General features: G+C 41.5%; 3 protein-coding genes across 18 annotated transcripts in view; 1 reads left to right on the top strand and 2 right to left on the bottom strand.

Annotated features, from left to right (window-relative positions):
- Positions 1-21,360: 21,360 nt before the first annotated feature.
- On the bottom strand, positions 21,361-23,241 carry Tktl2 (transketolase like 2). Its single transcript, XM_027388927.2, has one exon. The coding sequence runs from the start codon at positions 23,101-23,103 to the stop codon at positions 21,361-21,363; it is 1,743 nt and encodes a 580-aa protein (XP_027244728.1). The 5' UTR covers positions 23,104-23,241.
- A 6,664-nt stretch (positions 23,242-29,905) lies between these two features.
- Tma16 (translation machinery associated 16 homolog) lies at positions 29,906-48,925 on the top strand. 2 transcript variants are annotated; one of them, XM_035450837.1, is made up of 7 exons: positions 29,906-30,037; positions 40,143-40,255; positions 41,839-41,876; positions 43,474-43,558; positions 44,890-45,038; positions 47,368-47,410; positions 48,496-48,925. In XM_035450837.1, the coding sequence occupies exons 1-7, from the start codon at positions 29,921-29,923 to the stop codon at positions 48,725-48,727; spliced, it is 777 nt and encodes a 258-aa protein (XP_035306728.1). In that variant the 5' UTR covers positions 29,906-29,920; the 3' UTR covers positions 48,728-48,925. The 2 variants fall into 2 exon arrangements, with proteins under 2 accessions (XP_035306728.1, XP_027244718.1); XM_027388917.2 differs by lacking the exon at positions 29,906-30,037 and adding an exon at positions 37,511-37,650.
- Positions 48,926-53,135: 4,210 nt separating this feature from the next.
- Positions 53,136-72,089, bottom strand: part of Marchf1 (membrane associated ring-CH-type finger 1) — a 630,089-nt gene continuing 611,135 nt past the window's right edge. For 13 of the 15 annotated variants that reach the window (XM_035450825.1, XM_035450824.1, XM_035450822.1 and 10 more), the window contains 2 exons: positions 63,911-64,058; positions 53,136-57,031 (listed from right to left, as the gene is read on the bottom strand). In XM_035450825.1, the coding sequence (XP_035306716.1) occupies positions 56,733-57,031; positions 63,911-64,058 (447 nt within the window). In that variant the 3' untranslated portion in view covers positions 53,136-56,732. The remainder of the gene's footprint in view (positions 57,032-63,910; positions 64,059-72,089) is intronic. The other 2 variants (XM_035450836.1, XM_027388916.2) reach the window with 1 other exon arrangement.

Here is a 72,089-nt window from a genome sequence, read left to right as displayed (position 1 = left end):
ATATTAAAAGCAGCAAAGGAAAAAGGCCAAGTAACATATAAAAGCAAACCTATCAGAATTACACCATACTTCTCCTTGGAAATTCTGAAAGCCAGAAGGACCTCGATAGATATTCTACCAACTATGAGAGAACACGGATGCCATCCCAGACTACTATACCCAGCAAAGCTTTCAATCACTATAAATGGAGAAAACAAGATATTCCACAACAAAATCAGATTTAAACAATATGTAACCACTAATCCAGCCATACAGAAAGTACTGGAAGGAAAACTCCAACCTAAGGAAATTAACTACACTCACATAAACATAGGCAATAGACAATCCCACATTATGAAAACCCAAAAGAAAAAGCAGAGTAAATCCACATACAATACCACTACCAACAACAAATCAAAAACAAACAAGAACAAACACTCAATGGACCTTAATTTCCTTCAATATTAATGGTCTTAACTCACCATAAAAAGACGCAGGCTAACAGATTGGATGTGAAGACAGAATCCATCCTTCTGCTGCATACAAGAAACACATCTTGAATTCAAAGACAGACATTATCTCAGAGTAAGGGTTGGGATAAGATATTCCAATCAAATGGACCCAAGAAACCAGCTGGGGTAGCTATCCTAGTACCTAACAAATTAGACTTCAAACTAAAATCAATCAAAAGAGATGAAGAAGGTCATTTCATAGCCATCACAGGAAAAATTCATCAGGAAGAAGTTTCAATTATAAACATCTATGCCCCAAACACAAAGGCAACAACATTCATAAAAGAAACATTATTAAAACTCAGATCACATATAAGACCTCACACAGTTATAGTGGGAGACTTCAAAACCCCACTCTCAGCACTGGACAGAACCACCAGACAGAAACTTAACAAAAGAGACAAAGGACTAACAGAAGTTATGACCCAATTGGGACTAACAGATATCTATAGAACTTTCCATCCAAACACAAAAGAATATACCTTCTTTTCACCATCACATGGAACCTTCTCAAAAATTGACCACATACTCGGCAAAATAGCAAACCTCAACAGGTACAAAAAATTGGAATAATCCTCTGTGTCTTATCAGACCACCATGCTTTAAATTTAGAATTCATAAACAACACAAATTGCAGAAAACCTACCAGCTCATGGAAATTGAACAATATGCAAATGCACCATTCCTGGGTTAAGGAAGAAATAAAAAAAGAAATTAAAGACTTGCTAGAATTCTATGAAAATGAAGACACAACATACCCAAACTTATGGGACACTTTGAAAACAGTACTAAAAGGAAAGTTCATAGCTCTAAGTGCTCACATGAAGAAAATAGAGAATAGTCACACCAGAGAGTTGACATCACAGCTGAAAGCTCTAGAACAAATGGAAGCAAATTCACACCAGAGGAGTAAGCCAGGAAATAATCAAACTGAGCGCAGAAATCAATAAAGTCAAAACAAAGAATACAATTCAAAGAATCAATGTAACAAAGAGTTGGTTCTTTGAGATAATCAACAAGATAGACAAACCTTTATCCAAACTAACCAAAAGGCACAGAGAGAACATGCAAATTAACAAAATCAGAAATGAAAAGAGGGACAAAACAACAGACACTGAGGAAATCCAGAGAATCTTCAGGTCATACTTTGAAAACCTGTACTCCACAAAATTGGAAAATTTAAAGAAAATGGACAATTTTCTGGACAGTTATCACTTACCAAAATTGAATCAAGAACAGATAAGCAACTCAAACAGACCTATAACATCTAAGGAAATAGAAGCAGTCATCAAAAGTCTCCCAACCAAAAAAAGCCCGAGGCCAGATGGCTTCAGTGCAAAATTCTACCAGAAATTCAAAGAAGATCTAACACCAATACTCCTCAAATTGTTCCACGCAATAGAAGCAGAAGGGACATTGCCAAATGTCTTTTTATGAGGCTACAATAACCTTGATACCCAAGCCACACAAAGACACAATTAAGAAAGAGAACTACAGACCAATATCCCTCATGAACATTGATGCAAAAATTCTCAATAAAATTCTGGCAAATAAATTCCAAGACCACATCAGAGAAATCATCCACCATGATCAAGTAGGCTTCATCCCAGGGATGCAAAGATGGTTCAACATATGAAAATCCATCAATGTAATCCACCATATTACACACTAGGAAAAAATCACATGATCATCTCAGTAGATGCTAAAAAAGCCTTTGACAAAATCCAACATCCCTTCATGATAAAGGTCTTGGAAAAATCAGGGATAACAGGAACATACCTTAACATAATTAAAGCAATATACAGCAAGCCTACAGCCAACATCAAATTAAATGAAGAGAAACTCAACGTAATTCCTCTAAAACTGGGAACAAAGCTGTCCACTTTCTCCATACCTCATCAATATTGTCGTTGAAGTTCTAGCTAGAGCAATAATACAACAAAAGGAGATCAAGGGAATACAAAAGGAAGAAGTCAAGCTTTCACTGTTTGCAGATGATATGACAGTCTACATAAGTGAATGGAAAAACTCTACCAGGGAACTCCTACAGCTGATAAACACCTTCAGCAAAGTGGCAAGATACAAGATTAACTCAAAAAAAAAATCTGGAGCCCTACTATATTCTGATGACACATTGGTGGAGAAAGAAATCATAGAAACATCACCCTTTACAATTGCCACAAACAACATAAAATACCTTGGGGTAACAATAACCAAAAAAGTGAAAGATCTGTACCATAAGAATTTTGAGTCTCTAAAGAAAGAAATTAAAGAAGATACCAGAAAATGGAAAGATCTCCCATGCTCTAGGATAGGTAAGATCAATATAGTAAAAATGGTAATCTTGCCAAAAGCAATCTACAGATTCAATGCAATCCCCATCAAAATCACAACACAATTCTTCACAGAACTTGAAAGAACTATTCTCAACTTTACATGGAGAAACAAAAGACCCACGATAGCCAAAACAACCATGTACAATAAAGGAACTTCTGGAGGCATCACCATCCCTGACTTCAAGCTCCATTACAGAGCTATAGTCCTGAAAACAGCTTGGTATTGGCACAAAAATAGACAGGTAGACCAATGGAATAGAGTTGAAAACCCTGATATTAACCCACACACCTATGAATACCTGATTTTTGACAAACAATCCAAGTTATACGGTGGAACAAAGTGAACATCTTCAACAAATGGTGCTGGATGCGGACATGTAGAAGACTGCAGATAGACGCAAGCCCATCACCATGCACAAAACTTAAGTCAAAATGGATCAAAGACCTCAATATAAATCCAGCCACATTGAACCTATTAGAAGACAAAGTGGGAAATACCCTTGAATTAATTGGTACAGGAGACTGCTTCCTGAACATTACACCAGTAGCACAGACACTGAGATCAACAATTGATAAATGGGACCTCCTGAAACTGAGAAGCTTCTGTAAGGCAAAGACACAGTCAACAAGACAAAACAACAACCCACAGATTGGGAAAAGATATTCACCAGCCCCACATCTGACAGAGGGCTGAGCTCCAAAATATAGAAAGAACTCATGAAGCTAGTCTCCAAAACACCAAACAATCCAATTAAAAAGTGGGATACAGAACTAAATAGACAGTTCTCAATAGAGGAATCTAAAATGGCTGAAAGACACATAAGAAAGTGTTCAACATCCTTAGCCATCAGGGAAATGCAAATCAAAACAACTCTGAGACACCATCTTACTCCTGTCAGAATGGCTAAAATAAAAAACACCAAAGACAGTTTATGCTGGAGAGGATGTAGAAAAAGGGGAACACTTCTCCACTGCTGGTCGAAGTGCCAGCTCATACAGCCACTTTGGAAATCAGTATGATGACTCCTCAAGAAAATGGGAATCAGTCTACCACAAGATCCAGCAATTCCACTCCTAGGCATATACCTAAAAGAAGCACAATTCATACAACAAGGACATCTGTTCAACAATGTTCATAGCAGCACTATTTATAATAGCCAGAAACTGGAAGCAGCCTAGATGCCCCTCAACCAAAGAATGGATAGAGTAAATGTGGTACATTTACACAATGGAGTACTACTCAGCGGGGGGAAAAAATGGATTCTTGAAATTTGAAGAAAAATGTGTGGAACTAGAAGAAACCATTCTGAGTGAGGTAACCCAATCACAAAAAGACAAACATGGTATGTATACTCACTCATATGTGAATTTAGAAACAGAGTAAAGGATTACAAGCCTACAATCCACACTGTCAGAGAAGCTAGTAAACAAGGAGGACCCTAAGAGAGACATACATGATCCCCTGGAGAAGGGGAAAGGGTCAAGATCCCCTGAGCAAATTGGGAGCACGGGGAGAGGGGGCAGGAAGCTAGAAGAATGAGAAGGGGAGAAGAGGAGGGATGCAGAGGACATGAAGGAGCAGAAAGTTTGAGTCAGGCGAAGAATAGATGATAACAAGAATGGAGATACCATAATAGAGGGAGACATTTTATGTTTACAGAGAAATCAGGTACTAGGGAAATTTCTGGAGATCTACAAAGATGACACCAGCTAACAATCTAAGCAACAGTGGAGAGCTACCTTAAATGCCCTCCCCTGATAATGAGATTGATGACTGACACCCACAACTAATCACCGAACTGAACTGGATTCCAGATGCAGAGAAGGAAGAATGAAGAGCACAGGGTACATATCAGGCTGGTGAAACCCACAGAAACAGCTGACCTGAACATCAGGGAACTCTTGCTCCCCAGACTGATAGATGGGTTAGCAGCATGGGACTGATCCAGACCCCAGGAACATGGTTTTCAGTGAGGAAACCTCAGAAATCTACGGGACCTCCTGTAGAAGTTCAATACTTATCCCTAGCATAGGTGTGGACTTTTGGAGCCCATTCCACATAGAGGAATACTCCCTGAGCCAAGACTCATGGGGGTGGGCCTAGGCCCTAAGCCAAAGGATATGATAGACTCTGATGACACCCTATGGAAGGCCTCACCATCCTGGGGGAGCAGAAAGAATATGTAGGGTTTCAGTTGGGGGGGGTGGTAGGGGAGGACGGGAGGGACAAGGGAACTGGAATTGTCATGTAAAACAATCTTGTTTCCAATTCAAATGAAAAATCTGGGAAAAAATATAAAAAATAATCATAAAAGTCAATAAGTATTTGACAAGTATTCATAAACTGCCAAGCAAGTTTGTGATTACTGTGATTCCTGCAGCGAATAAATTCTTTGTCTTCACAGATCTCAAAATCTGGAAAGATAATAAGAAACACTATTATCACCTTTCCCTTTAATGCTCTTTGTCCCCTGTGGGAAAAAGCCCAATGACTTACAAACAATGGCAGTCTTTCTAGTAAGCACAATCACTCCATCCAACTGTCTCTTCTGCTCCTACTGCAATGTCTTTACAGGGTCATGTCATCATAGCTCATCTCACTTCGTGTATAGCTATTGATTTTACAAATAATTTTTTTTCTTATAGCTAAGAAGGAAATAACACCAGAAATGATTCTTGGAGGACCAAAGAACACCTTTGCTTTTTAATTTCAGAACTGTGTTAACTTGACTCTTTGTTATCATTTAATCAATAGGTATGTAGTTTATTTTGTCACCCACAGGATATCTTGTATATTGATGATCTGTTAATTGGGCCTGGAAATAAGGAAATGTAAAATTCTAGATGTTTTTTTATAAATATAGAGATGCCAAAGGATGAAAAATAAATCTTTGGAAAATGAAGGGCTCTGTCAGTTCTTTGAAGTTTCTGGGGCGAGGGATGAGGTTCAACACAGTAAAACTGTTAAGTCATTATAACTGAGGCTTAGGGAATATGGCCATGCAGTGTTCCACTCACTGATAGCAATGGTTACCTGCATAAGACCTGTATAGAACAAATTAGCTGAAATTCCAGCATTCATGAGGTAGAAACACAGGAAGAATCACCCCGAAGTAAAGAACTATTGAGAGTTTATAGGCTGTCCGTGTTCATGGCTACATATCCATGCAGATAGGACAGCTCTAAGTGAACTTCAAATTTTATTTTAAAAGAAGAAGAAGAAGAAGAAGAGAAGAAACAAGAAAACAAAGAGGAGGAAGAGGAGGAAGAGTAGGAGGAGGAGGAGGAGAGAGGAAGAGGGAGGAGGAGAAGATCAGAAAGACATTGGAGAGGAGAATGGTGATAAGGGGAATGATGAACCTATTTTATTATATATATATATAATAAAATATATATATTATATATAATACATTATTATATATGTGAAATTCTCTCATCTGTCTGTCTATCTATCTATTTATCTATCTCTATATCTCTCTTGTTTTTCAAGGCAGTTTCTCTGTAGCTTTGAAGCCTGTCCTAGAACTCTCTCTTTAGTCCAGGCTGACCTTGAACTCACAGAGTTCAGCTTGCTTCCTCCTCCCAAGTACTGGGGCAAAGTCATGCCCACCACCACCCTGCCCTGAAATTCTCAAAGATTTAAAAATAAACAAATAAATTAATAATGTGACCTTCCTAAGGAAATTAGGGTTTTAGTGGAAGATCTGAAGTCTTACTGTCTGGAAGCAACATCCATTCCACTTGTTGGATGACCTAAAGGGTTCTCATCTTTAGTGGAGTCGAGAAGAGAAAATTGTCTAGAGTTACACACTGAGGTGACCAGGCTCTGTCAGATAATATCAACAATGTTTATGCTGGACAGAGACTAACTGGCCTTGATGAAAGTCAATGAATGTTCTGAAGTCTGAGAAGAATCTAAGTCTTTCTTGCCACATAGTTCTGGGTTTGGACACCTGACTAGGAGGACTAAGAACTGAGGTATTAATTATGAGTGGATCATTAACAGACTGGTTCAAAATATAGATAAGAGTTGTAGTAATTTATGCAATTAGGTTGTTTCATAAAGGGGTACTCTATTTATAACTTGAATATATTTGTTGGATTAGATTCCAAAAGCTGGATTAAGTCACATAGGATGCTCAGACTTCTGCCAATCATGTTTGTATCTTTGTTTGTTTTCGAGACAGGGTTTCTCTGTATTGTTTTGAAGCCTGTCCTGGAACTCACTCTGTAGACCAGGCTGGTCTCAAACTCACAGAGATCCACCTGCTTCTGCCACCAGAGTGCTGGGATTAAAGGTATGCACCACCAATGTCCTGCCCATGTTTGTATCTTAAGTCACATCTATGTATTTACGAGAATTTGCCTGGACCAATTTTTGTTGAGGAGAAAATAATTTGACTTGGTTTACAAGATTTCTTACATAATATATTGGGATTAAGTAGAAGTTGCTCCTTCATTGGACCTGCCTGTAGACGGCCCTGTTCTTGTGTCAGCCCAGGTCTGTGATGACTTTTGTTCAACATTGTTCAACAATTTCAAGTCTGTATAATAAAAAGCACATAAAAATAAATATAAATATGGAGAAAATTCTTTTCTCAGATATGAGTCTATGTATACAAACTGTTTGGAACTGACTAAAAGCCTATCAGAATTTCATAGCAAATTTAACAGGATTTCAGAATCCAAGATAAACATAGTAACAATATGTAACTAAAAGTAATTTTTTAAAAAATTGAAGCTATTTAAAATAACCAAAGCATCAAGTTCCTAGGATGAAATTTAGCATGGGGTTCTCAAGCAGAAATGATTTTGCCCTCAGGGCTCTTTGGTGGTGGCTGGAAATCTTTTGGTTGTCATGGCTAAGGGGAGCATCTAGCATCTCAGAAGTAGAGATCAGGAAGATTTTAACATTCACAGTTCTCAGCCTCATGCAGCATGGGAAGATCTGCTTCAGAATGCCAGTCATGCTGAGATTGAGAACCTACCAAATAACATAAAAACAGAAGACCACTATCAAAAATTTATGGAAGCCAACTAAAAGAAAATTTAAATATGTGTGAAGTTCTAATAATTCATGGATCACTATGATGAATAGTTTCTATAAGTTGACTTAGTTTCAGTATAATTCTTATTAAGACTCCTTCAGGCTGTTTATATTTTGGTGAAATAATCACATTCTCTAAATTTTATAAAATGAAACAGGATTTAAAGTAGCAGAAACAATCTTGCCAAAGAGAGAGAATGCAGAGCTTTTACACCATCCAACTTTGAAGCACACAATAACACTGTAGTGTAGGGCAGAAAGGGAGAAAACAACATTCAAGAAATAAATTGACACATGCACTAATTATTGGTTACAGTAGATGTTAAGATCATTTCTCGAACAAAGGAAAAATCCTTTTATCAAATGTTGCTTCATTGTAGCTGGGCATCTGTGTCAGTCAATAGCATTAAACTCCAGGGATACCCAAATAAGCCCAGTTTCATATTCATAAGGGTAAATAACTCCCATCCCTGCCTTGAATTCATATGACCAAGAGCAAGCTCATGTTTGAATTAACCACTTTTCACCCTGTGTTTTTAATCTGTTAATAGTTTATGATTTCTGGCTTCTCTGTAGTCTATCTTCTGTGGGTCTGTCCTGATGTCTGACTGTCCCTATGTGTGTACGTATGTCTCTAGCATAGGGGTTTGCTCTGTATTTATTGAACAGCACAGAAAACGTGATATGGGGAAGGGATGGGGAATACTTTAAGGAAATATTTACAAGAGTTTTACAAGGGATTAAGTTTACTGACTCGAAGTGACCCCAGCTGACCTTGATAGCAAACAGTACTGAAAATATTAACATTAACAAGCTAGATCCCCATTGCTTTCACATTTATGGCAGGTATAAGATTGCTTTCAATCTGATGACTACTTTCAGCAAATGATTGCCATAACACACACATACCCAGATACATTACCCTGAGTCACGGGTATGGAAGACTTCATAGTTTAAAATTAAAGCTATGCATTAGCTTACACTGAAAATGTGGAATACATAGGAAATATAACAAAAGTAAAGTTAGCTGTTGCATTTTCTCTTAGAGGCAGATTAAATAAGCAGGCTGACTGCACAACAGGATATCAGGCTAAATCTTAAGTGACTTGGGGGTATTTTATCAACTTGGCTGTGAGGTCTAACGGAAGTCCCCGTCAATTAAAATGGTATCACTACAGATATTTATCTGGGGAAAGCAAAACCAAAGAGACTCATCCTGGATGAGTCTCACACGAAGCTCCAAATTTATTTAGATGTATATCATAAATCATTAAACCTAACCATTAAGCCCAGGATCATTAATATTTCAGAAGAAAATAAGAACATGCCTTTGAGCCTTGAAATAAGGAAAAGTTGTTAGACAAGATGTAACACTAACAACATAAATCTTGACAATCAACTAAGAACATAAGAAATAGGATTTCTGCTTTTCAAAATACATCATTACTGAAATGAACCTAGGTCACAGACAAACTTATGTTAAAGGGCTTAAATCTATAATATATAAAGAACATTTACATCAATATTAAAACATGAATAAGTATTAAAAATGAGCCAGATTTGGACAATGTACAGAATATATATGAGCGCTCAATAAATACACAGGAGATTAAATACTTATATAATTAATGTGTCAAGCTGTCATGTTTTGGCATAGCATCCTCTGACCTCTATCAGGTAGTCACTGTATTTAGCCATCAGGATTCTGTCTTCTGATTAATTAAACCTTTCATGGGATAACATTTTATACCCACTAGAGGCTAAATCCAAAAGACTAATTCTACTGTCTGCTAATTAATACATGGGGCAGTTGTTAATGGCTCCTCAGATTTCCTTGAAGAACTGTTGCCTGCAGTCTCAGGTCATAAGTAAAGTGATCTTCATTTTATAGATGCAGTGACCGAGTTGGAAAGGAAAAGAAGTTGAAAGCTTTAGAAACCTACAGCAAATGGTTTAATAAGACCTACATCCCTGGGACTTGAACCCACATTTATTAGGCAACTGCATTGCCACTAAGCTGAATCCCCTGCATTTCCTTTTACTTTCCATTGTTTGGTTTACCCTTGAACTCACTTTGAAATACAGAACAAGTTCATTGTAAATGTGATGGTCTCATAGTTAATAAGTGATAAGTCTGAACTCAGCTAGTGTAGCTACTTGAGTTTTCAATGGCAGCATGCTTCTTACACTTGCCAAAATGTGTTCTGTTACTTGTTACCCTCAAGCATAAAAGGATTTCCCTTTGTACACAATGCATTCTTATCCAAAATCACCATTCCCTTTTCCAGTCTCTCCACTGTGTGCCTAACACTAAGCCTCTGCTATTCCTATAATGTATTAATTGACATTTCAAAGACATTGCACTGACATGTTAGAGTATTGTCCTAAGCCTCATGAAGCTGCTAAAAATTTACCAACAAGTGACCAATAAAAATGATGATTTAGTCTGTTCCAATGTATTGTCTCATTTTGTAGCTTAATTTGTAGTCTCATTTTTTAGTTTTAATCCCCGAAGCTTGGCAGGGTGTCTTACACATACTCCACATTTGCCAAGTGAATTTGGAACAAAGTTACAAAGGCTTATGAGGTAGTGAGGCAGGTGTGGGGATGAGAAGATAAAAAAGAAAGGCATTTTAAGAAGCTGAAAATTGAAGGAAAGGCAATCACTGTACTATTTTCCTAAATCCTGAAGAGCACGCGTCACATCCTTTGGAAAATGGATGTCCAATTGCTGTCTTAGGGCTAAGTGCACCCTCAAGCTTGAGGAGTAAATGGCCAGTGGCCAGTGGAGTAGTTCCTTTTTGGATATCACAATATGCAGCCATGTTGAAAGCCAGAAGTCCAAATGAAGCAACATTCTAAAGGCCAAGGGATATGTTATCATACAATCCGATCCACACCGTTCTTTACCAATGGTAAATGATGTCAGTCTTGGTCTTGTAAGTGCTTGAAAAGTGCACTTGAGATCAAAGAGAAACAATGGTGAGAGCAGAGCTTCCAGGAGAAAGCTTTCAGGATGAAGACGGACTGTAGAGCTGTGTTCCATCTTCCTCTGCGTACACAGATGGCCTGAATGTGGCTAGTCTAAGTGGGAGTTTCAAAGTTAGATGTAACCAGCACCAACAATGATAATCCCTTAGTTTTGTGGGGGAAAGAAATGAATTCTTAAGATACAAGTGTGGAGTGGAAGGATATGTCCAAAGTACATTTATAGCTTGCATAAGAATCTTCTTACATAACCTACTATGATATAATAAGAATTAAAAGATACAAACAGAAACCCTTAAGGGGTCAAAATGGAGATGTTGGATGCCATGGGTATAGGGAACATCTAAGTTCTTGTTTTCATGATTCATAGAATCTATGTTCATGGGTATGAAGGATGTCACAAACTCTTAATGGAAAAATGACAAATGTTACAAAATGGGAATGCTACAAGCAATAAAAATGCAGCTGTTATGTGGAATGCACAACAAAGAGAATATCATGTTTCCAAAATAAAACAGATAAAATATCCCTAAGTTAAATGAGTGAGTTTATTTTCAAAGAAGCAAGTAAAGTCACATCTATTTTATACAAGTGCCTGAACACAATTTTATTAAGAAGAAATTCTGAATAAGTGATAAAGTAACTAATAGACAATGTTTTAGATCAACACCGAAAAACAAATCCAGTGAAGTCAGTCCAGAACAAGGTCTAGATTCCTGTATTTTTGTTTATTTATATTTATTTATTTATTTATTTGGTTTTTTTTAAATTTTTCTCTCATTATTATTATTATTATTATTATTATTATTATTATTATTATTAATTCAAGTTAGGGAACAGGCTTGTTTCACATGTAATTCCCCTCTCCCTCTCCCTCCCCTCACCCCCATTCCTTCTCCCCCACCTCCAACCTACCCCCCACCCCATCCACCCACCACTCCCCAGGCAGGATAGGGCCCCCAACCGGGGCTCCACCAAGTCCACCAAATCTTCCTGTGCTGGGCCTAGGTCCCTCCCCTTTATTTGTTTTTTTGAGACAGGGTTTCTCTGTGTAGCTTTGGAGCCTATCTTGGCACTCGCTCTGGAGACCAGGCTGGCCTCAAACTCACAGAGATCCACCTGCCTCTACCTCCCGAGTGCTGGGATTAAAGGTGTGCGCCACCAACGCCTGGCTTCTTGTATTTTTATTAACACATTTAAAAATACAATTCCAAAGGTGACCCGATGCATCTCTCCACTTGAGAACTACTGAAACTGAACTCTGTTATGGGCAGTGGACACCATCAATACTATGGCTGAGGAAGCAGCCCAGTGGGCAGAGTGCTTGCCTTGCACATAACAGGGTCTGTCTTTGAGCTCTAGCTCTGCACACAACAAGCCTGGTGGTACACACCTGTAATCCCAGTCCTTGGAGTTGGAAGCAGGAGGATCTTCTAGTCATTTTCTGCAACAAAATGAGTTTGAGGTCAGCCTGGGATAAATAAGACTTTGTGTTTGTTGATGCTGATGGGTGGTGATGACAGTGATGGTGTTAAATAATGAAATCACTATTAACAACAATATATCCTGTTGCCTAATGTTATGAGACAAGGATTGATCAACATGCTACAAAATATGTGAAGACAGGAAAAATACTTTTCATGTTTCTCCTTTGGTTAAGATGGATAATGAGGGAAAGTCTACAAAATTCCCTAAAGTGTGAAATATTTCAAATATTGGGTTTATTATCACTTCATTCTTATAAATTTAGAACAAATAAGAGTATCTTTTTATAGGAAATAAATTTTAAATATGACTTTAGATTACAAACAATATTTCCTGAAACATTAGCAATAGTTGATTTAGAAACACTTAGTTGTTTTTGCTAGTCTATCAAAATGAAATTTATTTCATTTTAATGACTTATAATACAATTTTTTTGTGCATCTCCTTAGATACATTTATTACTTATGCAATAAAAGCTAAGGACTTTTCTAAGTAATGGGCATGTAAATATGCACATATGCATGGGTAGTTTACAGCTGGGTAAACTATAAACCATAGGTCAATAAACTCCAGACACAGAGAAACAGTGACCCACATGTGAAGACATATTCTTTTTCTGAGTGGCCTTTAATTCATTTCTTTCTTTCTTTCTTTCTTTCTTTCTTTCTTTCTTCCTTCCTTCCTTCATTCCTTCCTTCTTTCCTTTATTTCTTTTTCTCTTTTTTGGTTTTTCAAGACAGGGTTTCTCTGTGTAACAGCCTGGCTGTCTCACTCAGAACTAGCTTTGTAGACCAGGCTGTCCTCAAAGTCACAGAAATTCACCTGCCTCTGCCTCCAGAGTTCTGGGATTAAAGATGCGCTTACCACTGCTTGGCAGCCTTCAATTTCTTAATTAATTTGAGATTGAACCATATGGATAGAAATCATACAGACAACCAACACTTCACAAAAATCATGGGCTCTGGCTCAAGAGAGAATATACCTTTATGCTTAGTAGTTCTGTTCTAAAATCACCAAGTGGACAAATCCACAATCAACCTCATCCACACACAGATGGCACAGAAGGCCAGAGCAGAACACTTGGTTTATCCTTGGTTGTAGTTTTTACATTGAGGATCTCAAGGAATTTGGTCAGCCCTTACTATCTTTCCTTATCATAATGGCATGTCAAGTTCGATAGTCTGTCTGTAGTTCCAGCTGCTCATGTGGGAGGAATGCTGGACTTCTCAAGCTAAGATCAGTCTAAGCAGCCTAGGAAGTCCCAATAACAATGAGAGGTGAGAGGAGGGTAAGGGAGGGGAGGGGAGGGGAGAAGAGGAGAGGAGAGGAGAGGAGAGGAGAGGAGAGGAGAGAGAGGAGAGGAGAGGAGAGAGGAGAGGAGAGGAGAGGAGAGGAGAGGAGAGGAGAGGAGAGGAGAGGAGAGGAAAGAAAGATAAGGGAGACGGAAGAAGCCTGTCAATGCTGAGATATTTATCCTATTTGACCTTTAAGATCCAGCTGTTTTATCTGAACCCTAACTATCCAACCTCATGTGACTCTTCACAGATCCCTTTGGTAGTCAATTGCATTCTTTTATTCATAATAACACTGCTACATTTTGGGCCTTTTCACCATTAAACATACCATGATGTTGTAACATCTATATTCAGGTTCTGTTTTACATGCCTCAGTAAAAATTGTACACTTTCTAACATACTGAAATGCCACATTTTGTTAATGAAGCTTTTTACTGTAAATCAATATGTTGTACTCCCAAACTAATATTGATGTAACAAGTCTTTTTCTGTCCTGCCAGCCAGCTCCCAGATAATGACACAGAGACTTCTTATTAACTATGAAAGCTCAGTCTATAGCTCAGGCTTGTTCCTAAATAGCTCTTATAACTTAAATTAACCAATGTATAATAATTTATGCTCTATCATGTGGTGTTACCTCTCTTTCATCTTGTACATCTTGTTTTCTCTCTGTGTCTCCTTGATTCTCCTATGCTCCTGGATTTCTCCTCCTCTTCCTTTCTCTCCCTGTAAACTCCTGCCTAGCTATTGGCTGTTCAGCTTTTTATTACAGCAATCACAGCAGAATATCTTCACACAGTGTACAATATTCCACAACATATTGAAGTACAAGTAAAAATGTCTTCAGGAGTCTGGAACAAAATGTTTACAGATCAGGTTTAAGACAATGAGGAAGATGCAAAAGAGAATATGTGGTTTCAAATTCAGGTTCAATGTAAAGAGAAAAAAGGAGAAGCTTGGGTTAAGACTGATGTTCTTGAGGGCTACAATCTTCAATAATACTCAAGCCAGTAGTTCCCTGATACAATGGGTCCCCATTAACTAAAGCACTGGTCTTTAAAATATTTTCCTCCTGTACTCCCACATTTCATCTATTGTTCTAATTGTTATTTTCAACTTGTACTTCTGTCATGTTGTTACCTTTACAGATGGAATATTATATCACATTTTAATGCCCTTTGTGAAATTATGGCATATAAAATATGAGAAGGATAGAATAATTCTAACTGAAAGGAAGAGAGTTCTCAAAAATCTAGGACACTGTGCCCTGGATTGCAATGAGAGGACATTTTGACCTGCACCTGTTCTTAAGTCTCCTGACATAAGAAGGAGGTTTTTTATCCAATTTGTAGAAATTATGAAAAATAAGATATTGGATCAGAAGGAAATTTAGGGCTTACAACAGATATTTCAGTGGCTGGGTTTTTTGTTTTTTGTTTTGTTTTTGTGTTTTACATTTTTTAAAAATGGGTTTATTTTATGTGTATGAATATTTTACCTGTATGTATGTATATGTATGTATGTATGTATGAATGTGTACCATGTGTATGCCTACTATCTGTGGGGTAAGAAGAGGGCATCAGATCCCCTGGACTGGAGTTATTGCTCATTGTCAACCATCATGTGGGTGCTGGGAATTGAACCCTGGTCCACTGCACAAATACTCAACCACAGGGTAAGCCCCACAACCTCTAACAGCTGTTTTTAGGTGCTTTACATAGATGGTGACCTTCACAACCCATTGAAGTGAGGTTTGTTGATATCCAGTAACTGCCGAGAAGAATTGTAGACCATAGAGATGATCCGGAATATTAGTAACAGTCTATTGGTGGCACATGGGACACTGCCACCCAAATGAAACCACATGGCTATAATTATGATTAAATTATTGTAACAATCAGACAGACATGAGGATATCCTAAAAAGGGAGGCACTTGTACATTTCTCTTACTGCGGAACTGTGGAGAAAAGACTAAGGATAATAACTTATCTCTGAACCTTTAGCCATGGAAATGGATGAGACTGATTTGGGCATAATCAAGAAGGAATCTGAGCTAAAGAAGACAAAATTATCCTTAAATTAAGACCTGATAGGCTTTCATCCTTGGTTACCTTGTGGGCCCAAGTGAGGGGTCAATGTCCTCTATGAAACATAGCTTTTAAATACCTGTTATAGTATTGACTGTCAACTCCTCTTTAGCACACAGACCTTTGGCAGCTTTAAGTTCCAAACCACAGCAGCTTCTGTATACATTACCTAACCATCCTTCGAAGTCCCAGTTCTGAGTACCATTACATGGAGGATTACATACCACTCAATCCAGTGAACTGATCATGTGTGCTCATTCATGCTTGTTTGAACTATGTGTTTTTCTACACTTGATTCCATCTGCTTTCCATCTGCTTTTATTCTCCGGAGTCCAGGCACTTTGGTAAAGCTAGAGGCACACTGTTAATGTACTGCTGTAGTTTATCTTTACTATTACACTAAATTTAAAAAATTATACTGAAAAGTATGAGTTTAAATTTACACTATTTAAATAGGGAAACATCAAATAAAAGGAAACAAAGAGAATCTTTGTAATTTTTTGTATTTTTTATTAGTTCAAATTAGGAACAAGCTTGTTTCACATGTCAATCCCTTCTCCCTCTCCCTCCCCTCTCTCTCCCCTCCAGCCCTACCCTCTACCCCCCCACCCCATCCACCCTCCACTCCCCAGGAAGGGTAGGGCCCTTGACAAGGGCTCCCCAAAGTCCACCACATCATCCTGGGCCGGACCTAGGCCCTCCCCCATGTGTTCAGACCGAGAGTGCATCCCTCAAAGAGAATCTTGAAATAAGTTTTGAAACAAACAGACAAGTTACATTTTCTAATACTAAATCTCATCACCTCATGTAAAGGTGGGGATAATAAAATACATATTTCGAAAATACTGCTATAATCATATGATGCTTGGCCTTAAAGTCAGCAATCTGACAGCAATGTGACTTTGGGGAAATTACAAATTAAAAACACTGTTCCCTCTAGTTTCTTCATTTATGAAAGGACATAGCTTTATATATTCTCATGATTTTAAGAATAGTTAGGTTGTTTAAGACACACACACACACACACACACACACACACACACACACACACACACACACATCACACATCTACAGTCACATACAGCTACACTCACATATACACAGACACAAACAATAGTAATTTTTGTTTGGGGAAACATGGTCATGGGCTTGACTAGAAATTTTATGCAGGTTGCCCTCCCTTGGAAGGCATGCTGAAGAATCTGGAAAACCTAACATCTATCAAGGAAGAATGCTAATCCAGATTCAGGGTCCCCTGTGGTCTTGTCCTTTCATGGAGTCACCCTGACACAACTGGATGGCTTGCTGTTGATGATTCAAACATGTTGTGGCATAGTCCTCTCTTCTTTAGAGGCAGAAAAACGACCAATGACATCAGCATCTGTTTTGAGTGGTCCATGCCAAACTAACTGGTGAATATTTTGAACATCATAAATTTTACCCCACCCTTCTAGGAGCAAATGTACACTTAACACCATTTGTCAAAGTGGCTACACAATTAGGTGGGTGCTTCCATGGACTTAGCCAAACACACTGCGTGTCTGATATTAGCCTTCTTAAAAATGTTTGTACATTTGTCATACTTGTGTCTAACAGTTTGTCCTGATTCTGGTGATAAGTACTGTATTAGTCAGGGTTTTCTGGAATAGCAGAACTCATATAATGAATACACACACACACATACACACACTTTATTAGAATCATTTACAGGCTAAGGTCCAACTTATCCAACAATGGTGAGCTATAAATGGAAAGTTCAAGAATCCAGAAGTTGCTCAGTCCATGAGGCTGGATGTCTCAGCTGGTTATTAGTAGATGCTGGAATCCCAAAGAAGTGGACTCCCATGCCAGAGAACGAACAGACTTGCCAGCAAGGTGAGAGTAAGCGGGCAAAAAGCAGAAGCTTCCTTCCTCCATGTCCGAATACCGGCTCCCAGCAGAAGGTGTGGCCCAGATTAAAAGAGTGTTTTCCCTCCTCAAAGGTTAGACTAGTAGAAGTGGATTCAATCACTTCAAACCAAGCCAACATAATCTCTCACAGATGTGCCCTCCATTTCTTGATTGCAATTCAATCCAGATGTAGTCAAATTGACAACTAAGAATAGTTATCACAAATACCAAAATGCATCATCCTTTTTAGTTACCTCACCAATTCTGGGAATATGCAGTCTCCTAGTCAAAGAAGAACACTATCTCCTCTTTTCCTCATCCCCACCCTTTTCTGGTCTAAAGATGTAAGAAAGAACTCAGAACAGAGAAAGGCAGAAAAAAAATTCATTGTGGACAGTGGGATTTAAGTTCCATATGTTTTAATATACCACAATACTTTTCAATTTTTGTTCCATTTTTTTTAATGCAGAACCAGTCTTAGCTTCCAGTTGTACAAAAGGAAGTAGCAACAGATTTTGCCAGCTCCCAAGGTATTTTCCACCTTGCTTTAATGCAATCACCTAATAGCAGGGTCAGGGAAATAAGCCTATAGCCTAATAGTCAACACAACTGACAAGGAAATGCCAGTCTATCCTATTGTAGTTAATCCCAAAACTTGTAAGCAATTTTCCTAGAAACCACTCCCCTGCATGTTCAGTACCCTCCTTGCTGATATTTGAAAGACAAAGAATGGTGCCTCTTCGACAATACACTCCTTTCCTAGTACAATACACCCCTCAGCCTTCTTCCTTACCTATCACAACAAAGGCCACAACAGAACAATGCTCTCTTCAAACCAGATTATCACTAAACCCAAGAGAATTACTTCCTGGATATCCAGTGTACTTTGGGGGAACTAGATTTCCCAGAGTCACTTATTATTTGGTGAATTTATTCAGGACAGAGCTGAGCTGAGCACAAACCTAGAGCTGAGCACAAGGCAGACAGATGCCTTCCCATTGTTCTAATGCTACAGCTCCTTTCAGTCTTTTATTTCAAGACAGGGTTGTATTGAGTTTTCCAGGGGATTACAGGCCTCAGCTAACAGGCCCAGCACTGTTTGATAATCTTGACATCAGAAATGCCAAGTCTTTTACCTTGTCTTTAAAAGGCTATTTTCCCCAAACAGATCCCTGCATTGAACTTTTATTTAAATAACGTTTTGAATGCACTTAAAGTAAAATTTTCACTCTTGTTCTTTTACAGGCCATACAACTGAAGAAATCACATGTTGACTGGAAGTCATTTACCCTGTGAATTAGTGTCTGGTCTTTCTTCTCTAACCATAAGATAAGCAAGGCAATTTTGATGTGACAGCTGTACCTGGTCTGTCACTAAGCTCTCTTGATAATCTAAAACACCTTCTTCTAGGCAAAACCATGAACAGAATATGAAAGCTGAATCACTGTCCTGTTCCTTTAGCAAAACTGTCCAGGGTACAGTGGCATACTCCTGTAAGATCAGGACTAGATAGGTAGAGGCTAGGGGGGGGGGATAAACACAAGTTTGAGGCCGTTTTAGCTCCATAGCAAGACCTGCCTCAAGAATAATTAACCCAAGCCAGGCTGGTAGTACACGCCATAATCCCAGCACTTGGGAGGCAGAGGCAGGCAGACCTCTGAATTTGAGGCCACCCTGGTCTACAGAGTGAGTTCCAGGACAGCTAGGGCTACAGAGAAACCCTGTCTAGAAAAACAACATAATAATAGCAATAAATCCATTAAAATTTTAAAGTAAATTTCATGAAATACAGAATTTTTGACTGTTTTTTGAAAGAGAAATCAATAAATAATAATAATAAAAGCTGTTATCTTCACTTTCAGCAATGAGTGGTTAGGCTTAATCAGGCTCGGTCTCTAAGACACTCCCAGACTCAGAAAACCTGAGAATAGATTTAATGTTACACACAGACATTATGTAGCAAAGCTGGACATGATTCTATTTCACTTAAGGACTGTTGCGCATAAGATAATCTTGTTATAAAATTGACCCCTCACGCCCTCACCCCCCCCCCCGTCAATGTTTTGTGGAAACAGAACCTTTGCAGTATGGATTGAGGCTCACCACACTCCTACATTACCTGGTGATTACCTGAGTCCTACATTACCTGAATCTCTAAGATCACATTAGACATTTAAAAGTCTGATGTGATCTATGGTCCCTATTAAAGGCATGTTTTTGCATGTTTAGTTGGAAACAGCCCTCTCACATTTTAAAATAAACAATGAAAGCTGGCAGAAACCAGTATGTACCCCTAAATTACCAACAATCTTGCTTCAGTATCTTGTCTAGTCTGGTTTCTAAATGAACCTTGTATCTCCATGAGGCCAGAAAGCTAAGTGTATATTAGCACCCACTCCTAGGTGAATGTGGTATCTGATGGTACTAGGTTCAGGTGGTTCTATTAGAAGACCCATAGTTATAGATCACATGTAAGCAAATACATCTGTGAGGCAGTGAAATATGAAGCATATCCTGTCCACCTTTACATTCTCTAAAATTTACAATGTTTTTATATTAACTATTTTTTTTCAAAATGATCTTAAAAGTATTATGCAAAGAGGAGTGATTGCCATAAGAGAAAAAGGCATGGGCAGTAGCAGAAACACCAGAATGCCATTTTTCCAAATCCCAGCAGAGTGTTTTCTTTATCCCATCAATACCTCCAACCAGTGCCAATTGGTTAGGTCTCCATGGGATGGTTAATGAGGGCAACAATAATGAAGGCCTGCCACAACAGGGCACCTTCCAAATGCTATGACAGCTGAGGTCTGACTCAGGGCTGGTTATTTTTAATTTTTTCAATTTCTTCATTCTCAAGACTGGGATTTCTTCTCTGTACCTCAAAGGCATTATGAAAATAAAATTAAAGTTTGCTTTCAATTCATCATTTCCTACTGACTCATCTCCAGTCTCAACCTCTTTGCCTTTCTTGCCTATGAGTTAGAGACACGTTTCTTCATACAGACAGCTATATTAGGGGGAAGGCAGTCGCATACACATAACAGCTCATTTTAAGATTCTTTTTTTATCACATCTATTATTCTCAGTAGGTGAATGATAATCAAGTATATGTAGTTTGTTTAAAAAAATGTTCACAAACAATGTATTCACAAACTAGAAGTAGCCATTTCCTTATAGAAAAGTGGTACTCAAGAGAGCTGTCCCTGCCAAAGAGACTTGAAAAGGATGAACTGCAGAGGAAATTCCACGGTCAGATATCCCCTGGAGAAGAGAAGGTACTGCATGGCATGGCAATTCCGTTACGCAAATGCTCAAAATCTCTTCAGAATCTGGGTTAATTAAGTCTACAGTTTAATTCCTGTCCCCTTAACTCACAAGAGAACTATACACATTTGATAAACAGTTATAGCTGCTTTATCCTCATCCCACTTGATTAGTTATAAGTACTTATCAGAAAACTATAAGTAGGTGGCTTTGTTGTCTGTTTTGCAACTTAAAAATGTATAATTCACCTTAACAACAACAACAAAAAAACAAGAGTGACATCTGTCAGTTTAACAGAACGTTAGCTCAAGATTTGTTTTTTTGTCTTATTAGAAATGAAGGTATTACACAGCAATGCTTTAAAAACAGCAGAATATAAAAGATGTTTTTTTATAACAACAAACATCAATATAACACGAAGATAATCTGTGTTCAAGACCAAAGCCAAAGGCCTTGATGTAATAAGAAATGGGCTAGTTCATTTTCATTAAGGTATCTTTCACAGCTGCTATAATGTGTCTGGCACTGATTCCAAACATATCCAACAATTCGCTAGGTTTTCCACTTCGCGGTACTTCCGTTACTGCAAGCTGATGAACAATTATGTCAGGCTCTCTGGAGATGACGGCACACACAGCTTCCCCAATGCCACCTTCTCGGTAGTGATCTTCCACTGTGATGATCCGGCCACCTGTATCTTTGGCACTGCAAATGATGGTGGCGGCATCCAGAGGTTTGATAGTGAATGGGTCAATGACACGAATAAAAATGCCTTGTTCCTCGAGCCTGTCCGCAGCCACTAAGGCTTCATGTAGAGTAACTCCTGCTCCGATAACTGTCACCTTGTCATCTGCACTGTGGCGGATCACCTTGGCCTGTCCAATCACAAAGCTTTCTTGGGAAGTATAGAGAACTGCAGTTTTTGGCCGGCTGGTCCGAATGAAACACATCCCCTTGGTGTTGGCTGCCAGATAAACAGCATGTTCCGTGGAGACAGCGTCACTTGGATAGAAAACCGTGCAGGTGGGGATACTTCTGAACATGGCTAGATCCTCCAGGGCCATCTGGGAAGGGCCGTCTTCTCCAATAGATATGCCGCAGTGGGAACCAACGAAGTTGATGTTGGCTTGGGAGATGGCCCCCATTCGGATCTGATCAAATGCTCGGGTCAGGAAGGCAGCAAATGTGCTAACAAAAGCCACAGTTCGTCCTCGTGTGGCACACCCCAACGCCACACTTACCATGTTTTGTTCAGCAATGAAGCACTCTATGAAACGCTCGGGGTGCTCTTTCTTGAATATCTCAGAAAAAGTCGAGTTTTTTGTGTCACCGTCTAGAACAATAACTCTTTTGTGAGTGTGGCCCAATTTAGCCAAAGCCAAGCCACATGCTTCTCGGGTGGCCACCTTGTCACCCGGTTGGTAAACAGGCAGAGAGGTCATCTTTATGTCGGAGATGGTGATTCGGGGTGAATCTTCAACAGGGGGCTTTGGTGTGAGATTTCTGTGTGTTTGTATCTGGCTCTGAATCAACTTGACAATCCCATCAGCATTATCCTTCGGCATGGGCTTCCCATGCCAGTTTTCGGCATCCTCGATGTTGGGAATACCCCGACCCTTGAAGGTCTTGGCAATCAGGGCGGTAGGTTTGTTCTTGACTTGAGCTGCTTTCCAAAAGGCCTGGCAGAGAGCTTCAACGTCGTGACCATCCACCAAGAAAGTATTCCATCCGAACGCTTGGCAGCGCTTCTCATAGACGTCCAGGCAGTGCTCTAGGGGTGCAGTGCCGCTTTGTCCCAGGCGGTTCACATCAAAGATCGCCACGAGGTTGTCCAGGTTGTAGTGGGAGGCAAAGGCCAAGGCCTCCCAGACCGAGCCTTCCGAGGACTCGCCATCCCCCATGAGACAGAACACGCGGTAGCTGGCCTTGTCAAAGTACTTGCCGGTGTAAGCCATACCACAGGCCGCACCCAGGCCTTGCCCAAGGGACCCTGTTGCCACATCCACAAACGATAGCCGAGGGGTGGGATGGCCCTCCAGGTCGCAGTGGATTTTCCGCAGGTTCAGCAAGTCAGACTCACCGAGGCAGCCCACCTCCACCCAGGCCGCGTAGAGGATGGGTGCGGCGTGGCCCTTGGAGAGGACGAAGCGGTCGTTGTCCGGGTGCTCCGGGTCTGCCTGTTTGTACCTCATGGTGTGGAAGAAGAGCACAGCCATGATCTCTGCCGCGCTGCAGCACGATGTGGGGTGGCCCGAGCTGCTGGCGCACGTGGCCCGGATCGAGTGGATTCGCAGGCGATTGGCCACGTCTTGAAGCACCTGCAGGGTGTCCGCGTCCACCTTGTCGCCACTGGCCATGACCAGAGAGGCTTGGTGGCCAAAGAGCAAGAAAAGTAGGACAACGCCCCGAGTGTTGTCCCTTCACAACCAGCTCAGCGACCGTTGAGGAAGTTTGTGCGTGCGCCACTGGCCTGAAGCTGCGCATGCTCAGCTGCTTTGTTTTGCACAGGGTCACGTCGCCTCGCCTCGCCCCGCCCTGCCCCACCCCTGGATTTTTAAACGTTTCCTTTTTCACTTTCAGATTCAGCGCTATTAAAAATAATTAAATATCACTTTACCTCTCCTTAAGACAGAATTTCAAAATGGGATAGATGTTCTCATCCGCGTATATTATGCCTTGGCAAAAAAAAAAAAAAAAAAAAAAAAAAAAAAAGATTCTACTATGCGCTTTCACCTAGTTCTACATTTCAATTTTAAATGTAATTTGGTTTTTACGTGTAAGGGTATTTTGTCTGGTTGTATGTCTGTATACCACTTGCATGGGAGGCCTTCAGTCCGGGAACTGAAGTTACGGGTGGTTGTGAGCTGCTGTATGAGTGTGGGGACCCAAAGCCAGGTCATCTGGAAGAGCAGCCAGAGCTCTCAGGAGCCCAGACATCTCTCCAGCCCCTGCTGTGTCAGTTTTAAAGGGCACGTTTATTCACAAACATAAATAAAAGGAGTGACAGAAAGGATTCTAAAGTCTGACGAAGGAATGTTGAAGTTGGACAAGTCCCCCAAAGATCAGCTGAATTCTTTTTAAGTAAATAATTTAAGAAAAAAATGAAGCCTTTTAGGCTAGGGCCTCAGAAGAGAAGATGGACATTAGTAGGGGAAATACAGTTTCTGTACCAAACCAAGCCGGGACTGGCAGGAGAGCAGAGCATGAAACGATGGAAGCTTGTCAATACTTCGGCTGAAGAACTCCAATCCACGTAGCTGTTGAGCTCACGAGTATAAACTGAACTATGAGGCAGCGTTCTAGCGGGGGAGGGGTGAGAGAAATCGCAACTACTTAGGCATTTCTTTTGAATTCCCAAATTCTTCCATTCATTTAAATTGTGGCCCAACATTTTCTAAGGTATTAAAATTTTGACATTTGTAAAGGTCAGTTTTCTTAAGCAAAGAATTTGGTCTTGAAAATTTAATATTCCACATAATGAGTGTGGATTTCTCCTGCCATTCTGTGGTAATACATGGATATTTTTAGTAGTGTATAGAAAATAGCATTTCCTACATTATTTGTAAAATGTTTATAAATTGGTCTGATATTTTTAAGATATCTGAGAAGCTTATATATAATATGAGTTAATAATTCTTTTCATCAGGCCTTTTAATATGTTAAAATGTATTTCAAAGTACACAGTTAATGACCATTATTAAAGTGTGAAGCATGCATCACCATTTAATAATGGAACAACCAATATGGCCATAAATATCACTTAGGTTAAAAGTCAACAAATACATGATGAATCCTTTTATTTTACCACTTTAGAAGAGTCTGTGGATGGATTAAGATCAACCAGGAACTTTTAGGACAGCATTACAATAATTTGATTGTTTTGGAAAAGAGTGTGTGACTCACATTTTAGAGATTGTTTGGAGTTGGTCAAAGGTTTCTACAAATAGGAAAGTGTTCTTTATTTACTTATGCTGATGTATCAATACAAAGTGGGGACCAACAAACTTGAGTGGTTTTGGGTAGCCACAGGGAGCTCAGGGATGTCAGAGACAAGATAAGAGGGTTGGTAACCAGCAATGCATGCCCAGTGTGCTGCACAGTGAACTGAGGACCTCAGAACATCTGTTAAACAGTTAAGACAACCCTGGAGGTGGACAGCTGCAGAGATGGTCAGTGGCCAAGAGTGCCTACTGCTCTGCTAGCAGACCAGAATTCAGTTTCCAGCATACAACTCCCTGTAAACCCAACTCTAGGGGATCAAATGGCCATTTCTGGCTTCTGTTGGCACTACACTCATGTGCACAGCCAACATTCAGGCACAGATACACATACTTCACAACAAAGTGGTGTGGAAAGATGGCTCAACAGTTACGAGTGTTTTCTGATCTTCCTGAAGAACTCAGGTTCAGTTCCCAGCACCAACATCACATGATTGCCAACTGGATGTAACTTCAGTCCCAGGTGATCTGATATTCTCTTCCAGGAATGCAATAACACCCCTCAACATGCACATGTATACACACACACACACACACACACACACACACACACACACACACACACACCCCAAGGGTGTGAGTGCACACAAAAACACACTAAATAAAATATTAAAAAAATAAAAATAGTAAAATCTTTTTTAAAAGGCCAACCTTCCATTTGACTCCTGTTTAAAAATCTGTTTAAAATGGATCGACATATTTTTGCTTTCTCTTTGAAGTTATCATTGGACTTTTTCCTCACAGTATGCACAAGTATTTGTGATGATGCCTACATCCCATGAAGATAAACCCTATCAGGATCAATAATACAAACAGCTTTGGAGGGGAAGATAAGAAGCAGAAAATGATCTGTGTAAGCAGCAGCATAAGAAACAGCACCCTGTCTCTACCACTCAGGAGGCTGGGCTTGGAAAGTTTAGGGGTTGGAACCCCTGAAGTGTTACATCTTGTCCTTGTCCAAACTGCTGAACGTTCTTAAAGGAATCTCATAAAAGACACAAATGGAAGCTGCTTCTGCTTCTTCCATTTGAATTCCATTAGCACAGGAGGCAGAGTATGTGGGCTGGGCAGATCCATTATAAAACATTAAGATTCCTCTTATGGGGGGGTGGGGATGGTACTGATATGCTCTACTTATCTTTCTGGATTCTCACTTTGATTATTATTGTGGACATTACTGTTATTTCCCTCCCCAATTTTGCTATAGTTCATAACTAATATTTTAAGGTATGGGATGAATAGGCCAGGAGAAGAATTATAGCATATGTAATAAACTGGGCCAATCTACCAGCAGCAAAGGATAATTTTAACTGGCCAGCACACAAATCCCTATTCCTTTGCCAGTCACAGGGACGAGCTTGTGTTCCTGTTCTAGGAAGGAAGAAACACAAGTCTGCTTTGCAAGAAAATAATTGTATGAAAAATCTACTTTTTTCTAATTAACCTAACTTGACAGTTGGCCAAAGATTTCCCATGGAAATCACCAAACAACCCAGGTTATAGACTGCTCTCCATAAACTGATGGCAAAGCCCCATTGCTGATGACAGCACTTACAGGACTCAATGAACCTGGACATGCTGAGCTGGTGCCTACATAGAGCCTTCACCCCTATATATATTCTAGCATCTTTGGCACAGGAAGTTATTCTGCAAGCTACCAAAAGAGAAATACAAACACAATCTCTGTCATCTACAATGTGTTCTGCTTCCAAGATATGCTCTCAATGGTGACACAAAGCTTGTGAGAATCAACAACCAATATCTGATTTGACTTATGGCCTTCTCCACAAGATGGAAGCAATACCTGGCTCTGCTTTGGTGACCAAGGACTTGAGACTAGATAACCTAGGGACATAGGGTAAAACCAAATACTACTGGTCTAAAACAGAAAAAGAAGCTATGGCTCATAATGGCATTCGGCTATACACATAGATCAGTGCCTTGTTTAGAAATCATCAGAGAAGCTTCCTCCCACAACAGATGGGGTTAAATACGGAGACCTATGGCCAGACATTATGCAGAGAGTTAGAGATCTTGGAACACTCAGTGCATTTTCTTAATTAGTGATTGGTGGTGGAGTGGGGACACCCTGGGCTAGTGGCTGTGGTGCTATAAGAAAACAGGCTGAGCAAGTCATGGAGAATAAGCCAGTTAGCAGTACTCTCCCATGGCCTCTGCATCAGCTCCTGCCTCCTGGTTCCTGCCCTGCTTCAGCTTCTGAAGCTGATCTCCCTCAATTGTTACCTGGAAGTATGGGAGAAATAAACCCTTTATCATTATTATTATTTCTAATCAATTAGCTTTTGAAAAATTTGGAACCATATTACAGACACCATGTATAGGAGAAACTCAAATGCTAGACTGCCACAGCCATCTCCCATCTTACATGGACGGGTGCTATAACATAAAATTTACATATATGTATACATGTGCAGGCTGAGTAAGCATATATAGTAGTGACACTTCTTGAAGAAATGTCCTTTTCTCTATTTCTAAATAATAATCTTGAAACGGGTCACAACAAATGTCTTAAGTCTAAAAGTAAATAGTGAAAAGTAATAAAAACTAATAATATTTTTAAATCTGAATTCATATATATAGTATTTATATCTGATTATAAGTTAGTATGATCAACTTCAAATACATCTGCAAGACATTTTAATTCACACTATAAATGCTCTGTCCAGGTCCACTACATTCCCTGGCTTACTTAATATCTCCTAACCCTTAAAGCAAGTTCAGTTCTCAGTGGAGATTTCATTTTGTCTAAAAAGATATTATCAGGTTTGTTGAGTTATAAGTTGAAAATTTTAGTAACCTTAGCCCATTTAATCAACATTCTAATTAATTTTGGCAAATGTTTGTGTTTACTTAACTACCATCATAAAGAAAACTGCATTTCCATTTGATAAGTTCTATTCTCCTATCCCTTGTGGTTTCTGTATCCACTTTCTTCCCCCCTTGGACCCCTTACCTGATCCATTTCTCACCTCTGAGGCTCTGCCCCTTACTGCCCGGTGTGTTTGCCTTCTTGATCAGTTCCTTGGGTGGCTTCCTCACTGTCTTCAAGTCCTCATTCTGTTCTTTTGCAGTGTCCAGTCTGTTGAGTGTCTCAGCCATGGGATTTCCCATAGAAATACTGTGTTTTACTCTCTTACAATGGGTTCTTCTTTATATTATTTCCCAAACATAACCTGTCTCTTCATCCTCTTAGCATATTTATAAAAGCCTTTTATTGAAAGTCTCTGTCTTCATTTCTGTCTGTCTAGATGTGTTTGTATTAACTATTTTATTTTCTGGTAATGAATGGCGCCACCTTGTCTTTAATGTTGGATGTTGTCTGGGGATTTTTTTTTTTTTGCTTTGTTCTTCTAAGAACAGTTGGACTTTCTCTTGCAGGCAACCAGGTTGTGTTTTAGTGACACTGGAGTCCGCTTTCCTTCGGTGTTAGGCTAGCTTTTCTACAGAACATGCCCTCTCCAGGGTCTCTGTGGAAAGTCCCACGTGACCATCAAGAATTCTGTCCTCCGTCTGCATTTTGCCCTGTGTGAATTCTGGGAACTGCTCAGGTATTACTGCTCTCAAGTTTTCACTTGTCTGGCCTTGCAGAGGTTAACTTCACACAGAGTAGCACCTTAACACTGTGTGGAGAGCTCTGTCTAGACAGTTTCCTTCTGGTAAGCACTCTCCTTCAGTTTCTACCCAGTGGCATTCCTAGGTTTGGGTTTCTGCTCCATTGTCTCATCAAAGCTGTGCACGGCTCTACCCTCTTCTTGAAACACCCTCTGTTGTAGAAAAACACAGAAGGTAAGCTCCCCCTTTGTTCTTCTGCTTTGATGGATGACTGGCCTGTGCTGTCTCTTGCCCAATGTATTAAAACTGTTGTTTTCTCTTTGTCTGTTTTTGTAGTTGGTACGGCTGGAGAATCTCATTGCCGTTACTCTACCAAAACCTTGGAATGGTGACTGCAAATGTTTTGAACATTAATACCTTACACATGGTCTTGAGATATGTGCAGTCCCACTTGCTGAGCGGCGGACTGTCAAGCACCCCTCTGATAAAAATGTGTTTGCCTTAGAAGACTTGGGGGTCTAACTATACTTAATATTACTAGCATCATTGATACCATTTACTAATGTTCCTAAAAAAATTTTAGAAAGCATATTCTTCCCCAGGGAAAAGGGAGCTGAGGAGATGCTCAGCCGTCTAGAGTGCATACCATTCTGCCAAACGACCCCCATTTGCTTCCCAGCACCAGGTTGGAGAGCTCACAATTGCCTGTAACTCTGGCTCCAGAGGATCTAAGACCCTCTTCTGGACTGTGTGGGTACACACACACACACGCACGCACGCACGCACGCACGCACGCACGCACGCACGCACGCACTCTTCCCCACCTGGCCTCCACAAACACATACACATAGTTTTAAAACTAAAAATAAATCTTTAAAAAGAAGCATCCAAGAATGTTCTGTCATTATGATTAGTTTAGTTTTCCAGAGAGATTTTTAATACTTCTCTGTTAAATACGATGTCCTTTCCAATTTGCATGATTTCTAAAATAAATTTTGTGAAGCATATCAAACAGCTACTTCCCTTCTTACAAAGGTTACTCGAGGCATTAACCTTTTCTTGGATGACTAATGGCTAACATTATAAACACTGGCTATTATGCCCTATTGGAATTCAATCAAATAAATCAAGATAACTATTGAGAATAGTTCCCCCAGGAAGGTTATCTTCAGCATCCTTGTTCAGAATAAATGAATTTTATTTGAATTTTATTACTTCTCTTTGGTATATTACTGTAGTAATAAAATGACAAGGAGGAAAAAAAGTGGGTTTGGCTCAAGAAGAATTTGGGTGCTTTTCCCTATCCTATAAATGTCCAGGGGGTGGTGGGAAGCTCTGCTTACAGGTCCTGAGGTTCCATGTTCTTTCTCTTTCCTTCCTCAGTCTTTGGCTCAGGTCTTGCTCTCGTCTGTGAAACTGAAACCATCCTGTTCATCTGGTCCACCACTGGAAGGCACACAGAATGCAAGAAAGAAACCTATTTCGTTTTCAGGAAGTAACCCAGGAAGTTGCACATTTTATTTTTCATACTCTGCTAGAGAAAACTCACTGGCCAAGCTCACCCAGGATTGATGGATTGGTAAGTGTGACTAACTGCTTCTGTGTGTTAGCAATTAGGGTAGGAAGGTGTGAAGAAGAGAAAATAATTGATGGACAGTATGTGGTTTCTACTGAACATGATTCTAGTAGTTAATTTGATCACACTATGTAGACACATGACTGTTTATTCATGGTATTTTTCAAGTCCAAAACAGTTTGCCTCCAAAGCAATGCTTTCATGCTATGGAAACAAAGCCAGATCTTTCATTTCACGAGGAGAATGCATTTCTTTATTGCATATTAGAGGGATGACAACCTTGCATGATGTTCCATGGGTATGCCAGAGGTACCCCTTATCCTCCAGAGGATATGGACATGATTATAGACACTTCTGGGGGGAGGGGTGTCAAATGTGAACAGGGCAGAGGAGCTTTCTCTCAGCTCCTGACCAGGAAAGTATCACTGAAGAGGCCTTAGTCTTGTGGAATAGGCAGAATTTTGCTTGAGTCACCAGCAAAGTTACAAGGGGAAAGAGAGCACCTGAACTGATAGGACCAAGGGACCCATACTGAGAGCCACTGAGCAGTCAAGCAGGCAGACAGACCTTCAAAAGACCTTGAACGAGAGCCAAGTGGCTTGTTTTGATGTTTTGTTTTGTTCTCTTGAGTTTGGCTGGAGGACAACATACAATGGAAAGTTTTTTTTATTGTCAGAGTGTCTCAACCATAGTCGTGTTTTGGAAAATTGTTCTCCTTGTGTCCGGAAAGATGACTGGGGAAGATGGATGTAGGAAAAATGAGGCGTTGAGGGGTTATGCATAAATAATATGATCAAGGGATTCTTTGTCTTCTTTTACAGATTTTAAGGTAATTATTACATGTTTTTTGTATGTTAAAGCTTCCTTTTCACCATTTTTGTGTGTATACATACACACAGAGAGAGACATTGAGATCTAGAGAGACAGACTGAAAGAGAGAGGGGGTTTATGTGTGTGTCTCGCGTATGTAAATGCGACTGCAGGTGCCCCACTCCATGGATGGAGGTCCAAAGGCAACTGCAAGTCTTCGCCTTGTCTTCCTACCTTGTTCGAGGCAGGAAACCTTTGTTTTTCATGGCTGCATATACTGGATTCATGGCCTGTGAGCTTCTGGGGATTTTCCTGCCTCAGACTCCCATCTCATTGTAGGGGTTGTGATTGTAGATGCCTGCCATGCCTGCCATTTTGTCACCTTGTTTTTCTTTTAAGATTTATTATTTATTTATGTGTACAGGTGAGTCAATATACATACACACATACATGCATACACACACACACATATTCATGTGTGTGGGCTCCTGTGGAGGCCAGAAGGTGGAATGGGATCCCCAGAAACTGAAATTATATGTGGTTGTGAGATGCCCAGTATCCATGTTTGGAACCTAACTTTGAAAGAGCAACAAGTGTTCCTAACACCTGAGCCACTTGCCATCTTTCTTAATGATATGCAAACACTTGCAGCATCCCTCCTGTGGTGATTTCAATCGTACATTTACATGCTTAGACCCCAGCTGATGAGCTACTTGGGAAGGATGGGGAGGCATTGTTGGAAGAGGTGTGTTACTGGTAGTGAGCTTTGAGGTTACAAAAGCCCACACCAGGCCCCATGTTTTTTCCTCTCTTCCGGCTACCTGTGGATCGGGATGTAAAGTTCTCAGCTATTTCTCCAGCACTATGCCTGCCTGCTTGCCACCACACTCCCCAACATGACGATAATGGACTAAGCAAATACTTTCTTTTGTAAGAGTTGTCTTGGGCAAGGTATTCCCTTACCAGCAATAGAACAGTGACTAAGACCCCCTCAACACCAGCTCATACGTTCCCATTTGCATCAACCTATCTCTTACACACCATGTTTGTTCACCTTAATGAGCAAATCCAACTCTTCTCCATCTATTTTTCAATTGGAAAGAACTTAGAAAATTAAGTTGTCTCAAAACTCAAACATTGCAGAAAAGTAAAAAGTTCATTCCTGAGCACTGCCTTCCTCGGTCCTAATCTTATGGACTAAGAATAATTTGTTGCAGATAGTTTTTGGAGCATGCCTGAGCATCTACATACTTTCATCCCTCGTTTTATAGTAAGTGGAATTTAACTTGCACTGGTTTATGCTTAACAAGTCTATGGAATTTTCCAGATAGGTGCATATAGATCTGATTAATTAAAAACAGCAGCATTAAAAAAACCAACAAAAATAAACAAACAAAAAAACTTTTTTAAGTTGCATACTGAGGTCTGGGAGTTTACTTTATGACCACAAGGTGGCACTAGCACACAGTTTATCGGGAGATGCTTTGCCACCTTGGTTTAGGAAGGACACATGTGGAGATGGGGACATCAGAGTAGCAGTTTGGAGCTATGCATCTACGTGATGCCTTCCAGCAGTACAGTGAGAAACGCGGGGAAAACTATGAAGAGTCCCAATGGCTTGTAGCAATTTATGTCTCAGCATTTTGCTCTCCATGGTTTTCGTTGTTATCAGATATTGGGTCTTTTCTTTGGGATACGTAAATAAGGCAAGCTCTAAATGGCTAGCAAACTGCTTCCTTGTGCTATATTTAAATTTGGATATTTGAATTTGGGGTTTGGGCATTGGCCTGACTTTGAGATAAATGTCTCATTCTGCACAGAAGTAAGCATAGACAAATACATGGGTGCAAGTCTTTAATTAGTTAAAATGTAGCATCTAGTTCCATTGTAAAAGACAACTTAAAATTTCTCCCCAGAAAGCAAGGGACATAACCAAGTCAAAAGAAAAACTGCTATTTTATATCACGTGTAATATAGGGCCGGGATTATGAAAAATATCGGGACTTCTCCAACTAAATTATGTGACAGAGTAGACCAAACTTTGCCAAAATCAGTCCTGAAAAAAAATTACTGAAGGTCGAAGCTGTTGAGAGTACAGTTGTAATATCAAAATGCTTATGGGAAGACTGAACCGTGAGTGCTGAGGGAGCGAGGCAGATGGAGGCACTGTTTGGTGTGGGGCGGAGGGGCAGCTTCAAGGGTATGGAGAAGTTAGAAACCCACAGTGTGAGACAGTACCATGGATGGGGATCTGGCTAATGTGCAAGGGATGGGAAGAGGACCAAGATGAAGTGTTTTCAAGCTATCTCCAGCCTGCAACTGTCTACCAGCAGAGGGCGAGCTTTCTCTAGTACTCTCTCCTCAGGAAGACAGACTCAGCAGGCCTTATTTTCAGTTTCCCCAGGAAGAGTGCAATGTGGTAACTTTGAATCTCTGTGGCACAAAGGAGAGGACGTGGTAGTTGACTCCATCGACAAGATTAGTTTAATGTACACGTCTAAAGAAAATGAAGCACGGGGGAGTACACCTGTGACACCAAAAAGTTTTGAAAGTGGAAAAGAATGTGCTTGCTCTATGCCTGAATGGGACAGACTTACCGACTGATCCACTAGAGCTTTCATGGCATTTTCCTATAAGCATTCAGTAATCTCACAAGACACCATTCTTGGATGTGTTCCAGCACTAGGGGAATACTTTGATTGATAACGCTGCTTGTGAGTTTGATTGCCAGAACTGAGAGAAATGTAGACATCTACAGCACTGGGGAGGCAGAAGCAGATGGATTTCTGAGGCTCTCGGGACATCCAACCCAGCCTACTTAGCAACTTCTAGAACAGAAAGAACCCCCTTTTAAAAGGAAAAGTGGATGGCTTGTAGGAAGCATATCTTAGGGTAAGCAATGGAGAAACCAGATTTGCTAAGTACACATCTGTTTTCTTCAACAGAAGGAAGAATGATGCCTGGTCACTTGGAGTGCTAGAGTGAAAGTGATGGTCTTTTGCTATTCTATTAAGAAACAGCCTCCACCTGAATTTCTCCCAAATCCTGAGAATTGTTTAGGCCCCAATCCTGGTCTTTGTGTCTCAGCAAAAATCTCATCCCTGTGAAAAAGACACCATGTACTTTGCATCTGCCACTAATTGAACCCATCCTTCCTTAGGCTTATTACAAGTTCTTCTCTATGCCCTAGCCCTGAGCACCGTTTGCCAATCAATACAACTCATCCTTAGGATAAAGGTCTTATGTACTTTGTTAGAGTAGATATTTTGCAAGGGATTAAGTGTGCAAAAAAATTAAACCACAGAATCAGACTCTCTAGAAGCTTTGATAACAGTCTGACTGATCAAGTCCAGTTGTACCAAGTTTTCCTTCTCACCTCTTTGCAGTTTGGTTCCCTGCTGGCTGTTATTGCTTCAGGGACACCATCCCAACTGATGGCATATGAGGAACAGCATCAGAGATTTTCTCTGGACTACACACACACACACACACACACACACACACACACACACACACACACACAAAGATAAAGGAAATGAAGGTGACAACAGATAAATTACATGACTAGATGATTTCTTATAAAACAGAAGAGAAAAAAGAAGGTCACATTAGAAGCCTCTTTTTGGCAGGAAAAACTGAATAAAGAGATGGAAAATAAAAAGAAGGGCTAGAAGATAAGGAGGGCAAGGTGTTCCATTTCCAGATAATACTAATCCTGTCCGGAAATGTAAAGGGGCCACAGAATATAAAAAAAAATGAGTAAGGAAATGCCAACACCCAGTTAACAACAGAATTTAAGAAATGATTGCACAAAGGAAGACAAATAACAAACATGAGATTTCACAGGGGTAACACTGGATTGAAGAAAAATTTCCACAATGGCAGAGCACAATGAATACTTTCTTAAAATACTTATTGGCCATTTGCATTTTTTCTTTGAAAAACAGTCTGCTGGCCTATTTTCTAACTGGCAGTTTGGTCTTTTGCACTTTTTTTTGCTGTTCTTTATAAATTTTCGATAATAGTATTTCTGCTTGAAGCATAACTGGCTGGTTTTCTTCCATTTTGTATGTTGTCTTCTGTTCAGTTTGCTGCTGGCTTCCTTTACAGTGCAGAAACATAAATTTCATGTAGTCCAACTTTCTAATTCTTGGCTCCTGTGCTATTAAAGTCCAGACAAGAAATTTCTTGCCTATTCCTATACTATAAAGTTTGGTTCCTATGCTTTCCTCTAGTGATTTCAGTGCTTCGAGTTTTAAATTAAAGTTGTTAGCCTACTTTGAGTTGATTTTCATATCACATCTCATTTTTCTGACGGTGTAAGAACATTGCTATCACTACTGTTATTGAACAGTCTGTCTTCTCTCCACTCCACTTTGTTAACAATGTCATAAAAAAATCAGGTGGCTACAGCTGTATGGGATAATTTCTGTGTCTTCTGTTCTGTTTCACTGGTCTCTATGTCTGTTTTGTGCCAGTATCATATTTTCTGTGTCACAGTAACATTATAGTATAATTTGAGGTTAGGTATTGTGTCTTTTACCTGTAGTGTTGCTTTGGCTATTGTGGTCTGTTATGTTTCTGTCAATGTAGGAGTACAGAAACTCTTTGCATGTCTGTATTTTTGTTGGTTTCCTTTTTCAGTGTCCACAAGTTTTCATTGTAGAGATCTTTCACTTTCTTGGCTAAGGTTATTCCTAAGTACTTTATTTTGGGATCTATAACAAATGGAATATTTTTCCAATTTCTTTCCCAGTGAGTCCATTATTGATAAATATGAAATCCCCTGATTTATTTTTTGTATGTCAATTTTGTATCCCACAAGGTTACTGAAAGTAACTACTATATTGAAGAGTTTTCTGGTAAAGTTTACAGGGTCTTTTAGGTATCCATGATATAGTCTATCAATAGGGATAATTTGACTTATTTTTTATGCTTCTTGTACATTCCTCTTGTTTTATTGCTCTGGTTAAGACTTCAGGCCCTGTACTGAATAAGAGTGCCAACAATATGCCTTCTTGTCTTGTTCCAGATTTTAGAGGAAATGCTTAGTTTTCTCCCTTAGCAAAATGGTTGCTTACATATTTGTTGTATACATCCTTAATCATTTTCAGATATGTTGAGCCTGTTCCTAATTTCTCCAGGACTTCTATCATAAGGCATGCTGAACTTTGTTAACTGTTCTTTTTATGTGATCGTGTGGTTTCTGTCTTTTGTTTATTTGTATAGTGTAGTGGTATTATATTCACTGATAAGTGTACATTGAACCAAGTTCATCGCTTAGTCATGATGCATGATAACCTTAAAGCATTTTTGAATTACATTACATATTTTAAGTACATTTGAATTATGTAATGTATTGTGAATTATATTTAGTTGGCAATTATTTTGTTCACAATTTTTGTAGCTCTGATCATCAGGAAAATGAGTCTATAATTTTAGTCTGCCATACACATGTAGAAGTGCGCCAATTTCTGTGCTGTTTATCACCTCTTTGGAATATAAATTTCAAATTATTCCTTAATGATGCTACAGATTTCATTGGAATCTGTAATTATAATTCTCCTTTCACCATAACTTTTATTAGGTGGGGTTTCTTTCTCATTCGTTTTATTAGTTTGGCTAAGGTTTGCCAGTCTTGTTGTCCTGTAAAGAAAACAACATTTTTTTTGGCTAATTCTATATATTGAGGGTTTGTTGGTCTCTGTTTCATTAAATTCTGCTTTAATTGTTATGATTGGGGGGGCAGCTACTGGTTCGGGAGTGACTTCTTATAAGGTTGTAGAACCTTAATTGAAATATTAGGCTATTAGAAAAGTCTGATTTTTGTTTGATTGTGCTTACTTAACTTTCCTCTTAGTATGCCTTAGTTATTCCCCTGAGTGCTTATGGTTTTCATTTGTTTCTAGGAATTTAAATTTCTCCTTGATTTCTTTAATGACCCACTGTACATTAAAAAGGGTATTTTTCAAAAGTGTCTTGTTAAGTGTCCAAGTATTTGTGTAATTTCTGTAGTCTCTCCTGCTAAGGGTTTCTACTTTTATTGCAGAATGATCTGATAGGATATAGGAATCCGTTCATTGTCATCCTCTTCCTTTCCCTCTCCTTCTCCTCCCCTCTCCTCTTCCCTCTCTCCCTCTGTGCAAGTTAAATCCAGTTGATCCATGGTACAGTAAATATCCTAACACTATTTGAAATATTGACTTTTGTGTCTCCCTTCGGATAGGAATTATGTAAATGGAGGGCACACTGCCCAAGTGTGGCACGCACTAGGCATTTGATCAACAGCTACTGAGGAAGATTTTCTATGGAATTTTAACATGCAGGACGAAAACAGAACAACTGGGTTGGGAAGACAGCCTTTATGTATGGAAAGAAAATCGTAGAGAAAAATCCAAGGAATAGCGAAGGCTGATCTTTCTGCCTTCATTAAGGGAAAGGGCATCATTAAGACCTCCAGAGGGTATCCAGGTCCCGAGACGCTCTCTCCAGACAAGGTGCTCGCCCCTGGAGAGCTTCCTCCTGGCAGACGCTCGGGTCTGCCCTTCAGACAGAAATAAGAGGCGACCCATATCTCTGGGCCAGTGTGACAGGCTGTAAATCCACGGCGGGCGGAAAAAAATGTAAGTCTCGATTTCCGGGGACCGTTTAGAGAAAGCACCAGCCCCTCCCCTTCCGGTCCGTTCCTCTCTGTCTCCCCCGGACGCACGTGTGTTTGGGCCAAGTAAAGTTGGGAGCTGCGGCGGAGCCGTCCGTGAGGCTGCTGTGTCCGGACGCGCGGGGCTGGTGGCCGGGACATCGCCATGGTGGGGTGGGCGGCGCCCTCGCGTGCTTCCCCGGGAAACTGGGTCGGGCGGACGGGAAGGGGATCCTCAGCCCGGGAGAGGCCGGCCCGCGAAGCGGCCGCCTGGGCGGGGGTGGCCGTGGGTGTCTGTCCCGGGACCTAGTGCTCCCGCGCTTCCCCCCTCGCCGTGGGTGTCTCCCCCGGGACTGAGTGCTCCCGCATTTCCCCAGGTCTCCTTCCCCTGGGGGAAGCCCTGTACCTTTACATCCTCACCAGTACCACATTTCTGGGCCCGCCCACCTCTGCCCTTAGGCAGGTACAGATCCTCCCTGCCCTGGGCACAGTCACCATGAAGTGTATGCCCACAGCCCTTGGGTGGCCAGTTCTGGTCACAGTCCTGCCTCTACAACCCCCAATCCTCCGGGACAACGATGTTACTTTGTCTGTACTTTTAAACAAAGTCATTACTTAAGACTGTTTATGAAACATTTATGCGTCGCAGTATAAAGGACTCATTCACAGAATCCGGATATTTCGTGTGGATATTGGAAGATAGCTTGTGGGAGTGTGTTCTCTCCTTCCACTGTGTGGGTACCTGAGATCCAACTGGAAGTCCTAGGATTAGCAGCAGGAGCCTTTACTTGCCAAGCCATCTCTGTCCCTTCTGTCTTCTGTTTCTTTGCTTTTTTTTTTTTTCTTTTTTCTTTTTTTTTTTTTTTGTCTTTTCCTGTCTTCCTTGCCTACTTTCAGTCTGGTTATCCCTATGCTTGCACAATTTCTAACTATAATTTTCAGAGTATTTCAGATATTAAAGCAGTTATGTGTAGTTGTATTGGGAATTCGACTATGCTTGTCCTTAGCAATAAATAGGCAGTTCATGTTTGCCACCCTTAGTAAAAATGGGTTGTTCTGCATAGAGGTCAAAGTAGTAGCATTTTTATTGTTCTAATTGTCACATTTTTGGCTCCATTTTTCTCATTATCATCAACAGTGGTCCTGCACCTTTCTATAAAACTCAGCACATGGTTCCAGAGGTCTGAGAGTGACACCTGTCATCTCTGGGAAGTTATTTAACTTCCATCAGCTTAATTACAATGATAGAATGCTTCACAGAGATTAAAAATTATGTATTCCATTCCTTTTCCGAAGCACTAAGTTTTGGTCAGTAGACCATGGGCCAGGGAGAGTGGGCATTTCCTGAGGTTTTTTTTTTTTTTTTTTTTTCCCCACTTATGGTTGGAGAGGCGAGCAAGCCTTTAGACCTGACAGACTGTCTGGGAGGTTGTGGTCTAACAGGGTCGGGGGAGCCTGACTCCTTAAGTCAACCAGGAGAGTGGACTGTTTAGTATTTATTTTGGGTTTCTGTTGTACAGACTCCAAGTAATATAGGTAGGCCAAAGTACAGGACTGCATAATTTAAAAAAACAACCTTATGTATAATGGCTTTGAGGGCTGGCTTCTGATGGCCTTAACTGCTAAGGCTTGAGTTTGGGGAAATAGTTTAGGGGATTGTTTTTGTTGCTGTTGTTTTTTCTCATTTAGGTGTGCTTAATTTGTAGTGGCTTCTGTTTTTCCTAGGTTCTTGGTTTGAACCAGCCAAGTTCGGTCAACATGATTTTGTATGTGCCATCCCATTCACTTCCTTGTGCCCCAGGGAAATGCCTGCTCAAATTCTGTTCTTTGCACTAGAGATGTCTTAACTGTAGGCAGCCACTAGTCTCCTTCCACTAGTCTCAGAGCTTGCCTTAAGCTTTCACAGCTGATAAACACTGAGCCGAACTCCTGGAATCCAGTGGCAGAGAGGGAGGCGTGATAAGCAAAGGGGTCAAGACCAGGTTGGAGAAACCCACAGAAACAGCTGACCTGAACAAGGGGGAGCTCATGGACCCCAGACTGATAGCTGGGAAACCAGCATAGGACTGATCCAGACCCCATGAACGTGGGTGTCAGTTAGGAGGTCTGGGCAATCTATGGAGCCTCTGGTAGTGGATTGGTATTTTCGTTAGTGTATGAATGGACTTGAGCTCATTCCCCATAAAGGGACACTCTCTCAGCCTAGACACATGTGGAGGGCCTAGGTCCTGCTCCAAATGGTATGACAGACTTTGAATATCCCCCATGGAAGGCCTCCCCTCCCTGGGAAGCAGAAAGGGGGTGGGATGGGGCGTTGGTGAGGAGGCAGGAGAGGAGGGGAGGGAGAGGGAACTGGGATTGACATGTAAAACAAGCTTGTTTCTAATTTTTAAAAAATGATTAAAAAAAAAAAAAAAAAAAAGCTTGCACAGCTGAATCCCTGTCTTGCATTGGCTCCCTGTGAGGGCTAATGCCATTGGAGATTTCTGACTACATGTCATCTGTGATGAGCATGGGGGAACAAAGACTGTTGGAATTAGGAAGATGTTTGGCCTGTCTCCTCATTCCTAGTGTGATGCCTCTGGCTCATTGTATTTTCTGAAGATGATTTTGTGACTGTAGTCACTTAAACTATCTGACTACATCTGTCCTTTCTTTTAGCCTAAAGGACTGAAAGGAAAGATTGTAGGTCGGGAAAAGAAAGTCATCCATCCGTACAGCAGGAAAGCAGCTCAGATTACAAGAGAGTCCCACAAACAAGACAAGAAGGAAAGGTACGTATCTAGTCCTGTTGATGTGCACTAGGGAAAGTGCCTTCATCTGCCAGTTAGGTGTGTGTTCCTCAGTTGCCACCCCCGCTTCTCCTTTGATAAATATTGTTTCTTGTGCTCTTGTACTGAGGTAAATGTAAGGAAGCCTCTGGTCTTACAGAACTGGCCAAAAACAGAAGCTTAAGTAACCGTCCATGTTGAATGTAGTGAAGAAAAATTAACACAGGTGAAAGAATAAAGAGGGAGAGGTTATATTTTATAGAAGTCTTGGAAGACTCCAAGAAGTTAATTAGCATTTGAGCAGAGTTGAGAGGTAGTAGAGAGGAAACTACTGATAAGGCATATCCGTTGTGCTGTGTATACAACATAACAAAGTAAATGTGGAATGTGTGGGTAACATCTTGGGTCTAGTGTTGACTGGTTAGAGATGTCACAGGTTAGGGAGCTGTCAGTATTTGTGGGTCGGTAGATTGGAGCCAAGAGACTAGATCTTAGCATGAGGGCTGTAGAGAACAGAACATGGAGAGAACACAGTGAGGCCTGAGGCAGCCTAGAAGCTGGCCTGCCATCTCAGAGTTGGGCTGGTTTGGAGAGAAATCTGCCATAGATACTAAGGAAGAATATATTAAAGAACATCAAGGTGTTCTTAATGCTTTTAACAGATTTCAAAACCCTTGCTTTGGAAATTTTCTTAATTTGTATACACAGTTACTTCCAAGTCTGGAGGAGAGGGTCTGAGGCTGGGGGTGGGGGGGGAGGGGAAAGATATTGCAAAAATTCCATAAAGTGAGGACCTAGTAGAAGTCATTGCTGTTCCTTTGGACTAGCCTTGCTGTTGCAGTGAGTGTAACAGGTGTCCAGTGGCTGGTGGAAATTTGTCCACTTTTATTGCATTTTGATACCTAAGACAAAACCTCATTTGGTAAGGTTGGCTGTTTTACAGTGATTTGGTTAGAGATTTACTAGGAGAGACTGATGGCATAGTCTGGTTTTCTTTTTTGCAGAGGATGGCTCTTTTTTACCTAAACATGTATGATGGCAGTACTGTCCTAAAATAGTAGTTTTCAAATGTCAGGTGTTCATTTATCACTTAGTGTTTTTGTTATTTTTTTAATATGATTTGCTACATCTAAACAGGATAGTTTTTACCATTGCCCCATGCGTATTTCACAAACTTCATTTGACCTGAGATGCCCCATATTAGAGCAGTGTTTTCTGCAGGGTTTCCCACTCAGAAGGTTTGCTGAGGGTGCTGGGCTGAGGTTTTGTATTTCCAGGTGGTTTCAGATGCTGCCGCTGCAGGCGTAGTCGTAGCCCAGTCAAACCTTTGTTTGCCATCAACAGGACTGGTCCTCTAGGCTTTTGCTAGTCGTTAGCATGCTAAAGCAACAGTCTAGTGACATTTCATTCCAGTGATTTAAAAGATTCGTGTTGTTCCATGTTTCTTTGTTGTTAAAATTGACCTTTTTTTATTACATGAAAAAATGTTGAAGTTCTCTGGGAAGTTTTTCTTTGCGATATTTTTGACAGATTTCTAAACCCCTGCTTTGGAAATTTTCTAATTTATATGCACTTTTTGGTTCAAGATTGAAGACTGAGAGGGCCTTGCGTCTCAACCTTATTGGTAAGTGGGTTTGAGTGCTTGGACTTCTAGCTACATACAGTATAGTGAAATTTTGCTCTATTAATTTCTGTATTATTTTATCAGCTGTTATAAAAACAGGCTTAACTATAAGAACACAGATGAAGTGGAGCAGAGCATTTGACTTTCAGAATAAGTTGATAGTACTCCCTGTAATTCAGCTTGGTGGAAACTTCTTCCCCATGCACCTTCACAGTCTAGCTCATGTTTGATGCTGTCTGCCGGCAGCTGAGGTTATGAAGCTGTGTTAGCTTGCTGCAGCACATCCCTAAGAGAATTGATTTAGAAAGAGGAACAGGTTTGTTTGCCATATAGTGGTGGTGGGTTGGTCCAGGAAGCCGACTGGTAGCAATGCAGAAGGCAGTGACACAGGGGTGTGTGCTAGGACAAACTGCTTACCTCATACTGGCCAAGAAGAGGATTCCCAACATCCCCGTCAATGGCACTTCCTCAGGGATGTAAGTGCCTCCTAGGCTTCATCTCTCAAAGGTCTCATCACCTCCCAGGAGCACTGGGTGCTAGAGAACCCAGTGCTAAAAGCGGTTAAGACATGGGCCTGTGGGAACAGTATAGAGCCAAGCCACAGCGATAGCTTAAGGATTGCAGAGCAGAGGGCTCATGCTCAATAGGGGTGCATGCATGTTCAGTCTTTATCAGTGCCACAGTCTCATTCCCTCCCTTCCCTTCTCCCTCCCTCCCTTCCCTTCTTCCTCCCTCCTTCCCTCCTTCCCTCCCTCTCTTCCTCCTTTCCTCCCTCTCCTCTCTGTCTTTCTGTGGGTCATATTTATTGCTAATAAATTTTTACTGACAAGCCTGAGATTTCTCTTTGAATGGTACCTGGCTCCCCTCTCGGGTTTAACATGTTTAGTAATGCTATGTACAGGTTACTTAACTTCATGTATAAATGTGAAATAGTGCTGATCCAAGTAGAATAATTACAAAGTTCTGGACATGGTGTCAGTGGTATAATTCTTTATTTAAAAATGCTATTTTTTTTAAATCATTGATCACATTTTAAAGTACTTTAAACAAGTTACATGTTTGCTTTATAAGAACTTAGAATTTCATATTCTATTAATCCATCTTTCCTCCCTTCCCTGATGTTAGACAGGAAATGTATGGGGCTGGAGAGATGGCTCTAGTTAGGAGGGCAGGCATACTGCTCTTGTAGAGTACAGTTCCCAGAGTCCACACAGGTGGCTCACAGTTGCCTACAAATCCTGCTCCCTGGGGCCCAACATCCTCTTCTGGCATCTGTGGACACTGCACTCACATGCATAAACACACATGTGCACACGCAGGCGCACGAGCACGCACGCACGCGCGTGCACATAACTGAAAACAAATTGTTTACAAGGAAAGAAATGTATGGAAGCAAACACCACTCCCATCTTCGTCTCTTTAGATAAAATGTATTTTCATTTCTGACAATTTGTTCTCATTGACTCTGCTACACAGATCTTTCTATTTAAAAATGAAATAGATTTGCTTTAGTTTTGAATGTTTGATGTGGAGGATTGTGGTGGAAGCCTTTGCCTACATGAGGCTTGTGGAGTTAAACTTTGATACTTATTCATAGGTGACAAACTTCAGTGGTTTCACAGTCATCTGGATACAAACAAAACGAGATATACAAAGAAGGATGCCTGTGAATTAATTGAAAGGTAACTACGGGCACAGTGAACAAAGGGTCAGAAAAGAGTTCTAGCCTGGCTCTCCAGGGACAGCAGTGCCTTGGATTTGGATATAAGCAGATGTTTTTTTGTTTTTTTTTTTTTTTGACTTAAATTTATGTCCCAGCTTGTCCCTTCTTAATTTCCTGGGATTAGGCACGGCTTCCTGGAGAAGCATTTTCTGCACCTAGGTGTTAGATTGAGGTAAAGTAGCTTGAAAGTGCCTTCAGACCAAGAGAATAGTGTCTAAAAGGCCCTGGAGGTGGGGAAGAAGCTGACAGGTGGAAGGACCTACAGACATTTCATATGACCGGACTAGCAAGCTCAAAGCCTGGTGTAACTGGTGCTGCAAGTGACTCCTGGCTTATGAACAGCATTAGTTGACCATCTGAGTTTGGACCTTATCTAAGGACAGGGGGCTCTGGGGGTACTCTCTGGTATGCTTGTGTGGTCCTCATGCAAATACTTCAGGACACAGGCCAAGAATGAGGACAGTGCTGAGAAGGGGCCATGGTATTGCTGGAGGACTTGTTAAGAAGCCGATGGGTCAGTCTGGGCACGATACTGTTGTCCCTCTGCTTGGTTAGTAGTAGCCTGCTGGAGACCTAGAGTGCAGTGACGTTAAGAGGTAGAACTTAGGCATAGGATAGGGAGAGAGGCCTTCTGTGGCTCACTTAGGATGTCATACTGTGTCCTGGTGGGGTGCTCAGAAGGTGGAGAGGCATGAGGAGGGGCATGGTGTGAGTGTGTTCTCAGGAGGAGGAGGAGGGGGAGGGGCATGGTGTGAGTGTGTGCTGAGGAAGGGGAGGGGGAGGGGCATGGTGTAAGTGTGTGCTGAGGAGGAGGGGCATGGTGTGAGTGTGTGCTGAGGAGGGGGAGGGGCATGGTGTGAGTGTGTGCTGAGGAGAGGGCATGGTGTGAGTGTGCTGAGGAGGGGGGGCATGGTGTGAGTGTGTGCTGAGGAGGAGGGGGAGGGGCATGGTGTGAGTGTGTGCTGAGGAGGGGGAGGGGCATGGTGTGAGTGTGTGCTGAGGAGGGGGAGGGGCATGGTGTGAGTGTGTGCTGAGGAGGAGGGTTAAGGTCTAAAGAGATCCAGGAGGTGATTCAGTGTGAGCTTCCTCAGTTCAGCACATAGCATGCTGCGATTTGTTCACTCAAGTTAAGTTAATCAGCAAAGTGATCAAGAAGTCTAAGGAAGTGAGGATTTTGACGATGTCAATAGTCAAAGGACAGACAGGGACACCTAGGTACTACATTTAAAGTGAGTTAATACAAGCCCAATATATAGACATTGTAACTCACATCATTTTCATATTTTTCAGGTATTTGAGTCGATTCAGCAGTGAGCTGGAGCAGATTGAGCTGCATAACAGCATCAAGGACAGACAGGGAAGGCGCCACCATTCCCGGGAGGCTGTCATCAAGCAGACGATGGAGCGGGAGCGGCAGCAGTACGAAGGTTATGGCTTCGGTGTGTGTTCTCTGACTCATTTTCCCTTTTTAAAATAGCATCTGAGTTACAATGAATTTCAGAGGTTTCACTCCATTGATTTACTTGATCCTCTTCTTCTGATTTTCTTTTCTTCATGGATAGAATACTTTTGGTTTCATTTCCTTGTGACAGTTGACATCTGTCTTTCTGCAGTTCTGCTGTGACAGTTGCTTCTTCTTAGCACACACCCTACTTGTCCTATGCCCCCCCCCCTTGTGCCAGTCTCCAGGCAGCTGACCATCCTTCCCACTGACACTCCAGCCTACGTAACTAGCTCCTGCACACAAGTGCAGCACATTACTAGTTGGCAGCACTGAAGATTAGTGGCCAGGATAGCCTGCTGAGTTGAAGACCCATAAACCAGTAGCCATTCCAAGGCTACATGAGCTACAGATAATACTGTGATTGTTTCTTAAAAATAACGATTTTGACTAAAAATTGCAGCTTTGTGGTTTAAGAAGCCAGATGACCTAGCACAGACTCTCCAGTGATGAGGTAGCAGCTGTCCCTCGCAGAACATGGCATAGTTTGTTATGTCACTGTGTTCATTCTATTTCTTGCCTGGCCCCTGTAGGCTTTCTTGGTCAAAATAGTGGTTAAAATACATAATAGCAAAATTAAAATTTCAAGTCTTAATATAAAAAACATAAGCATATAGCATCCCAAAAAGAACTACTGTGGATAATCCCAGAAATTCTGAAGTGTGTGAACTTCTTCTTCATTGCTGAAATGTGCTTCTTAACCTAGAAAAAGGAAACCATAGTTTTTTCTTTGGAGCTAGACACATCCACACTTAATATAAAGTGGATGCCCTCATGTTCCTCAACTTAAAAATAAAATAGATGGGCTGTGTGTGTGTGCGGGGGGGGGATAGGAGGGCTGGGAACCAGCATCTGGGATGTAAAATAAATAAATAAATTTTTAAAAATAAAATATAGAAGCCAGAAATGGTGGCACATACCCTTAATCCCACCCTTGGAGTCAGAGGCAGGTGGATCTCTTTGAGTTCCTGGCCACCTTTGTCTTCATAGTTCCAGGACAGCCTTGGCTACATGTTCCATGACAGACAGGCTACAACCTGTCTCGAATATATACATAAAATAGATGACTATTTCTCTGGTTCAAAAAATTGAGGATTAACTCAAAAGTCCCTGGCACTGTACAAGAGCAGCATAGGGCTTCTGCCACTCTTGTGATGTTCAGATAGTTACGTTCTGTGCATATAAGATGTTGTATGTGGGTCTTTCCCCAACACTAAGATAAAATACCCTGGCAAAGGCAACGTAAGGGAGGAGGGGTTATTTTGGTTCACAGCTTCAGTTCTCTGTAGTGGTGAAGTCGAAGCAGTGGGAGCTATATAGCACCGTACCCACAATGGGTGCTGTTGCTAAGTTCTCTCTCTTCATTCAGTCTGGGACCCAGCCCAGGAAATGGTCTCGCTCAGCACTTAGGTCTAGTCTTTATTCTTCAATGAACCTTATCAAGGTGATGGCTGTGGGCATTCGTAGGCCCAACTCCCAAGTGATTCTGGATTTCATCACGTTGACAGTTGAAGACTAAGGACCACAGTTCCACCCTTTGGCAGCTTGACACCCAAACACATCGCTTTAAATATGCCTTCCTCTCTATGGCCATCTTATAATGCAGAAATAGAGTCAATCCAGTTCAAGTCCTAGTTTCTGACAATTCTAGTGCTGCTTAAAAGTCCCTGAGACTCAAAGGCAGTCTTTTAACTGAGCTCCCATGCAAGTTACAGGGTAACTTAAATTGTACTGAACTTTGTAAAGGTCCTAATGATTGTAATTCTTTTAAACTTTTTCATAGACTGAATGATGTGTTTTTTTTTTTTAATGTTAAGTAATCTTTAAAATCTGGCAGATTCTACTAATGTGACATAAGACATGGACTTAATAACTTGTCTTTCATAGCACTACAAAATAACAAACACCCATACCTGCTATTTGAGTACACTGACTTATCCCACAAGTCTGTGCCAATACTTCTGTGTAACAGCGCTCTCCTGTCATCCCTGGACACTGAACTCTGTTCTTTTTTAGTGTAGTGTTTGTGTTGACTGTAGCAGTGCAGCTCATAAATGCCTCTAACTTTAGCTTTAGGGGATTCCACACCTTCTGGACTCAGCGGGCATCTGCACTTTCGTGATGTACAGGCACATTTGCACGTACATTAAAACGGTTTTCTTTTCATTAGCATCAGTTACCATATTGTGTGTGCAATAACAAGTGAAACTATAACAAGCAATTTAGAAAGAAAATGCGTAATGGATATTAATTATTTTCTTTTTCAGAGATTCCCGACATTTTAGATGCTAATAATCTGCAGACTTTTCGGTGAGTATCTGAGTTCCTTGGAAGTTGTGTTGTGAAATACACAAGGCATGAACTTCCCTGGATGTAGATGTTAACAGAAGAGAGAGTGGAGAGCCTTCTGTTGGCTTTCTGCTCCAGTGGGTGCGCCTGTGTCTGTCTGTGGCACCTAGTGTACATGCAGCCGATGCTGGTGACGCACCTTTGCTTTTCCAGAACAGTAGTCTATTAGAGATGTCTCTGTTTTCCCCTGATGCTGGTTTTTATCTCTTAAAGATAAAATAGCAAGAACAGAAGAATAAAACTGGTGCCAGGGCAAGATTTTAGTCACTGAGAACCTTTGGTTCAGGGCTCTGTGATTCTGCCCTGGTAACCATGGAGACTGCTGAGCTGTAGAAACTCAGATTCTGTGAATTAGAATTTTTTTTTTTTTATTAGTAATGTGGTCTTCACTAAAACATGTTAGGGAGTCTGAATTTTTTTTTTTTCAAGTTGAAATTAGATAAATTTAAATCCAGGCATAACTGGAAACAAAATGTGTTCTGTGTTTCTGAAGCAGTGTGTATTCTGCCTCTTGCAAAGAAAGTGAGAAGTGTGAGATGAGCATAGCATGTTAGCATTGCTGGGTAGGGATCCATTTTTGGAATGATCTCCAGACTGCTCTCATGAGGTAACTGAAGACAGAATTGTCATACAAGTAGAGAGGTTCAAGAATGAGATTTTTCTTTTTTTAGAAGAGTCCTCCGCAGTGTGCCTGTGTGTGAGAAGGATGCCTTTCTGATTTAGAGGTTTGCTAGCTGTGACACAATTGTAACTTTTGAGGGTCTTGAGACCATGTACCCTGGTAAAGGAGAGTGTTTAGGGGAGGGAGAAGAAGGGCCATCTTGTGCATTGCTGAGTGTAGAGCGTGTAGGAGTCTGTGCATGCGATACTACTGTAGCAGGAGCAAGTAGTTGCATACTCACTGCCTATTTGTGTGTTCCCCACACAAACACGTGTGTGGGAAATCTGTTAGACTTTGAGGTTTTCCTCTGCTACAGGCAGAGTTCTGAAGCCGACTGTCCTTGCTCTGCTGTCACTGCCCTCAGCACGACACTCATTTCTTTTAGGCAATGGGATTTTGATCTGAAGAAATTGCCGAACATCAAAATGAGGAAACTTTGTGCTAATGATGCAATTCCTAAGAAGCGCAAACCGAAAGCCATGTTAAATATAGAAATAGATTTAGGGGGATTAGAACTAACTGGGGAAATTGGAGACTCTAAAGATGGGAAATTGGAATCAGCAAGTGAAGCAAGTGACTCGGATGAAGAAATGACTCCAGTGCCTGCCTGCCCTTGAAAACAAAAGGAAGCCACGCAAGACCCTCATGTCCTGCTCATTGATTATGGTAAATAATCAATCGTGTATGGGCCAGTTTGCAGCCAAGCCTGACTGCCAGAGTTTGATTCCCAGAATCCATGGGATGAAAAGAACAGATGCTACAAGTTTTCTTCTGACCTTACACAAATAAATAAATATTTTTAGTAATTATTTATATGTAAGAATTTGCTGTTTAACTCACTCTCAAATAAGTCATTTGCAGTTTCAAAATAGGTTTACGATTTTTAAAGAATGAAAGGTTTCATATTAATTGAATTGCTTTTAAAATACAGAGATTGTATTAACCTGGGAGCTTAGCTGGGAGTCTAAATAATAACTGAGTGCGTTCTGGGTGAGTCTGCTCTGTCTACATCACTTCATGGTCAACAGCATCATAGTGATGGAAATAAAAGATGGAGGGGGTGCAGCAGGAGTCTAAGGCAGCGAATGGAAGGATTCTTTCTATGTTGCCCTCTCCTCTAAAGCCTGTCATCTCTGAACATCAACGTACTGATGGCAGTAGGCAGGGTGGGGGGCAATGTTAAACACATAAATGGGGGACATGTTAAACTATATCCAAAACATAATTGTCTGGATTGCAGAAGGGAAAATTGGGAGAAAAGGGAGTTTGGAAGACAACTTAGACAAGGAAGTGCTGTAGGGGGCCTGAGTCTCTTTCTCCAGCAGGGCTGTGTGGCAGGTTCCTATTCTCTCAGTGCTGGGGGGATGGGCGGCTTAGGGTAGAGACAGTAAGTAGACATGAGTGATGAAGGTGGTACTCTGAAGGGTCAGTGCTACCAAACCCCTCCAGGCCAGGCACAGCATAAGGTTGCCCTGATGGGCTTCAGTCTTGGATGGCATTTTTACTATGCGCCATTATGTATTGGAAGTAACTTGTTTTTTGATTTTACAGAGAGTCATACCAAATTTGGCTTGATTCTCAGAAGAAAATTTGGACTTTTGAAAAATGTTGGGACTATTCAAGAGCCATGGAGACTTTAAAAGACCATGGAGACTTTAAAAGACCGGCTTGGCCTCAGTGTAGAAAGTCTCCTAGTTTGTATAACAATAGACCTAGGCCCTGGGTGGGCCCACATCTATTCTGAGGGCTTATATACATGTCTAGGGACTGGTGAGAGGCTGGTGAGGCCCTGCAGTTTTAGGGGTGCCTCTAGGATTAAAGGAAATACTTGATATCAGCCTTATACATGATAATAGATGTCTTCTGATATCACCCCCACAGTTGGAAAGCTGTTTAAGAAGATGTTTGAATAAACCGTGCACTCCAGTCTCCAGCATGGACTGACAGCCCCCTTGAGATGACAAGTTGCCTCTGTCTCTTCTTTATCGCCTAGGGGTAGCTAGGAGTTTTAGGATCCACACTCTTCTACTCAGGGGTGGACCCGGGGCTGTTCGGGTGGCTCTAATTGCAGCCCCAAAGACATCAGTCTGGAATAGGTGGCCTCTAGCATGGGACTGATACAGGCGGAACCCTGGCATTGCAATAGCAGTTTCATTTCACAAGCAAGCAGACCCCACTCCATATTGCTTCCGCTGACACCTTAATCGTGTGGTAAATCTTTCATGTAATTCCACAAGGCAGAACTCTTCCTATAAGTCTACTCTTTAAGCATTATAGTAAACTACTTTCTAGACAATGTAACTTGGGAAGCTGCAGGGATAGGTGTGTGCATATGTAGTGTTCATTGTAAACACACTTAGGTGACCCAAGGAAAACAGATACCACGCTCTTGGGTGGAAGTGCCCTGTTCTGTCCTGAAGCACCTTCCCTTCATTTTTTTTTTTTTTTAGTTTTTTATTTTTTATATATTTGAATTACAAACAAGATTGAATTACATGATGATCCCAGTTCCCTTCTCCCTGCCTTCCTCCTCTACCACCCCCCCCAACTAAAATCCTGCCTTTCTTCTATGTCCTTTCTTCTAATCTACACCTGACTCAAAATTTCTGCTTCCTCATGACCTCTGCATCCTTCCTTTTCTTCCCTTCTCATTCTCATAGCTTCCTCCCCCCTCTTCCCATGTTCTCAATTTGCTCAGGGGATGGTGACCCTTTCCCCTTCTCCAGGGGACAAAGTTTGTCTCTTTTAGGGTCTTCCTTGTTTACTAGTTTCTCTAGCAGTGTGGATTGTAGGATGGTAATCCCTTACTATATATCTGAAATCCACATATGAGTGAGTACATACCATGTTTGTCTTTTTGTGATAGGGTTACCTCGCTCAGAATGGTTTCTTCGAGTTCCACTCCCCTTCATTTTTTAATGAGCCCAACTATGTTGGCTTGCCCTGAAGTTCTTTTTTTTTTTTTTTTTTTTTTTTTTTTTTTTTTTTTTTTTTTTTTTTTTTTTTTTTATGAAGCTGGAAACTTAAGGTTTACCAGCCAGGAATTCTTCGCAAACAGCTCCCCAGACTGCAGGCAGTGACAGAGGTCATGGTGAGGAGCCCTGCCCCCATCCAACCTGCCCGCAGAGCAATGTGAGACCTAGAGCAGCTGGCCAAGAGATGCAGCCATCGTTCACACAGTAAATTTCCTCATACGCTCTCAAAATGGATTTTGGAAGTTTGTGTTACTATTATCTTTGACTACTGGATATTTATTCTTATCTATTTTTGAGGCCCATTGAAGGAAATCTATTTCCTCTTGGTCAAAAGAACGCTGTGTGGTGACTACCCAAAGCATAAGTGTTAATCTGGTTGGCCTGGCTAAGGGACTCCCCCTTAGAAAGGCCAGTTGACCTTCTTCATTCATGCTGGAGAGAGGACAGGTAACTATCACTTTAAAGAGATAATGTACTTTCCTTTCCCTCTTTCCTGGAAAGCTGGGCCCAGGTGCAGTCAATATTGAGCCTCCGTGAAGCTCTGTTAGGTTGGCACAGCTCTCGGGAAAAGGTGTAACTTTTCTTTTCTGTCTTCCAGTGCGGTTCTGAACTTGGGCATACTCTCCCCCATCCTTTGGGCTCACTTTCAATCTGAAGCCCTCTGACATGTCTGCAGCTGTTGTTCAGAATGGCTGACATGCATTGCTCAACATGCTATCTTTCCTCAGATTTCATGGCTCTTCAACTTTTTCATCCTCTGTTCTGGCAGCTGCTGCTGTTTCCAGCTTTCCTGCCCCACTGTTGATCAAAGTCCAATAAAATTGTCCTGGGACTTCCTTCTGAGTCTGTTCTTATGTTAGACCCCCGGAAAACTCAGGCCTCTGTGGTCCCAGCCCAGGACCGAGGTCACCCCAATCACCAGGCGGATTCAAAAACTTGCTGCAAACTGCATGAGGCTTTATTGTTGTTTAACGAGCTAACTCCATGTTAGCTCAGGTCTTTCACCCACCCGCCATGGCGGATGGCTAGCAAAGACAGACCAAACCGGCTGCAGAGAGATCTTGTAGGGCAGCATAAGGGGAGTGTCTGGGAGTACGCACAGGCTCAGGATTGGTGTGCCTCCAGGCTTGGAGGGTTTGCCCTGTGTTGATTGGCCAATTGGTTGTTATGGCCCATAGGCCCTCCCAGGGTGGTTGCTATGCTCTGTACGTCATTGCTGTGTGCTTGTCCGTAAAAGCTAACTTCTGATTGGTTCCTTGTCATGAGAGAGGCACCTAACCTCTAGTGACTAAGACAAGGTCATAGAACACATGTTACTGTCATGGCTGCCGAAATGGGGAGCTGATCCCTTCAATAGAATCTTTGAGTGACTTTCAGACTTCTCCCTGGACTCTACATGCCAGGCTGCCATCATCTGCTCTCAACATCCTTGTCTACCAAGCTCCCACAGAAAAACCCACCAAGCTTTGAGCTTACAATGGCTTTTCTAGCCCTAAACTCCAAACTTCTCCAGCAATCCTCCCAATCCAACATGGTCAGGTCTGTCACAGCAATAATCAGATTGAGAAGTGAGAAGTTCTGTTTACAGGGAGGCTTTTAAAGCAGTGGATGAGATTGGGATGGGGTTGCACCATGACAAAGGAGTTCTAGACTGCAAGAAAAAGAAAGCAAGGATTTTTAGATGAGGCTTAACTAAATGCTGACTGTGTCCATTGAAGAGTTCATGGGCCTTTCATGGTTCCTTGCCACGAGGCAGGCACCTAACCTCTAGTGGCCAAGGCAAGGTCAGAAAAGCACGTGTTACTGTCATGGCTGCCGTAATGGGGAGCTGGCCCTTCACTTAGGTATTCAGGATACTAAGTATCCTGAAAGGAACCCCCAATTTTCTCAGTAATATGACATCCTAGGAGGGGCCCCCAAATTTACAGTATGTTGAAATTTTATTTAAAAACTCAGACCATTATCAGATCTTAAATTAAGAATTCTAAATACTCTAAATACAATTCTAGGAATCCCAATACATTAGGCAGAAAGTAGAGAAACTACAGCCAAGATTTGGAGCATTTGTTTAATATACAAAGTCTTTCACAGATAATTAGTTTCCTTAGTTTGTCTTAAGCACACATTACTCACAAACAGTAAATTGTTAATGAAGGACAATTAGGTAAAACTGAAAAAGTACAAATGCCCAATCTCAAAAGTTGCACACAGTTTTAAATAATATTTTCTCCTTTGTGTGAATGTTATTTCCGATTTCAGCATGGGCTTCTTCAGGTGTGGGAGAAGTGCTGCTGCCTCAAATGACAGTGCTTCCTTTCATTTGTATCGTGTAAATTAGCACCATTGAGCTGACGGAAGGACGCCATTTTATAACCATTACAACAGGAAGTTTTAGGTTCTCCACTTATTATTTGCCCCCAAAATATTCATTGGCAAGGCAAGATAAATTGTATCTGACAGATGGAATAAATGCTTTCTATTTCACCCCCCCATTGTGATTTCTCATAATGACTTCATTTCTCATAATGCCCTCACTTCAGCAGAAGTATTAATGTCTGAAGGGTACCCTAGGTTCTTCTCACAAAAGAAAAATAAGTTTGGGGGTTCTGTGGGATACCGTTACCTATAGCAGCAGTTCTGGGTGAGGTTTGATCCTGGGACATTCTGAGAAGGACTCGATGTCTGCATTACAGTGTTCTGGATTATTGGGACTCCTAAGTTACATTTTTCTTTATTTTTATAGGGTTTTGTTATTGTTTTATACTAAAGGTAACCTGCTTGCGCAGGGGGGGGGCTTCACTTTTTAAAATTGTATTCTTTTTTTTTTCTAATGTGTGTATCTGTCCATGTATGTGTGAGGGGACCCTCAGAGGCCAGAAGAAGGTGTTGGGCATCCTGGAAGTGGAATATACAGCTGGTTGTGAACTGTCATGTGGTTGCCAGGAACTCAACCAGGACCATCTTATGAGAACAGAAAGTGTCTAACCACTGACTTGTCTTTCCCAATCCTGGGCTTCACTTTTAAATGTTTTAATTTCATTCCTTTTGAATTGAATAATTATACCTAGTGGAACTGTCAAGTCTTGATAGAAAGCATTTTCAGTGTTGGGTTTATGCCATTTCTAATAGCCCAGCTTCATTTTGTGTTTATAAAAATCTGTTTCAACAGTTTCAACAATTTGTAAACTCAACAATTGAATGTTTTGTCTCAGTTTCACTTTGTTTGCTGAGAGCAGGTAAACACGCCTCAAGATAATGCCGTTCTGTAAAGCAGTTTTTCTCTGTGAGCTGTAAGTCTGGCCACTAAAGCCAAACCTTTCCATTGTTATAGTAAGTGAAAACTCCATTATTAACAAGAGTGTGCAAAGATGGTTTCAATTTATTTATTTAGTTTTAAACCTTGGTAGTTTTGTTTTTGGAAAAAGGTCTTGTAGCCTACACTGGTTTCTACTTGGGATTCACTGTGTAGCAGATTGTGTGCCTACCAAAATGCATTAGTAAGAGCTAGGGAAATACTCGGACAAACTGAAGGACGGCTAACCCCTTGTGTGAAGTCATGATCACCACATCCATCCTTTGTTCATAGTCATCTTAAATCTTTAAAATGGAAACTATTCAGAAACTTAATACCAATTTTGAGGTTTAGGTCTTTTTAATGTATTCGAATCCTTATTTGTTCTGGAGGTCTGTCTGGCCCAGTTTAATTATGTCCTTCGTATTGTCCCTGCATATTTAATCCTTGCCCCTCCCACAAGTTTTAAAAAAGAAGTTTTTAAGCATTTGTTTCCTGATTGAATACTTTTAACATTTCTCTTGTGTATGTACATGAATATACAACACACACACACACACACACACACACACACGCACACACACACACACACACACACACTTGACATTGTTTACTATGTCTTTATTTCTAAGAGTGGGACTATTTGGACCCAGTGTCAATCACTACAGATAGCATACTCTCTTCTCAGAAAGATCCTTTTTTTTTTTTCCTTTTCCTTTGATAATCTGTGAAGAACAAACATACTGATAATTACAAAGTGCATGGATGTGGTACCCAGATTTGTGCAACATGATGCCCATGCTTTGGTTTTTATGGCCATCTCTGCCTTTTCAGGACAATAAATAATGACAACTAACCAAAAAAAAAAAGTCACTTTTAAAACTGTTGTCTCTTTCTTTGATGGGTAACTGTATGTGATTATTTACTTAGCTCACTGCAGTGTCATAGCAGTTTGTGTGACTGTGCTCAACTTTTGAACTGACAACCAGCTCATCACCATAGAATCTGGAATAATTTTACTTCTGAGCTGAGCAAGGGAACACTGTCAGCTGTGAAGATGGTTGAGAGCCTTAGTTAAGATGCTTGCCTGCCACACTGACATTCCATGCAGATTTGAAAGCAAAATTTATAATTTTATTGCCCTGTCACGATTACTTTATATGTATTATACAGAAGTTAATTTCATAACGTTGCTACAGATCCTACTGACGCCCTATACTTCAGTTTTTTTCACCCCTTTGAAAAGTGGTGCCTTCATTGAATTCAAGCTGGAATACTTAATTTGGTGCTTTATTAGTCAACCTCTAAATGAAACAGCAAAATAGTGGACCTAACTGCTGTTCTGAAATATCCAACTGTTAAATGAGACAGGTGTAGTTTTTAATGAGAGGGCTCTGCTGTCCAATATCCTTAGTAGATCCTGCCCAACACACTGCGTTTAGATGGAAGTGTGTCATAAATACATGCTGGATTTTGAAGACTTGGTCCAAGAAAATGATGAAAGCCATTTTAATGACTTTTTGTTGATGACATCACATAACTTGTATATATAATGTTGAATAAATTATAAAAATTAATTGACCTATTTTTACTTTTCCTAGTGGGGCACACTAGGAGATTGAAATTTTACATCTGCATTTGCAAATCAAGTGATGTGTCTATCATTGAGCAGTGTGTAAGAGGGACCAGATAAAACACGTCATGATAGTTGTTTGCAAAAAACTACTAGCTAAACACCACAATGCTCTGAAAATCTTTTCTTCATGATTTAAATTTAAACAAAATTCCAAACATTTCTATCTCCAAATGTGTATTGCATCCATTTAAAAACATGCATCTGTCAAAATAACCATACTTCACAATAGCCAGAAAAATCATCTGTCAATGTGTAAAAAACCTCAGGTCCTCCAAGTTTGCCTCTGGTGTGACTTAGGGATGATGCACACATTTTTGGCTTAAGACCAGATGTGTGTCATTTCCAGTGGAGAAGGCTAATGGTACAGAACCCTCCAAAGAAGCATACACTGCATTTGAAGTCTGTTCTGGGATTCCCTCTGCACTGCTTGAAAGAGGATCTCATGTCTGTCCAGTCTTTCCTCACTGGAAGCATTGTTTGTACCAACTGTTCCTTTTGAACTCACTCCCTAAGACATCTTTCCATGACCCACTGCAGGCTCTGCTTCTTGGGATCCTGGTCACTTGATATTCTCTCCTCATTTCCTTTTTTACTCCAAGTCAGGACAAACAAGTCAGTAGGGGAACGGAGAAGACAAGGAAGCCACCAGAGCAGAAACATTTCTGTTTGTAGTGGCTGGGGCTGTAAAGATTCTTCTGTGAAGTTCCCTTCTAGTTCCATCAGACTGGTATAACTTCAGGCGGAGCGCCCTCTGCAGGTGGCAGTGAATTTGAACCTGTCTGTGGCACAGGGACAACCACAGCATCCTTGATTTCCGTGTTCACATTACATGAAAAGTTCTTCTCCAGTTTGTTGGCAGTGTCTGGGCAATTCTGCACAAAGATCACACGGTTGTAGGCCTTCAGCCTACGCCACAGTTGAACATAGACTTTACACTGTACATACATGAAGACGAGACCTCCTGTGAAGCCAATGGCCACCACAACCAGTTTTGTCCAAAATGGCCATTCCAGCACACCTGTGGGACAGAAAGAGAGGGTGTTGTTACCAGGTTGTCATTTCCACATTTGGTCTCCCCCACTATGATCCCGTCTAAACATACTTGCCCTGAATTATGTATACTGTGCCACAGGGTCAGCCAAAGGAAATAGTGTCAATATGTGGTTCTCCAAATCATGAAACGGTGGGCATTTTCAGTATGTTCAGACTCCTCAGGAAGAAATACTCCTGATTCATTCACAGAGCTGATGCTGCAAGGATGTCAAGCAGCTCTAGGTATATAAATTGCTTTCTTCTGTGAACAATGAAGACTTTGGGACCCTGACAAGTTTTCATGTTTTCTGTGCTATTGGTCATTTATGAAGCTAGTATTTCTCAAATATGATTTCCCTGGATCTTTGGGGGGAGCAACTCTCTGGGCTTAAATGGATTTATGTTGTTGGCAGGAAATACCTGCCTGCTGCTGTTGATGCCACCTTAATCCTGTTACCTGGCTTCAGTCACCTAAATATTTTTCTATGCTTCTTTCAGCAATCAAATCTGAAACTTATTTCACAGTGGGTTAAGAGTCTGCAATAGAACTTACTAGAAAGTTTCTGCATAGCCAAGAAGTTTCCTTCAACTATGTCTCTCCTATACTTTATCTAAAGTCCTGACTGTGTAGTGTTAGAAACCAAATGTCCTCTGTCCTAATACAGCCTCCGGCTGCAGCATGGGTTGTCCCCATCCTGTTTATAGCAAACCATCCCATTACAGCCCACACCAGAGAGAAAAGGTACAGCTTGTGCTATGAGTTTGACACACACAGAATCCATGCCTCACTTAGTGACATGATTTCTTACTAATCTCTGTGAAACTTCAGGATCTCAATTACCGTGGCAATCTAGGACAACCTCTGAAGTTGGGATAGAAAGAAAAATGCTTTTGCTGTCTGAAAAGAAAAATACTTTTCAAATTTTTTTTCAAAATACTTCAAACTGTCTGTACAGATTTCCACCAGAAACTCTAATAATGTGAATTCACTGCAGAGCAAATGGTGGGACAGAGAATATTACATTGAGAAGAGGTGCTGAAGACAGCTATGACTTCCCGAATCACTACTTGGGAGAAGTACCTTGGGCATTATGGTCCCATGGATCAAAGTTAGGTCCTCAGGCTTGGCTACAGGTGCCTTCACTTGCTGAGCCATCTGGCTCCTTTTTGAATACCCTGCAACTGTCACATCAGGAAGGCAGTACCAATGTGCTAGATGATCAGAACAATAACAAAAGCTGGAGAGAGAGCTCAGCTGTTAATTTTTAAAGAAACATGAGCTCAGTTTTTATGTTGTCAGAACTCATATCTAGTTTACCTTTTCTGCTTTCCAGTGTGCTTACACACACACACACACACACACACACACACAGAGAGAGAGAGAGAGAGAGAGAGAGAGAGAGAGAGAGAGAGAGAGAGGAGAGAGAGAGAGACAGCCAAACGCCACACAGCTTAGCCTCACCTGCCATTTTGCCCATGCAACTACTGGGTGGAGTTTCAGCCCTCTGCAGGTGCAACAGTTGACTGTGGAGACCAGATTACCTCTCTCTCAGGCAGAACAAATGCCTAACCAAAGCACAGAATCAGGTGTTCTAAGTCACCATGTGTGGGCCGGTATTTGCATAATAGAGTCAACTAACACACTGCTTAGACGTGGAGCAAAAATTACTCCTGCCCATGGGGTTCTTGTGTCAGCTCAGTGAATTAACAGACTGGTAGACCGGCTGGCAAAGTACATGGGAAGAGTCACTGTGGTGGCCTGACTGGCTGGAGAGTTCCATGTCTCTGGCTGACTACGCTGCACAGTAAGAGCAGCCATTTCTGTGGTGCCCACACTCAAATTGTTGTCACTTCTTGTAGGCGCCATCTTCTGGATGCCTCCAGAATCCAGGAGGTCTGAAGTTCAGTTAGGTGTCGGCCATGATGTTGGCACAAAGGCAGTCCTGTACAATCTCACCGTGTGCCCCCAGCATTCCTAGCAATTTTAATTCTTTTCACCAGAGGGATACCTTAAAAGACCACCAAAAGTCAATGAAAAGGTCCGGTCCTTAAACATAAGGAGCAACCATATGCACTGAGGTTGTTAAGGAGTTCTCCCCGCCCCCCATTAAGATTTTATTTATTTATTATCCATACAGTGTTCCACATGTATGTTTGCCTGTGTGCCAGAAGACTGCACCAGATCTTATTTTAGATGGTTGTGAGCCACCATGTGGTGGCTAGGGAACTATTTTGAACTTCCACCAATGCCAAGTGCTCTCTGAATAATAAGATATGATCCTAGCTGCTTTAGACACAACATCAGTTCTGGTTGGAAAGGACACTTTGTTCCTTGTCAGACATTTCTGAAGGTCTTCAAAATGGATTTAAAATATTCTAGCTTTTTAAAATATGCAGTCCTTCTCCAATAACTTCAAAGGTGAATTCAGTATCAGCATTCACAGTGCCTGAGGAAGACTAAGATGCTAACAGCTCAGACAGACACTGCCATCACCCCACGGTATGGGGGGAAAAGAAAGGCTTCAGACAATTCCAGCACCTCCGCATGCTGTCTACCATGCCTGTGGGGGTGCAGGGAGGAGAAGGTTTCAGATGCAAGTGGGTTGTAAATACAGGTGACTCTCTTTGTCCTGGAAAATGTCCCACAAGTACACAGATCCACAAATCCATGCTTCCTCAGTTAACCACCGTGAATACCAAGATGAAGATGATCTCATTGTGGCTCCTGATAGGCAGCGAAATAATACGAACACTATCTAATCTCTACATGAAAGCCGACTCTGGATTATCAAGTTTTCTTTTTAGAATCTCATATAGCCTGCACTGTCCTTGAGTGTACTCTGTAGCCAAAAATGACTCTCAACTCCTGATGCTCCTGCCACTTTCCTGCTTGCCAAGATAATGGATGCAGCCATCAGAGCCTGTTTTTGTGGTGATGGTCACCAACATCACGAACGATAGGCAGGCACTGTACCACCTGAGCTATACATCACCAGTACCAAGGTCTCTACTGGGAAATTTGACTTCTGTAGGGATATTTGTGGTCTAAAGTAGTGGACCTGTGTTGTGCTGCAGAGGGCAGAGTAAGAGAACTGACTCATGATCCTTATCGTGACCCTGAAGATCTTGAGTGAATCCCAAACCATTGGACACTGATTTATTTACAATGTTGGGCTTGGCTTTTGCTTTGTTCAGATTGAGACTGTACCCTGGTTCTTCCCTCTTGAAGAAAGCATTCAACTTAATTTTGATTGTTACAGGAACCCACAGCTGAAAGACTTCAAAGTTTTAAGATACAGCTTGGCTTTTTAGAGATTGGATATTGTTAAAGAGACTGAACGTTTAATGTGTTTGACTTTGTAAGAATCATGGGCCTTTTAAAGTTATTTATGTTGTATGTTGTGATATTTAGATTAATATGCCATCTTTGAGAGAAATGAGAAAGGAAATGAGAAATAGTTGAAAAGTGATGTTTGTGTGTCAAGTTAACAAAAGGGTCAGTTGTATGGGCTAGTTTTATGTCAACTTGACTCAAGCTAGAGTTATCTGAGAGGAGGGAACCTCAATTGAGAAAATGCCTCCTTAAGATCCAGCTCTAGGGCATTTTCTTAATTAGTTATCAATCTGGGAGAGCCCAGCCCATTGTGGGTGGTCACACCCCTGGACTGGTGGTCCTGGGTTGTATAATAAAGCAGGCTGAGCAAGCCACAAGGAGCAAGTCAGTAAGCACCTCTCAATGACCTCTGTTCTGCATCAGCTCCTGCCTTCAAGTCCCTGCCCTGTTTGAGTTCCTGTCCTTCCTTCCCTTGGTGAGGACTTACACAGAAGTGTGAGCTGAGATAAACCCTTGCTTTTGGTCATGGTGTTCCATCACAGCAACAGAAACCATAACTAAGACTGTGCCCCACATGGAAATGAGGAAGAAGCATTTCAAAGAAAATTCTACAGACAAAAGCGTGGGAAAGCTCAGGTCCACACTTCTGCACACTGGCTAGGTCCCAGACAGCGATGTGGTAATCAAAGATAACAGTTCCCTACATTGTCATGAGCCTACTTTGAGCAGGTCAAGGCAGACAAACAAATCAACAATTATGTTAACAGTGTGAGTGTGAGTCTTTTGGTAGGCTTGAGAGTTGCAGCATGGCTGCAGGACACACTCACAGAAGGGGTAAGTCTGGTTGTCCAGGAAGATACAGCAGGCTTGTGGTGGTAGAGAAAACCCACAGGCAATCCAAAGAAAATAGAGGGCCGGCAAAGGTAGGTGCCAGGGACTGTGGTAACACGCAGCAGGGTGATGCCTCTCAGATTTTCCCAGACCTAAGAAATACTTGTCAGTTTTAAAGCCTGTACTGCTGGGAGATACACATCAGTTTCACATGCAGAGGTCTGGGGAATAGAAGGCTAGAATGTGTATTTCTAATGAGTTAGGGGGAGGGCAATGCTGCAGGTCCTGGGACTATTTTGAGTTGAGTTTCCTAAGACTTAGATCAAGGATGTGTATGGAAGTATAGTCTCTCCCTTTTTCTCCTATTCTCCCCACATGTGTGTGTCAGTGTGTGTGTGTGTGTGTGTGTGTGTGTGTGTGTGTGTGTGTGTGTGAGTGTGAGTGTGTGTGTGTGTGTGTGTGTGTGTGTGTGTGTGTGTTTGTTGGCAAGAGAATCTGGAGTCATTTTACATAAAGGAAAAACTGAGCAATTATGGGAGATTTGCTCAGGGATTTAGAAATAGATGTTTGATCTAATTGGTGACACCTAGGTCCTTGGGGCAGCAGAGTCCCAAGAAAGAATTAGGGTTACATATTAACAATATTGACTAAGTGGGGATAGGATTTGTTTGGATTCATGGTTTTGTATTTTGGGCTAGGTAATGAACATGAGTTGAAGGTGGAGAGAATGGAGAAGGTCTAGGAAAGATTCTTGGCCATTTTTGTATAAGAAGAGTTTTCACATGAATATTGTTAGTGTTGAAGGAGATAAATGGAAAGGTACAAGGCTATGGGGCAAAATGCATAGGATTTGGTGACTGATTTCAGGGAGAAGAAAGATGGACCAGAGAAGGGAGGGGGATCCAGTTATTAGGGATGCCTTTCTCATGGTGCTGATGTTGGATGTGGGAGATAGTGTGGACACCCTGAGCTTGAGTCTCAGGAAGGAAAAAGAGGCAAGCTTTGGAGCATATTATGAGATGGGTGTAAAATTGGGGGCATGGTTATCAATAGCAGCCAAAGGTATAAAAATAGAGGGATGACCACTGTAGCATAAGGAAGGGGTCAGAAGAAAGAAAGGGATGTGGTTTCTTGCCTTCTGCATTTGAGATTATCAATCTCCCTGTACTGTAAACAGTCACAACTCATGTGTCTCAGATATCGGACAAGCACAGCTGACTAAATACAGTTTTTTTCCCATGGGAATCTTGTCTGGGTATAACATAGGTGAGATGAGGTCCTGCTTCTTGTCCACCACAATGTGGCCAAGTCAGGAGAATGCCTAGTCATGGAAATGTGTGGTTCTCCAGTAGGGACTCCCTTTAGCCATCTGAGAGTAGGAAGTCTCTGGCCAGGAGTCATCACACCTACCCTAGCTAGCTAGGAACACACTTTACTCCTAAGGGGAGAGTGGGTGGTCTTAGATGGGGACTCTGCTTTCCATTTAGGCACAACTGGGTTTCTGGAACTTGTTATGTGCAATTACTGTTTTAAGGCCCTACCTGCAGGGAATGAGGATTTATTTTATCCAGATGCAATATGACACCTTGGAAGCAAGAAACTCTGGGGAGAGTCACAATCTGGCAAAACAGAAGCTTGCTGTAACTGATGCAGTATATAAATGCGTTAATATTGCATAAATGAATTCTAAGAAATCCCATCCTACCCATGCTTCTGGTGTTTAGAGTTGATATAGGCTTTTCTTATGTTTTTGCTTTTAGAAAAGAACTCTAGATCTTCGAGGCTGTCTCCAGAGCATCTTCCCTTAAACAACCTTGCACACCAGAAGCCCTGCAGCCAGGAACCTTCAATGTCCATCCTTACTTCAGGGAGCTCAGAGCCCTGGCATGCTGGTGTGCACTGCTGCCCCCATGTGGACAAGCCTGGGAAGGCTTTAAACATGAGAGTGTATTTTGGACTATCTTTGTAGTCTGGACACCACCATTCACAAACTGGGAGTGGCTAAATTTTCAACGACAGTGCCAATCCACTACATCAAATTACCCAGTATACATTGTCTATTGCAGTGTTATCATATGCCTTCAAAGAAGCAACAGGTAGGATGAACTAAATAAAGCTCTCTTCTTTCTTCCTTCATCCTTCTTTCTTTCCTTCCTCCCTCCCTCCCTCCCTCCCTCCCTCCCTCCCTCCCTCCCTCCCCCTCCTCCCTCCCTCCCTCCTCCCTCCTTTCTTTCTTTCTTTCTTTCTTTCTTTTTCTTTTTCTTTGTTTCTCTGTGTAGTCCTGACTATCCTGAAACTCGCTTTGTAGACTAGGCTGGTCCCACATGGAGAGATCTGCCTGCCTCTTCCTCTCTGGTTCTGGAATTAAAGACATGGGCCACCACAGCCCAGAAACTCTCTGCTTTTCTAACAATTTGTGTTTCCATGTCAGACAGAGCTTGAGTGAGCTTCTGGGAAATCTTAAGTGGTGATGGTCTCCCACCCCAAGTTTTGTCTGGGCCTAACAGTGGTCCATGCTTTTTAGACAGAGTTGAGCAAGGAGAGAATTGGGAAAGTTTTGCCTGCAAGTACTAGGCTTTGTTCAGGTGTCCACATGGAAACCTGATGGCAACATAAACTTCTGGCAACAGCTCCCTGTCTACCCTTGGATGCCATCATGAGAATCCAGGGGAGGAGAAGGGAGGAGAGCCATGTCCTTACCATTGTCGTTACCTTGCTTGATTTCCTCTGCTGTCCGATCGATCAACACATACAGAGACCACACCACACAGGTGACAGCGATGACATGGAACGTGACAGAGCAAAATATTTTCCTTCTTTCACTTGTAGTCATCTGGAGTTTCTCCCACTGCAAACAAAAAAGGTCCACTCACCACCATGTTTATAACCAGACCATTTTGCTTTCAGTTAATGTTCCAGACAGGAATCTGCAGTGCAAAGTAAACATCATGTTTTCAATTTGACACCATACTTCCATATTCACGTAAGCCTCTGCATTCAGGGAGATATGAAACCATTACTGACAAAGGAAATGGAACTTAGTTTGTACAAAATGATTTCCTAATCCCCAAAAGGATGAAGCCAGCCTGTCTCATTCTGCAATAGGAATGAGGTAGGTTCACAATTCTGTCTGATGTGGATGACTCAGTTGGTAAAAGTCTGGCATGGCAGTGTGTGACTGTAATTCCAGTGCTGGGAAGGTAGATTCAGAAGTATTGCTGCCCACTGGCCAGGGAGACTCCTGGAACTGGTGAGTTCCAGGTTCAGAGAGAAACCCTGTCACAAAATAAAACAGCAATGCAGTGGGGAGTGGTGGATGAAAACACCTCTTCTTTCTGTCCTAGCAACATGCAGGATTCAGTGTGCAATCAATTAAAAGCAGGAAGGACATATAACATGGTACAAGGTCCAGGATCTGCCATCAGCTGGAGGTGTGGCTGGCTTTGTTTACTTTGTGTGGACCCTGCATATCTCCTGCTCAGGAGAACAGTTTGTAGTAGCCTGTAGGGCAGGGATCCAGACTTGGGACAGGGATCCAGGCTTGGGAATAGGAATCCAGGTATGTGGGGGTGAGAGCAGAGATCCAGGCTGTGGACAGGGGCCATTCTTCACTTGGCCCTGCTATTAACAGGCTAGTTCTAGCAGGTCTGTTGTGATCCCTGATGAAGTTTGCATTTCCAACCTTCTTGGTCAAGGTATACGTAACTTTTGTCAGCATTACCAGGCTAACTACCTGGACATCAAAATGTTTCCTCATGAATTCAGGAATTGCCTTTTTGATCCTTGTATTAGTTATTTTCTCTTTGCTCTCTGGCTGTCAAGATCATCATGACCCAGAAAGAATATCCACAATCATCCTGCAACCTCAGGGAAGCAAAGGAATCTCTCAGGCCAAGCTAGCAGCAGGTAGCCTTTGAAGCATCTTGTTCCAGCCAAGGAAGAGAAAGCCACATCCCCCAAAGCATCATTTCCCAGGTCACTAGGTAATTCCTAACTCCCTTCCAGTTTGAGCGCTGAGACCTTGGAATTCAGTTTGTAGGAAAGCACAATAAAAGCCAGTGCTCCTGAGATCTTTCTAAATGTGTTATAGAAGAGCTCTTATTTACAAACACTGTCCCTCCTTTTCGACTGGTCACTGTCATGGAGCTGTCCTTATAGGACTTACGAGAGCCAAGAAACAGCTCACACTTCTGTGTGACTGGCTTGTTTTATGAAGTTATCTTATGTGTTAGTCAAGTGTAACAATGGAGGAGGGAGCATTATTAACATGACTGCCAGTAAGCAGACTCTGCTCCACAGATATCATGGGAATTGATCAATATGGGGTCGAATATATCTGAGCACTGGATTTTAGCAAAACTCTGTATCATTTCTGAGAAAGACTGATTTTAAGATCTTGTCCTGGCTTTGATATTTCTGTAAAGTTAGTTGGAATAATGTATAAATCAAAGAATATTACCATCTGCAAATAGCATTTGATAAATATTTCTCAAATAACCCTTGTATCAAAAAATTGCAAGATCACACACATAAAAAGAATTATTTGTGTACAGGGATGTTCTGTATTCTAATGCAGGAGATTAACTTTAGTAAACACTTAGTAAACACACACACACACACACACACAGAGAGAGAGAGAGAGAGAGAGAGAGAGAGAGAGAGAGAGAGAGAGTGTCAGTCCACCCCTCAATCAGAAAATAGCTTTTAAAAAAAAATCTTAAGAATTGGGGCTTCTGAGGCTGGAGAGTTGGCTCAGTGGTAAAGAGTACTTGCTGGCCATGCCTAGGGCTCAGTTCTGGGCACCTGCGTTGACTTGTTCACATCAGTGACTTCAGTTCAAGGTGATATAATGCTCTCTGGCTTCCCAGGGTAGGAAGGCACACAGATATATGCAGATACAGATGAATAAATCTCTTTTTCAAAAACTGGAACCTATATCTAAGAAGCAACCTTATGAAATGAAGTACATTGCCTAAAATCAGGGCGGGGTCTAAAACAATACCCGGAGTGATGGGATAGGAACAGATCATACGTAATGATTCCAATGTCAGACAACAAGAGCTCAGAGGCCATAGCTCGTTAGTGAAATTAGAAGTGACATTCATAGAGAAAGTGTAAGAGGGCCTTCAACCTTTTCCACGTTACAAATGCTCCCTCGCAGGACCAATGAGAAATTCACCACAATGTAGATGCAGGGCCACAGCGCCCTCTGCCGTATGAAGACATTATTGGTTGTGGTACTCTCCACAGGGTCTTCCAGAAATCAAGGAAGAATTGTCCGTGTCCGTGCAGACGGTGTGCAAACTTTTCAACAAAGTTTTCAAGTGTTCATAGTGGCAAATAGGTGAAGGGGATGCAACAAGTGTTGTAATTTAATATTTGCAATACTGAAAGTGAGTTAGTAGCAAGCTTGGTTCGTAAAGACGCGGTGAAAATAAAGTGAAACACAAAAAATTCACATTGCATTCGTCTCTCTCACCCAATGCATAAAGCAATGTGTGGCTTGTGCTCACACTCCCAGAAGTGCCTGGTGACATTTGGTACATCTGTTGCAGAGGCTTGACCAGTTTTCAGAACTTTCCCCATCACCAGCTCCAGGTCATCTGCCAGACCTGCATATCACCCAGCCCCACTGGTAGGTGTCTTAGATGGGGTGTCACCAGGAGCCCAGGCTAGCCTTAAATTCACAGTTCTCCTGCCTCAGTCTTTGGAGTGCTGGTCTTACAAGAAGATGCCCTCATCATGCCTGGCTCCTTCCCCATATCTCCCACTTTCTCACTTCCTGTCAGACCGGTCAAGTTTTCCTCCATACCGTGAAACACATCAACAAAAGTTGACCAAACAAGCTTCACAAAGTGTTAGCTTCTCTTCCATAGCTGGCCTTGGACATTCCTTTCAGGCTTTGCATCCCGCAGTCTTTGGTACTTGCTGTTTCCATCATCTTTGGCCTTTACTCACTTGCTGAGACCCCCAAACACCTCTCCCTCCTTCCCTCCCTCCCTCCCTCCTTCCCTCCCTCCCTCCCTCCCTCCCTCCCTCCCTCCCTCCCTCCCTCCCTCCCTCCTCCCTCCCTCCTCCTTCCTTCCTTCCTTCCTTTCTTTGTTCCCCTATGTATTTCCCAGATTTCTAACATAACCCAGAACTTCTAGGGGATGTGTCCTCTGGTAGTTCAAATGATGCTCCTGGTGGCACCAGTACCCATTGGTCCTCAGTAGTTCTGTGTTTTTGTACAGTCAGGACCAGGAGTTTCCAGCTGTCTCTTTAGAATGTTGCTGTAATTTCATTTGCAAAGCTGCATTTTAATGATTTAAAAATTTCTGAGTCCTCTTGTCTTATTACTGTGGCGTTGGCTCCATGCATCAGGTCTGAAACCCTTTGTGCTCTGCAGGCACCTTAGCACAATACATTATGTGAGGGTCTGTGCACACCGTTCAAAGGTTCTGTGGCATGACACATTAGAGATGCTTTTCAAGGTTCCATTCTAGAGCAGTAGTTCTGAAGAGTACCAGTACCAGCCAGGCAAGCAGGGGAGCTGGTTAGTAATCCAGTGTCTGGGACCTGCACCTCACACTCACCAAATTGGAAATTTTGGCAGCAGGGCTCCAGTAACCTGAGTTCTTTCAGTGATTTATTTAGTGACTGAGTGTGCACACATGCCACAGGATGGCTGTGGCGGTCACAGGACAGCTCTATCTTTGGATCAAGTGAGTTCTCAGAGTCAAATGCAGGTACCCATACTTGGCAGCAAGAACCTCTACCCAATGAGCCATCCTGCAGGCCTGTGATCTTGGTATTAGCAAACTCTCTGGTTATTGTGACACCGCTGAAAATTTGATAACCTCCTGCCTAATGAAGATCTTTTGTAGACTAGTAGAGTGTCTTGCTGGAGTGTAGAAACAGTATTTGTCACTCCCTATCACAAACTAGTTACCAGTTAAGGGAAGGTGACTGAATCAGCAAGAGTACTGTCTGTAATGAAAATATATTATGTTGAGCAAAAGGAAATCATATAACCAGTGAATTTGTTTAGAATAAAACAATTGGGAGTCAGTTCATTACTTACCGAAACAAGCAGTTTCATTGCGATTTTAGTTTTACTTTCCAAATTAACATCAAAGTGACAGGAAAAGTTATTACAATAGAATTGTGTTAGTTAACAGTTTCAAGTACCATGGCTTGAAAATCATAGCTTCTGAACATTTGTGAGGAATAACTGGAGATAAGAAGTTACACCTGTAGCCAATCGTGTAAGAACACCAAGAGAGAAAGTTAACCTTTCCAGACCTTGAGTGGAATTCCTCAAAACTTGATAGATACAAGGGTACAGGAAAGCCAGCCTGAGACACAGCAGTTGGTTGAGGTTACTGAGTCACAGACAAGTCAGAAAGTATGCCTGATGTGAACCTTCCTTTAACAGAGCTCCACGTAACTATCCACATGGATTCCCTGGTCCTGTTACTGATAACTAAACTCTCACATGTTTTATCTGTGAATGTTGATAGTTGTTTGGCACCTCTGTATATAGCCCATAGTGAAGGGATTGTGTGTGTGTGTGTGTGTGTGTGTGTGTGTGTGTGTGTGTGTGTGTGTGTGATTCCTCTGTTTCTCTTGATAATAGGGACAGGAGGAATGGGTTTCATATCATAGAATTGCAAGGAAACACATCCAAAGTAATTTTAAGTGGAAACAGGAAGAGATAGTCCACATATCCAGAGAGGTCTGTGAAATATCCAATCAAAATAGAAATATTGTGTTGCCATTTGAGGAGTTTGTACATGGGTTAGTCTAGAATTGGAGGAAGTTGTTATGGATATCTGGTTGAAGTGAAGATAATACTGCAGGCAGTTAGCTGCCTTACTAACAATGTCAGCTTATTTTATTATAAAGGAAATTAGTTGAGAATCTCAAATTGAGACCCCTTTTGTACTTTGAACTCCTGAGTGATAGGCATTCTATGAACAAGACAAGGGGTAACAGTGGATGTTCTCTGTTCTGGGAGGCTGTTATAATAACAAGGTGTTTTCAGTGTTAGTTGTTATGGTGATTAATCTGGATTGTCAGCTTGATAGGATTTGAAGCCACCATAGAAACACATCTCCAGGCACATCTGTGAGAGATTATTTAGATTCTGTTAATTGATGTGGGAAGATCTACTCTGAATATGGGCAGAGTTCCGGACCGGACAAGACAGACAGACAGACAGACAGACAGACAGACACACACACACACACACACACAGAGAGAGAGAGAGAGAGAGAGAGAGAGAGAGAGAGAGAGAGAGAGAGAGAGAGAGAGAGACTGAGCACAGGCATTCGGTTTCTTGGATGTGGACACCATGTAACCAGCCACGTCCTGCTCTGTCCACCTCTGCTGCTGCCACAATGGACTGTGTCTCCTAGAACTGCGATCCCAAATAAAACCTAACATTAGTTGTCACAACAGTAAGGCAAGTAACTAACACAGCCAGGTGATAGAGCCATGTGGAGGAAGCCATGCCCCTGTCCCTGTGCACACTCACAGGCCTTGCTGAATTTGTCACACACACCTGCAGGGCAGTCCTCTGTTATAAGGGATACTTATTAAGATGGAAGTTTCTGGGGTCAAATTCCAGCTCTACCACTAAGGACTGCCTTTTCTTTTTCTATTTAACAGCTAGTGTTTTATTCAGATAGCAGTCTTATTACCTGTGCTCCAAGAACATTCAAATAAGAACTCAAATAAAATCAGATGTTAAAACCAGTCTTCAAACATAATAGCCAATGATGCCATGTTTGACTATGATATAAAACCACACCAACACCCCAGAGGCCACAAAACCATTCAGCACACCTTCCTTACTGTAAGCTGGTTGAAGCTAACAATTTTAGCACTTGGAATTCTCTGTCCTTTCATTTCCTCATATCTAAAGTGCTGACAGGAACTGTCTGCCCTAAAGTGCTGACAAACTAGCGGGCATTGGTAAGTTATTTAACAAATGTGAAACCTGAAAAGTACCTGATGAGGCCAGGTGGTGGCGGTGAAGGCCTTTACTCCCAGCACTCAGGGGACAGAGGCAGGTAGATCTCTGTGAGTTCTTTCAAGGCCAAACTGGTCTATAAAGTGAGTTCCAGGACAGCCAGAGATGTTACATAGAGAATCCCTGTTTCAAGAAACCAACCAATCAACCAGCAATCAAAGGGATCCCATGAATATTTCCATTATTATAATGTCTACTCTGTAGTCTCAAGTCCAACTGGAGTCGGTGCTTTAGAGAGTCCTCTGGATACTAAATTTCCTAAAACATTTGAAGCCTCAAGAGAGTGTTTTACTAAGAAGTGCTACTGTTAGAGCATTTGTGATGTCTCTGCACCAGGAACAGAGAAGCAAAGCAGCCAAATGCAACTTGTCACTGCAACACCATTTTTTAAGATTCAGGACAAGGTGTGATTAGCTAAAGCAAGAGTAGGGAGCAGGTGCTGACTGGATAGGGTGGTTGAGTTGGCACCCGGAACTAGGAAGTCTAACTTAATGGAGCTGTCACACACATGGTGTACTCTGATGATGCAGAGAGTGTCAACTTGCTGACGAGAAACCATCTGAAAGCAAAGACAATGGCAGAGTCTGGGACCAAACGAACTTAGAGGCTAGAGAGTGAGAAAGGGAGTCAGAGAAAGGGGGGCAGAGAAAGGGGGAGAGAAAGGGGAGCATAGAAGGAGCTGGAAAAGGAACAGGAGTCCTGCAGTTAAGAGCAAGCACAGGTCAGACACATTCACAGTCACACTTTGGAGAGCCACTGGAGCCAATTTGACTGAGACTCCAAAATCTGGGGTGAGGCAGACACCAACAAAGAGCTTTATTTAATCTGGGACAAATAACATAATATATATATGGGCCACTCTAAAATAAGCTAGATTATCAAGGTGGTTTTTCTTATACCTTTTCCCTCATCTCTTCATTGTTTTGGTGGTAGGTGTTTTTGAGCAATGACTTTCTAATTTGCGTGTAGGGAATTGGAACAGCAAGACTTTCCACTAGAGGGCATAGTGCTACCATGGGATGATTGCAAGCTCAAAAGGGAAAGGGAAAATTTGTTTTTCATTAATCTATCTCGAGGGGATGATAATGTATGCTACTCAGACACACCTGCATGGACCTGTTGGGCAAATTCCTAGGCTGCATCATGGATTCCTGGCTCAGGGTAGGAACCTAGGAATCTGTATTATTAGTTTGAATGCAAATGATTCATGTAGGGAAAGGGCTGAGAGTTACTTTCCAAAGCAAGGAAGTGTTTAGGGAAATATTTTAGAGGGATAATGTAATATATAGTAGCAGTTTTGTATTACTGATCCCATTTTCCCTCCTTTTTCATGTTTGTCTCAACTCCACCTGTATCAGAGTTGCTATTATCATGTTAAAAATACAAATTAGTTAAATGTCAAATTAACAGATTAAAGAAGTTTCTTTTAAAAATATTGGTTATTCTGCTTTCTCCCAAGCTTCTTGGGAGAAATACCAAATCACTTACTTTAGAAGTCAGTATTGCTGCTCCTGGCGTGTGAATGCCCCAGCAGATCTATGCTGCAATGTTCATGGGGAAGCTTAATTACACAGCGGCTGTGTAGGGCACACAAAAGAAACTGTGCTGCATTTCTAACATGGCACAGTTCCTCATCGCAGTAGATTTAAGGAGCCTGGGAATGACACAGCCAGGTGTCACCTGACCAGGAAGCCCATCTCTGCTGCTGATTTCTGCTATGTGTGTCTTTTCCTTTCCTCTTGCTTCGTGATTCTCCACAGCACATGTGGGGTCTTCAGGCCAGGTCACTCTCCCTTCACTCAATGATCATAGCCTTGTATGGAGAGAGTTTCCATTTACCAAGTAGACTCACAGAGACTGGGA

Source organism: Cricetulus griseus (assembly GCF_003668045.3).
Source record: "Cricetulus griseus strain 17A/GY chromosome 1 unlocalized genomic scaffold, alternate assembly CriGri-PICRH-1.0 chr1_0, whole genome shotgun sequence".
Classification (NCBI taxonomy): Eukaryota; Metazoa; Chordata; class Mammalia; order Rodentia; family Cricetidae; genus Cricetulus; species Cricetulus griseus.
The sequence above is the reverse complement of the archived record's forward strand: the minus strand, read 5'-3'. Positions and strand labels throughout refer to the sequence as shown.

Excerpts from the sequence above, each read along its gene's own strand:
- Tktl2 (XM_027388927.2), bottom strand. The coding sequence starts at position 23,103 with ATGGCTGTGCTCTTCTTCCACACCATGAGGTACAAACAGGCAGACCCG.
- Tma16 (XM_035450837.1), top strand. The coding sequence starts at position 29,921 with ATGCAAGAAAGAAACCTATTTCGTTTTCAGGAAGTAACCCAGGAAGTT. Across the intron at positions 40,256-41,838 it reads AAACAAGACAAGAAGGAAAG|ATTGAAGACTGAGAGGGCCT; the intron begins GTACGTATCTAG and ends TTTTGGTTCAAG. Across the intron at positions 41,877-43,473 it reads CTTGCGTCTCAACCTTATTG|GTGACAAACTTCAGTGGTTT; the intron begins GTAAGTGGGTTT and ends ACTTATTCATAG.